Here is a 72,089-nt window from a genome sequence, read left to right as displayed (position 1 = left end):
TCAAAATAAATTGATTTCGTTTGCTTCCAACAAAGAAAACAAGGATCGATGTGTGGAGAAGAACCATCAGAACTATTAATTTCAGCTATATGAGAAGAGGACACGAAACAGGAAGCCATTAACAAGGTGGAAAGATCCTGAACAAGAAAAAGATATGACTTCATATACATTCACATAATAGAGATAATTGTTGTTTGTAAGTTTAATCAAAATTAAACTTATTGAGTATTGGACAAGGTAATTATGACTAGAGTTTGAAGTTCTTATAATATGAAGAGGAAGACACACATATGACAATAGGAACCATTGTTCTGTCTCTGCAAGAGCAAAGGGGTCTACTGCTGTAAGAAGAAGCCATCGACAACATTCTGTGTGTGGCCAGGCCGGTGGTTCTACAACAATGGTCTGGTTGTAGAAAGAAGTCAGCAGCTATAAAGTCTATTAGAGAGATGTCACACCCCTCAAAAATTTTTTTTATAAAGGCAACGACATCGACTGGCGATTTTTCGTAGTGTTCTGATGATTTGGTTCTTCTGAGGTCGCCACCTAGTATTTGTCACTAGGAACCCTAAACTGGTTCTTTCAGAGATTCTAAGGCAAGGGACTTGTGGTTGCGTAAAGGGAAGGTACTAGCACCCCTAGTACGCCCTACCTAAAGGTAAGCTGCTTGGTGTTTGGTTTGCTTTATAGTCTATGGTGTTGGTGTTTTCTAATCCCCGTTCAACGTCGTAAATCGCAAGGATAAGAGAATAAAAGAATGAAGAAATTTTCACAATTCTTAAAAAAAAAACAATTACTTTTCACGACTCGTAAACCGTGGAGAAAAAAAAATTAAAATTTTGAATGTTCTCGATCGCAACCAAAGCTTCTTTCAAACATGCGCGTTGATTTATTACTCCCGATAATATTTTGTGGATTTTCGTCTTTTAAGGATTCTTCATCCAAACATTAGCAGTGAACAATAACCACAACTTCTCCTCCCAAAATAAGATTTTTATAGTTTTTGAATATTGGCCAATACCCTTTGGGAGTTTTACAAAACAGTTGTAAATCCACAAATGCAAGAAAATGATTTGTGTTTAAAGACAATCCATGTGAAAACACATTTTCAAAACTTCCAATATTTTTTTTTATATATAAAAAGAACATTCAAAACATGTATAGTGTATTTGGCCGTATGCTATGAAAACAAAAACATTTTTTTTTAGTAACATTTTTTTTGACGAAAACCGGGTATTTTAATACCGAATTGTATCTTGACAATTATAAAAATACAAAACCAGCTATTGACCCAAAATACAATAATAAAATTACAGAAAAATCACAAAAATTCTTTGAAATAATTTTTTTGAAGATTTTTATATTTTTTTATTTTTTTTTTATGGGCTGACCCATCGGGGCCCACATGGCTGGGCTGAACCCAGCAGGCCTCATGTGAACAGTGAAATAAATATGATGTGAACAGTGAAATAGCATTTCACTGTTCACGTGAAATTATATGTGATGCGAACAGTGAATTAACATTTCACTTGTTCAAGTGAATTATATTTCACTTTCAACAGTGAAAATGCAAGGAAATGGTGCATGCACACGACGAAGGGGTGCAAACCTGGTGGCAGAAATGATGTTGAAGACGATGGCAAACACTCCCAGTGATGCTATGGTGGCGGTGGACAGGAAGCCAATGGGGCTCACGATGGTTCTGATGGTGGCAGTGGTTGGGAAGCGCAACTGTTTTCTGCAGTATTTCTTCTTCTTTATGTAGACGCACGTACCTCTGTCTTCCTCCTTTTTGCTTATGTCTGGTTTCTTCTCCTCTTTGATCCCGGGTGTTTCCTTCTGTCAGCTTATTCATCCTTCTCTGTGTACAATGGTCTCCCCTCTCGGTCGTCCCCTCACTGTCTCATTTGCTTTTTTTTGTTTGTTTCCTCCTCCCTCTCTTCTCTGTCCGTTCCTTCTCCGGTTTCTTCTCTCTCTCTCTTCGGGTTCTCTCCTCCTCTCTCTCTTCGGTTTTCTTTGTTTTTTCTTTGGGTTTCTTTTTTTTCTTTTCTGTCCTCCTCCCCCTCTTCTCTCTTCGGTTCTCCATTTATAGAACTAGGGGCGTGCTTCCCGTGGAGCCAAGGAGCGGGTCGAGGAGCGGCTGTCCAGGCGGGCCTCCCTCGGCTTCGCAGCGCGGCGGGTGGTCGGCCAGTGTTCTGTCGGTGGCCACCGGCGTGGGGCCTCGGTCGGTGACAAGAGGGACCTGCAGAAAAAATAAATAATGCAAAACTTTTCCTTCTTCCCGCTGTAATTTCGGGGAAAAAAAATAAAAGAAGAAAAAGTGAACAGTGCCGTTCAAAACGGCAGCCGTTCGGTCTCCTTTTTTTTTTTTTTTTTTTTTTTGCATGAACACGGCGTCGTTTGGATAAAACGCGCCGTTCCACTTTTAAAATAAAGGCGCCTGAACATTCTTGAATCAGTCCTTAATCATCTGTGTTCAATTCAATTTCGTCCCTTCCAATTTCGGTCTGTCCCCATAGTTGGGCCGCGTTTTTCCACTTTGATCCTTGGCCTCTGATTTATGCAATTTTAGCCCTCAATTGATCAATAAACTTCTAATTTCTTCAATTAAGCCCTGGATCAAATTCAAACAGCCCCCTCTATCTTTGCGCCTCTCCAAATTGGTCCCTGGTTTTCGGATTTTACAATTAAGTCCCTAATTGCCATTAAACTTCAATATTATGCAATTAAGCCCCTGATTTGACCAATAAAATTCCTAAAAAATATATAATTTGGCCCCAGAACTTTAATTTCTTCTAATTAAAGCCCAAATTGACTTAAAAACTCAATTTTTTTCATTGCAATCAAATCCTTTATAAATTCAAATAAAAATCAATTAAGTCTATAAACATCCAAATTTGGGCTTCTCGCTCAAAATTTAAATTTTTCCTTCTCAATAGGGCTCTCATCCTTCAAGAAAATACTGTAAAAAAATCCAATCTTTTGTATCTTTATACTCCTTGACCAGTTTTCTAACCATTTTCTGAGTGCTCTGTCCTTCCGTTATTTTTCTAGACTTTTGGCTTATTATTTTAATTTTTTTTGTGGGGACCCAAAAAAATGCGACAACAAAAGATGCCCCCTTTATAAAGCTACGGAGCATAGGTTTGCGCAGTAAGATTTATAAAAGATAAACCAAAAACTAAAACTCCCGTAAACTGATTGTCTTTGGTTTGTTGGAGCTTGATCCGCTCTCACACACTGTCTTTACAGCAGATGCCTCTCAACCCAAGAAACCATGATCAATTAAATCATCTCGAGATCCCTTGCTGCGATCTCCTTAACCCCAAAAACTTGGAATCCCATCCGGCGATTCTTCTTAACAAGCTAATAATAGATAAGTCCCTTCTGGCGACCTCCTTTGACGCAAATATCGAAAGCGAATCCCTTCTGGGATCTCAATCAACTTGGAATTCTCATCTGGCAATTCTTACTCACAACCAAATACAAAATGCGTAATGGTTCTCCATTGTATAGGGACCTACCAAACGCCAAAAAATGATGGGTCTCATGGGTGTCAGAAAAAAAAATGGGGAGAAGTCCAGACCTAAAAAAATGCTGTCTCATTGTATGGGTGACAAACCCAAGAAAAATGCTGGTCTCATTGTATGGGTGACCGACCCAAGAAAAATGCTGGTCTCATTGTACGGGTGACGAACCCTAGTGCTGGTCTCATTGTACGGGTGACGAACCCTAGAAAAATGATGGTCTCATTGTATGGGTGACCGACCCAAGAAAAAAAATGGTCTCATTGTATGGGTGACCTACCCAGTAAAAAATAATGGTCTCATGTATGGGTGACCTACCCAGGGGGAAGAATTCTTAGTAAACTCCAATGCTTTCTAAGAAATGGTTTCAATATGAGGTCCCTTCTGGCGACCTTCCTTGATGTAATGTCGAAGTATGAGATCCCATTTGGCGATCTCCTTTAACTTGGAATCTCATCTGGCGATTCCTTTTATTCAAAGCTGAAAATATGAGGTCCCTTCTGGCGACCTCCTTGGATGAATATCGAAATATGAGATCCCTTCTGGCGATCTCCTTTAAACCAACTTGGAATCCCACTGGCGATTCCTTTTTTAACCAACATGAAATACGAGGTCCCATCTGGCGACCTCCAAATAGTGAAAACTGAGATCCCTTCTGGCGATCTCCTTTAATCATCTTGGAATCCCATCTGGCGATTCCTTTTAAACAAACATGGAATATAAGGTCCCATCTTGCGACCCCCAAAATAGTGAAATACGAGATTCCTTCTGGCGATCTCCATCAACTGAATCCCCTCTGGCGATTCCTTTTATTCAAAGCTGAAATATGAGGTCCCCATACTGGCGACCTCAAAAATAGTGAAACACCGAGATCCCTTCTGGCGATCTCCTTTAATCATCTTGGAATCCCATCTGGCGATTCCTTTTAACAAAACATGGAATATGAGGTCCCATCTGGCGACCCTAAAATAGTGAAATACGAGATCCCTTCTGGCGATCTCCATCAACTTGAATCCCCTCTGGCGATTCCTTTTTATCAAACATGAAATATGAGGTCCCATTGGCGACCTCAAATAGTGAAATGCGAATCCCTTCTGGCGATCTCCATCAACTTGGAATCCCATCTGGAATTCCTTTTATTTCAAACATGAAATATGAGGTCCCTTCTGGCACCTTGCATCGAAATACGAGATCCTTCTGGCGATCTCAACCAACTTGCGATCCCATCTGGCGATTCCTTTTAACAAAAGCTGAAATTTGAGGTCCCTTCTGGCACCTTCCGTTGATGAATATCAAAATACGAGATCCCTTCTGGCGATCTCAAACAACTTGGAAATCCATCTGGCGATTTCCTTTTTACCGAATGCTATCGATGTCGTTTTTCCTGCTGGCAGGGGTTTGAGAATCCTTATCTTCTCTTCTTGTTGTTCTAGAATCAACTCAATGATTCTTTCTTCGTCCATAATCTTGTTGGAATGCACTAAGATCTCCTCCTGTAACGATCCAAAAAAACATACATGCGCAATATTTATGATTAGATGCAATGCATGCATTCGTACCTGGTTTTGAAACATAGGCCCCATCCTCATCTTCTTGTTCGTGAGACTGCCTCTCAACATGAGCTTGCTTTTGAAATCGTATGCTGATTTCATCTCTCGTGTTGCCTCTCATCATATCTTGGGGAAGAAGTCTTCGACTTTTTTACAAGTAGCCCCTTTTTTTTCTCCAAATTTTACGACTTGTCCTTGCCTCTTTGTCATGCTTTTGTTTAAATGCTTTATCTTTTTCAAATCTACGGGCCCTCATTCCCGTTTTGAAAACATGTAAAACCTTTCAGGAAATAATCTTTTATTGCCCCTAGTGTGGAGTGCAACTATATGTCAAGAAGATCTGATTTGGTGCTCTCCAATTGATGGAGTCATCTCTTTAGTCATGTGTAAAAAGTTCTTTTAAGTAAAAGATTTCAAATGCTATGAGATCATATGTTTTATATATATAATATATATAAAAAGGCTCTTTACAAAGAGAATTCATGGTCAGACTTTAATTTTGTTGATTGGGAAATTACGAAATACATCAAAGCGGTAATATTTCCTTATAGAGTCAGTAATTCACGGGCTCTAAATAGATCTTCTCCATCCATTCTAAGATAACAATTAAAGCTTCTCCCAAAAAAATGCTTTTTGTATCACTAAAGGGCCCTCATGTTTGGCGTCCATTTACTCTGACCTTCTCTGGTAAAAGACAACATTTTCTTCCATATAAGATCTCCTTCGTGGAACCTCAAGGTCGAACCCTTGTTGTATGATTTGGCCATCCTTCTTTGATAAAGTTGATGATGACAGATTGCGGCTATCCTCTTTTTCACTTATCAGATTCACTGTTCACATTTAACCTTGTCCCATTCTAACTCTTCTAGCTCAAGTCTATCAATACTCTTAATGAGGGGATTCAACTTCTAAAGGTTTACCGCCTCCATTTCCATATACCAACGTATACAGGGTGATCTTATTGATGGTTTCGGATTGCAGTGCGGTACGTGTGAAGGGCAAATGACAACATCTCATAACTGCCCAATCCTGTAAGTGAATACCATTTTCTAAATAATCTTCTTGATATTTTTGTTAGAAGCTTCTACCGCACTATTCATCTTTGGCTTGTATGGCGAGGAATTGGCATACTTGATTTTTTCATTTAGCGCAGAGTTCTATTATCATCTTGCTATTGAAGTTCTGGGCATTATTAATTTTTCTAGTGGATCCATATCGATGGATCAAATATCTTTCCATAAATTTCTTCACCACTTTTTTCACGTCATCGAAACATCTCAACAAAGTTTTGTTAAATGATTTCTTATACAAGTTTCCCCATCAAGATAGAAATCCATTGCCAACCTCCTCAACGTCTTCTTATTGATTTTTGGATGCCCCTACAGGATATGTCTGGTTTTTGGATGAAATTCTTGATATCATAGTGCCAAGGGTTTCCATCAATTTTCTCTTTCAAACTGAGCAATATGAGCTAAGTTATTTCTTATATCAATGTGTATTGGTTGTACCTTGTGCCCAAAGTCTATTCTAGCCATAGAAGCTGGCGTGACCAAAACATCAAAATGGTTTCTTTCCCTTCCTAGATGGTGAACTTTATTTCCTCAAATTCTCTAGCCCATTTAGACAAGTATTCCTGGCAAGGTCTCAACTTCTCGTCCTTGTTTGCCCTTTTTCCTTTCACTTGACAAATAATCAAATCGAGTCTCCAATACACATCTATCTTTCTGATGTTTAGCTCTAATGCAACCTTTAAAATCGAGAATGCAAGCTTCAAACTCAGCTTTGTGTTGGTTAGCGTACCCAAATTGCGATTTAACTAAAACCGGATACTGTTCTCTTATTAGGAAAGATTAGCACTGCCCCCACTTTATTACCACAACACCCTCTAAGTACATAATCCAACAATCTGATTTCCCTTACTCGACTGAAAGCATATTTTTATCCAAAAAATCAAATGTTAACAGCCATAAACTTTCACAACATGGTCAGCTAGGTGATTGGCGATGACATTCAATGGCTTTCCTTGTCATATATACTATGTTGTACTCAGCTAGTAGAACTTGCCATTTTTCAATTCAACTCGATAGATAGGGGTGGATTCAGTAGGTATTGCTTGATTTTCGTGAAAGCTTCTTTCACATTCTTATTCCAAATTCCAAGATCTCTTCCTCCTTAACAATTTGAATGATGAGGTCATAAGTCGTGGTTAATTGGGATATAAATTGAGCAATGTAATTCAAACTTCCCAAGAAACCTCCTTTACATCCTTCTTAGTCTTAGGAGTTGGCATAGGTTGAATAGCCTTTACTTAATCAGGGTCCACTTCTATCCCTTTGTCACTCATCATAAATTCCAACAACTTCCTAGATTTCACCCCGAATGAACACCTTGCATGGTTAAGGCCTCACTTGTACTTTCTTAGTCTTTCAACTAATTCCTTCAAATATTTGGGTCATGATTCTTTCCCTCTCTAGGTCCATGTCATCCACGTATACTTTTAATCTCTTTTGCATCATGTTGTGAAATAAAGTTACCCTGGCACTTTGGTAGGTGCCCCCCAACTTTCTTTAACCCAAACGGCATGACCTTGTAGCGGGTTTTCCAAGTTTGTTCATGTTGTTCGTTTTTGTGAATCCCCTATAATGTTATTTTCCCTACCATTCTTCCTCTTCTAGCACTAATATGGATTCTTTAAAGTCCGGCCATTCATTCTCAGTGTAAGTGCAGGTGTACGTTATGGAAGATTCGTTTTGAAAAAGAAAAATGATGTGTAAAAACACCAAGATGAACTTTTGAAAAGGCATTTGGAACCTCGATTTTAAAAAGTTTGAAAAAGGGAAAACAACACAAATATCATGATCAAACAAGCATTGTTGATTAAATCACTCAAATGAAGCTTCTTGGGTCTCCCAATTCTAGAACATCTCTCCCTTTATGGATGCAAAAAGATATTATGGAGCATACATCCTAAGGATAGGCTCTAGTTCCTTTATGTGAGACATTGGGTAGGTTTACTACTGGGTCTCTAAAAAGGGTCTCTTGCTGTTCCAGTGATCACCCTCGTAAAGGCGATATGGAGGTCCAGCAGATAGTGGGATGGCACGTGTACCAATCACAATCAGTCTAAACACTCAGCAAAGAGTTGGGGTTTACACAAACTTAAACCTTGACTCAAGTCATAAGGCAAGCTGCTAGTCCCCCACTTAACCTTAAAGTTACAGGTGTCGCACCCCAAAAAAAAAAATCCAGGCGCGCGGCGTCGGCTGGCGATTTTTCATCGTTTGTTGCGTTTGCTTTGAATTCGTTCGTGGGAGTCGCCACCTAGTAATTTATTGAGGGCTACTAGGAAACCTGATGTACTGGTCTTGTCAGAGATCATGGGTAAGAGACTGTTTGTGGTTAGGGAAGGTATTAGCACCCCTAACACACCCTACCTGAGATAAGCTGCTTCGTGTTTTGATGTGATTTGAAAATTTAAAATATTAATTAAATTCTTAGGCTTGAATAAATCAGTTATTAAATCCCGAATATATGTAGAAACTTGTCCTCATATTTTCATGGAAAATACAACTTGATTTTATTTGTCCTTGAGATATTTAACCATATTTAAATTAACAAATAATTCTTTGTTTTTTATTTTATTTTTATAATTCAATGACATAAATAAAAATGCAAACACAAACATTCACTTTTCACTATTTTTTTTTTTGTTTCTTTTCTTTCCCTTTTCTTTTCTTTTTCTTTTACATCACATTACAACTTACAATAAAAAAAAATCAAATGCTAAATAATAATAAAAAAATCAAACAATTTTAAATTTACAAAAACAGCCCCCCCAAAGCCTCCTGGAATTGCTGGGAACGACAGTGTGAAGAATCATGGGCAGCAGGCCACTGGCGGCGCGTCTTCCCACGCGCCACCGCCACTGGCGGCGCGTGGGTTCACGCGCCGCCGCAGTAAAAGCACAGCAACAGGGGGTCCAAAACGGCTACCTTCCCCGCTCCTCTTCCTCTCCGGCAGTGATCTGTAACAAGAAAAGAGAACACACGCAACAGTTTGATTTTATTCCATTTTATGTCTAGATCTGTGCTGATTTTCCCCTTTTTTAGATCTATTCTTTTCTGTCTTCTTTGTTCTTCGTGCGTCTGTTCTTTCCTTCTTCAGCAGGTGGCCGTCTGGCGGTGTTGAAAGAGGAGGGCTGTTAGGAGGCAGCGGTGGCTGGCTGATGATGGAGACCGAAGTCGAAGGGAACCGATCTGCGGTTTTGTTGTGCCGCTGGGGGAGGAGCTGGAGCTGCTGTGGAGATATCACCGGAGAAGGCCGGTCTGTGGTTCTGGTGATGACGGGGACGACTCTGTGGGCGCTGCTGCGGTGGCCACTGCGGGGCAGTTCTGGAGGTTGGTCTGTGGGCGCCGTGTGTCGGCTGCTACTGGAGGAATCTCCGGTGTTGATGGAGAGGAAGAGATCGGGGAAGATAGGGAAGCAGCTGCTCTGTCGGTGCTGCTTTCGCCGTTGCTGTGGCCGTCTGCTGAGGGAGAAGAAGATGCTGTTGATGGCTTGGAGGAGCGACGAAAATGGTCCGGAGGAGGAGGAGAATGTTGCCCCCGGCGCTGCTGTTCGGCCGCCGCTGGGAGAAGGAGCTGGGTCTGCGGAGACGCCGCTGGTTTTGCCCAAATGATGGGCGGTTGGAAACGATGGAAATCATGGCGAGAGAGAGAGATCATTCCGATGCTCTCCTGTTTTGTTTAGCAAAGCCAAGGGAAAAAAAATAAGTGGTCGGCTCACTGGTCTGCGGGGGAAAGATGAGGGTTTTGTGGTTCTGAGATGAAGAAGGGGCTGTCGGGTTGAAGAAAAAATTCAAACCGACTGGGGGCTGCTGTTTTTTGAAAGTGGAAAGGGAGGAATAAGCCGGCTCTGGTTTCTGAAGGATGAGTCGCCGAAGGAGAAGAAAGGGAGAAACAGCCGAGAGGGGGATGAGAAATGGTGGGGGTCCTTGGCTCTCTGGTTCTGGGAGAGGAAAATCCAAGGACCCCGGGGAATAAAAATTCAAAACCAGTAGGGGAGGCGCCGCCGGCTTCAGAAAAAATGGGGGAGAAGATAGGTTTAGGGTTTTTTCTTTTTGTATTTTTCTGATGTTTCCAAAATTAACCCCCCCCATTGTAAGTGTTGGAAACCAGTATTTATAGGCAAAAAATATTGCCAAGTTTTCAAAATTGATCCCTTAACTTTCTTTTTTTGTAAGATTTGATTTTTCTTGTTTTTTTTTGTATTTTTTGAAAACGAGTAATATCAACGTCGACTCGATGAGGAAAATCAATGATTTTAAAAACGACGCGTGAAAAGTCGAACGCGTTTGAAAATCCTTTGAAAAATTAAATTCTTTTTAGACGACGTTGAAAATGCTAAAATGACGAAAATATATTTAAAAACATATTTTTTGGATTTTCTTTGTTTTTCTCTATTTTTGGATTTTTTGAAAATATATAAAAAACATGGGTCAAAAATTGGGTAGCAACAACAGGTGTGTGCCCTCATAATATAATAACAATAATAAAGTGATGCATGACCATGCCATGTACGATAGAATGTAAAGATGTATGCTAAAGCTTTTAAACAAAGCATCGTAAGAAAACAAAAACCAATAACACATAGCCTAAACAAACAAAAAATCAAGCTTAGTCCAAGGGTCCCCAGTGGAGTCGTCATTCTGTCACACCCCCTCAAAAAATTTTTTTATAAAGGCACGACATCCATTAAAAGAGAAGAGAGTAATACATTCAAAATAAATTGATTTCGTTGCTTCCAACAAAGAAAACAAGGATCGATGTGTGGAGAAGAACCATCAGAACTATTAATTTCAGCTATATGAGAAGGAGGACACGACAAGGAAGCATTAACAAGGTGGAAGATACCCTGAACAAGAAGATATGACTTCATATACATTCACTAATAGAGATAATTGTTGTTTGTAAGTTTAATCAAAATAACTTATTGAGTATTGGACAAGGTAATTATGACTAGAGTTGAAGTTCTTATAATATGAAGAGGAATGACACACATATGACAATAGGAACCATTGTTCTGCTCTGCAAGAGAAAGGGGTCTACTGCTGTAAGAAGAAGCCATCGACAACATTCTGTGTGTGGCCAGCCGGTGGTTCTACAACAATGGTCTGGTTGTAGAAGAAGTCAGCAGCTATAAAGTCTATTAGAGAGATGTCACACCCCCTCAAAATTTTTTTTTATAAAGGCACGACATCGACTGGCGATTTTCGTAGTGTTCTGATGATTTGGTTCTTTGGAGTCGCCACCTAGTATTTGGTCACTAGGAACCCTAACTGGTCTTTCAGAGATTCTAAGGCAAGGGACTGGTTGCGTAAAGGGAAGGTACTAGCACCCCTAGTACGCCCTACCTAAGGTAAGCTGCTTGGTGTTTGGTTTGCTTTATAGTCTATGGTGTTGGTGTTTTCTAATCCCGTCAACTCGTAAATCGCAAGGATAAGAGAATAAAAGAATGAAGAAAATTTCACAATTCTTAAAAAAAAAACAATTACTTTTCACGACTCGTAAACCGTGGAGAAAAAAAAATTAAAATTTTGAAATGTTCTCGATCGCAACCAAAGCTTCTTTCAAACATGCGCGTTGATTTATTACTCCCGATAATATTTTGGATGTTCGTCCTTTTAAGGATTTCTTCATCCAAACATTAGCAGTGAACAATAACCACAACTTCTCCTCCCAAAATAAGATTTTTATAGTTTTTGGAATATTGGCCAATACCCTTTGGAGTTTTACAAACAGGTTGTAAAATCCACAAATGCAAGAAAATGATTTGTGTTTAAGAAATCCATGTGAAAACACATTTTCAAAACTTCCAATATTTTTTTTTATATATAAAAAGAACATTCAAAACATGTTAGTGTATTGGCCGTATGCATGAAAACAAAACATTTTTTTTTAGTAAACATTTTTTTTGACGAAAACCGGGTATTTTAATACCGAATTTGTATCTTGACAATATAAAAATACAAACCAGTATTGACCCAAAATACAATAATAAAATTACAGAAAAATCACAAATTCTTTGAAATAATTTTTTTGAAGATTTTTTATTTTTTTATTTTTTTTTTAGGGCTGACCCATCGGGGCCCACATGGCTGGGCTGAACCCAGCAGGCCTCATGTGAACAGTGAAATAAATATGATGTGAACAGTGAAATAGCATTTCACTGTTCACGTGAATTATATGTGATGTGAACAGTGAATTAACATTTCACTGTTCAAGTGAATTATATTTCACTTCAACAGTGAAATGCAAGGAAATGGTGCATGCACAGCGACGAAGGGGGTGCAAACCTGGTGGCAGAAATGATGTTGAAGACGATGGCAAACACTCCCAGTGATGCTGGTGGCGGTGGACAGGAAGCCAATGGGGGCTCACGATGGTTCTGACGGTGGCAGTGGTTGGGAAGCGCAACTGTTTTCTGCAGTATTTCTTCTTCTTTATGTAGACGCACGTACCTCTGTCTTCCTCCTTTTTGCTTATGTCTGGTTCTTCTCCTCTTGATCCCGGGTGTTTCCTTCTGTCAGCTATTCATCCTTCTCTGTGTACAATGGTCTCCCCTCTCGGTCGTCCCCTCACTGTCTCATTGCTTTTTTTTGTTTTGTTTCCTCCTCCCTCTCTTCTCTGTCCGTTCCTTCTCCGGTTTCTTCTCTCTCTCTCTTCGGGTTCTCTCCTCCTCTCTCTCTTCGGTTTTCTTTGTTTTTTCTTTGGGTTCTTTTTTTTTCTTTTCTGTCCTCCTCCCCCTCTTCTCTCTTTCGGTTCTCCATTTATAGAACCAGCGGGCGTGGCTTCACCGTGGAGCCAAGGAGCGGGTCGAGGAGCGGCTGTCCAGGCGGGCCTCCCTCGGCTTCGGCAGCGCGGCGGGTGGTCGGCCAGTGTCTTCTGTCGGTGGCCCACCGGCGTGGGGCCTCGGTCGGTGACAAGAGGGACCTGCAGAAAAATAAATAATGCAAACTTTTCCTTCTTCCCCGCTGTAATGTTCGGGGGAAGAAGAAAGTGAACAGTGCCGTTCAAAACGGCACCGTTCGGTCTCCTTTTTTTTTTTTTTTTTTTTTGCATGAAACGGCGTCGTTTTGGATAAAACGCGCCGTTCCATTTTAAAATAAAGGCGCCAGAACATTTCTTGAATCAGTCCTTAATCATCTGTGTTCAATTCAATTTCGTCCCTTCCAATTTCGGTCTGTCCCCATAGTTGGCCGCGTTTTCCACTTTGATCCTTGGCCTCTGATTTATGCAATTTAGCCCTCAATTGATCAATAAACTTCTAATTTCTTCAATTAAGCCCCTGGATCAAATTCAAACAGCCCCCTCTATCTTTGCGCCTTCTCCAAATTGGTCCCTGGTTTCGGATTTTTACAATTAAGTCCCTAATTGGCCATTAAACTTCAATATTTATGCAATTAAGCCCCTGATTTGACCCAATAAAATCCTAAAAAATATATAATTTGGCCCCAGAACTTTAATTTCTTCTAATTAAAGCCCAAATTGACTTAAAAATCAATTTTTTCTTGCAATCAAATCCTTTATAAATTCAAATAAAAATCCAATTAAGTCTATAAACATCCAAATTTGGGCTTCTCCTCAAAATTTAAATTTTCCTTCTCAATAGGGCTCTCATCCTTCAAGAAAATACTGTAAAAAATCCAATCTTTGTATCTTTATACTCCTTGACCAGTTTTCTAACCATTTTCTGAGTGCTTCTGCCTTCCGTTATTTTTCTAGCCTCTTTTGGCTATTTATTTTATTTATTTTTGTGGGGACCCAAAAATGGGTTACAACAAGAGAGATAAGTTTTAATGTGTTAAGGCTCTGATATTGAGTTGAAGAGTAATAGGTGGCTTAACCTATTAGTTAGCCAACCTTTTTTATTTATACATGTAAAGCAATAATATACAATAGTTAATATAGAAATTACAACACTAGATTAGTCCTATAATATTTCCTACACACACACACATACATATATAATATTTCAATGATGAAAAATGATGAAAAAATCATGAGAAAGCAAAAAAAAGAAGAAGCAAAAGAGCCTAAAAAAGATTTAAAGACATAAAGAGTCAAGCTGATGATAGTGATCTTAAGTCTTTAAAACCTTAAAACACCTTTTGAGTTGTATGAATCCTTTTCTTTCATAGCCAAGAACTACAACCTACGTTACTTGCTTTTAGAAGTCATTTCTAATCAAGCAAGCAAACAAGCAACCTGGAACAATAAAAGGTGCTCTCAAAATGTAAAAAAAATACTTTTTCATAAGAGTCATGACATCGAGAACAAGCTACTCATTATTATTCATGCTGATAAAATGAGTGTTAAAAAATAAACAAATGTTTCTCAAACAAAACCTCGAGCTTCTTCTCGAGTCCTTCGCTTTGAAACCCACAAAAGTATAAGGTCACCTTATGATGTACCTTCACCAATTACAATATCGCTAATACAAGAACAAATATCTCTTTTCCAAGAAAGACAATAACCAAGGAGTTAAACGATTTCAAAAGTAAATTGTTTTAAACTCACATCGAAATAAGTTTTTATTTTTAAAATACAAGATCAAGATTTCACAATTCATTCTAGATGAAGATTTCTTCACCAAAACAAAGAGGAGAAATGAGAGAATGGTTACTCAAAACCATTATTTTTCTAAGTCACTAACAAAGCACACTTAGAGGTAATAACTAGAACAAATAGGCGATATTGTGCTTTGAAAGGGTTTAATCTCTTCGGGTAACTATAAAAAAAGAGAAAAGGAACATTTCCTACAATGAGACAAGGGGGAATTCTTGCTTATAAAAGACAGTTTGATAATTTAAAGATAACTAGTAACACTGAAGGTTATTAGTAAAAAAGAGAAGTAATAAATGATCCTCTCAAAATGATCAATAAGATAGAGAATACCTAGCAAGTAAATGGGTCATAATGGCTATAAAGGTTGATTTGGGTAAAATTGCTAATATTTTAGAAAAAGATCTACATAGGGCAACTTGAGTGGGCTAGAAGCCAAAAGATTAGAAATAACATATCTCATCAATCAAGCAATAAAGAAGATTGAAAAGAAATAAAGGCCTATATTTCAAATTAGATAAAGATACATGATAAGTTTTCAAAAATTCACAAGAGAAATCATAAAAATTCACAAAAGAAATCCCTAATGGGATCCATCAAAATAATAGCCACCTCAAAATGGATAAAAATAAAAATAAAACTTTTGAAATTTTTTCACATTTGAGAAATTTTAGACTAGGATAGGCCGCCTATGAGAATTAAGTCACCCGAAAAATCTTTTTATTTGTCAATTTAAAAAGTCACTCATCACAATAAAACCCTTTGATTTTTTTTCATTTAAGCAGGCCATCCATCAAAATGAAGCCACCTAAAAAATCATCATTTTTTTCAATTGAAAAAATCATCCATCACAATGAGACTATTTGAGATTTTTTTCACCCAGGCAAACCGTTTATGAGAAAATTAAACCACCCAAAAAATCTTTGTAGTTTTCAATTGGAAAGGTCATTCATCACAATGAGACCCTTCAAGTTTTTTACCTAGGCAGGTCACCTATGAGAATTAGATCAGGCTAAAAGAAATCTTCATATCTTTCTTCGATGGATAGGTCATTCATTATAATGAAACCAAGATTGAAAAACTTCCATGCTTTTTTTTTCACTAATGGGCAGATCGCCTGGAATAATTAGACTACTTCTGAAAAATCTTTGTATTTTTCACCAATGGGTAGGTCGCCTTTAATAATTAGACCATTTTCAAACAATCTTTGTATTTTTCACCCACGGGCAAGTCGCGTGGAACAACTAGACCACTTCCAGAAAATATTTGAATTTTTCGCACCATGAGCAGGTCACCCAGAACAATTAGATCGCTTTTGAAAAATCTTGGTATTTTTCACCAACAAGCAAGTTGCCTAAAACAATTAATCATTTTAAAAAAATCTTCCTATTTTTCACCAATGGGCAAGTCATATGGAACAATTTGACCACTTTAAAAAAATCTTCATATTTTTCATTAACGGGCAAGTTACCTGAAACAATTAGACCATTTAAAAAAAATCTTTGTATTTTTCATCACGGGTAGGTGGCCTAGAACAATTAAACCACTTTCAAAACATCGTATTTTTCATCAACAAGCAGGTCACCTGGAACAATTAGACAACTTTTTAAAAGATCACTGCATCTTTCACAAACAAGAAAGTTGACTGAAACAATTAGACCACTTATTAAGAAATCTCTACATCTTTCACTAACGGGCATGTCGTTTGGAACAATTAGATTACTTCTAAAAAATCTTCATGTTTTTCACCAACGAGCAAGTCACATGGAACAATTTAACCACTCTTGAAAAATATTTGTATTTTTTACTATTTGGATAGGTCACCTGAAACAATTAGACAATTTCTAAAAAAAATAATTTTTTATTGACATGGTAAGTCATCTTTCAAATGACTAATTTTTTGTTTAGATTTCTCTCTCTCAAATATGGCCATTCGTCAATTTACTATTTTTTTTTATATATAAATTTACTAGGTAAGGCCCAAAAGAAAACAATGGTTTGTAGTGGTTTTGCATCGTAAATATTATGAAAAAGAGAGCAACTGTCATAACCCAACTTTTAACAATACAAATTGATCAAAAAATAAAAATTAAAGAAAAATAATTTGAATATGGGATCAAGACAACACAAATTGAAAGTTTAAGGACTAATAAGATAAACTTATAAATTTGAAAGTCAATTTTGGCAAAAATTAAAAGAATTGACAAGTTTGAGGACTTAATTAAACTTGGAATTAGGTTAATTAATGAATTCATGAGCTTAATTAAAGAAATATCCAAGTTTAGGGCTGATTTGGATCAAAATTACAGGAAATTAAAGTCCAAAAACCGAAATAAATACGTAATGATACTAAGGGGAGGTTAATTGATTTTTTTAAGGGCAATTTTAAAAGAATTATAAGTTGAAGAGTCAATTAAAGACTAAGTTGATTAAATTAGAGAGGACTATTTTGTAAATAGCACTGAAATACAGGGGTCCAATTGCTATTTATCTAGGGGTGAAATTAAAAAAAAATCTATGAATAAGGGCTTGATTGCAAGATGTCAGAACTTCAGTGGCCAAATTGAAGAATGACCATCTCAGCCCAAAACATCGCCGTTTCACATTCGGTGTTTCTTCTTCTTGTTCTTCCTCTGGAAATAGGGAAGCCACCTGCAAAAGAAAGGACACCGGTCTGCCAAGAAACCATCCTCTTAGTCCAGGAAGAATAGAGACCAAATGGTATACCACAAATCCGGAGTCAACCCAGCCTCCTTCGTCCGCAAACACGCCTCTAGTGTCCGGGTTAATACCCACCACCAACAGTCCAACATGCAGGACTGTTGGTGTCCTAAATCAGGGATGTTCCTTATAAATACAAAGGAAAGCCACTATCAGCGGGGGGAGAAGGAGGAGAAAAGACAGAGAGAACAGGTGGGGGGATGAAAAACACACAGGACACCAGAGATAAAACCCAAAAATAGAGAACCCGGGGGGGACAAAAACAGAGAGAGAAGGGGACTAGGACAGTAGGACGAACAGAAGATGAAAAAACACAGAGAGAGTCTAGGGTCGAGAAAAAAAAACAGCGTCTAACCAATATACCATCGTCTTCGGCTTCGTCTCCATCTACACTAGGTAAGCTTTTTGTTTCTCCCCTAGTCATTTTAATTACCTTGACCCTGTAGCAAGTGTTCTTGAACAATTTACGCACGTTTGCCGATAAAAGTCGGCTGGGTTACTGGTTAACTAGGCCAGGCGGGCTGGATCCAAACTAGTCTGTAGGGGGAATGGGTCTGCTAGTTTTTTTTTTTGTCTCTCGTGGTTGTGGTATGTAGAGCTGGGCGTGTAGCTTAGCGTGAAAGTTCAACCAGGGGAGGGGGCTGTTGGGTGGCGGCGAGGTTTAGAAAAATGTATTTAGGGTTTTTTTGTGTATGTTTTTTTGGGTGTAAGCTAGAGAGATTTTTGGTTTTTTTTTAATGGTTGATCTCCCTTTCTTATTTTATTGTGTGAGATAATTTTTTTTTTATTGGTAAAAAATTTATTTTTTTCTCTGATTGCTTGGTTTAACAAGCCATCTAAATTCATTTTAGTCTTTTTTTTTTCCTGATGTTTTTATCCAAAAATAACTAATGATTTTGAAAATAACATGTTAATAGTTAAATATGTTGAAAAAAATAATTGAAATTTGAATCTTTTTGGAACGACACAGAAAATAATGTCAATATATAAAAAACATATTTTTTATTTTCTTCTTGCATGTTGAAAATATTTTAAAAAAAATATTGGGTAAAAATTAGATTACAACATTCTTCCATCCTCAAATATAAATTTCCTTATTTTTTCACTTTATTTTTGGAGCATGTCTCGTCTTTGGTTGATCAAAAATATGTCATATAAATCAACCAAATATTAATTGATAGGACATCTATATATTCCTGATCAATTCTGTTGCTTTCTTCATGCATGCTTGGTTCCATAGGATGCAAGACTTTAAAATAAGATCAGCTTGTACATGTAGATATATTGGAATTCGGGGCACCATCAGTTTTCAATTCTAGATATTTTAGATGCCTGAATTTAGACCACTAATGGTTACATAATTTTCTTCGTTTCTCATTAATCACATCAATTTCTACTTTCTAGTATGTCGAAGGTTGTTCGTCAATTTCTTCATGCACTTTTTTCTTCATGCACTGAATATATAACGCTGTGGTTCTTGACTCATATTGGTTAATCACGTGTTAGAAACGGAACCAGACTTTTGTTAGACTTCTACTTATTTGACATTACATTATCGTCAACAAATAACATTCAGTTGTTGTCTTCTTGATACTGCAAGAGCCCATCGGATATATGCTGCAAAAAAAAAAAATCAATTAAATTTTTTTAATGTAGAATAAAAAAATTTTTGGTTTAAATATTTTAATTTTAAAAAATAATATAATATATTTTCAATGTAAAATTTAAAATCCTTTATATATATATTCTATTTTTCCATTAATCTTCTTAAATATATAAAAGACAATAACTTAAGATACATGAATTTAGTTCTTTTCATTTTTTTTCCTAAAACAAATTTAGTTAGATATTATATAACGACAATTAATAATAATATATAAACGTTTGAGAATTAGCTACCCTCTCTATACATTTGTTCTAAAATTAAGATAATGATTTTAAATCATATAAATAACTGATTCTTCGAAAAATTAACTGTTGCCTTTGTGGAACTACATATGATCTAGAAACATTTCTGTTTTAATCTTCCTTGTGTGGTTTGGGATTGAATTTCCTTAAAATTCTTATAAAATTGAAAAAGAGGAAAATTAGAAGGGGGTCAAATGACATTTAAATTTAAGAAGTTGTTCCCCCTTCCTTAATATTTTGCTTCGCCCCAGCTTTAATTACCTTGATCTTCTAGCAAATAATTTCTTCTTCATCCACTTCCAAATATAATTTCCTTGAAGTATTTTTCGCTTTATTTTGTGGAGCCTGTCAATATGTCATATAAATTAATCAAGTATTAGTTAATATATATATATATATATATATATATATATATATATATATATATATATATATTAATTTTTGTATACTGAGATTAACTCCACATTTTCATTTGTTTTTTGTCAAGATGGTAATCTACCAAAAGCATAAAAAAATATAGAGACTAAATTGATTTTTTTTAAAAAATTCCAATATTATTTATTGTTAACTTGGCACAATTGGATAAACTCTAAATCGCACTGGTAGCCAAAACAATAGTTTTTTTTTTTTTTTTTAAATGAAAGACGAGAATTTTATTAATCATCATATTTAGCCAATAAGAACATGGCTAAACAGGAGAGAAAAAATAACCAAAATATACAGAAAAATCACAAAACAAAACATGATTAATTGGCTTCTGTATTAAGTCCATAAAAGCAGAGAAATGAAGCAAAAAAGAAAAAAAATACTTGAAAACTGCCTAAACAATATTGCAATATTTTCTAAAAGGTGCAATTTGGTAGTTTTCGAAGGGGTATTTATTAAATGGATCAATGGACCTCCTTTCGGTAGATTTTAAAGTCAATCGACCATACTATGAAGTTCATAAGAAAAACAATCGATTGCCACAATCAAAGGGCACAAAAAGTTGATTTTGTCTGTTTTGTATCCTGTTTTCCACAGTGAACTACAGTTGAAAGCTTCTCTAAATATGTATTTTGACGGATTCCCACCCGTATTAGTGAAACTAACTTCTGTTTTTCTTTGTGGACCTATAGACTAAGACAACATTGTCTGTCATCTCCTTTCCAGTAACTGGTTCTAGAACATTACTTGCATAGGAGGTCAAAACAAACTCGGACAAAGTTTTTCTTTCTGTAGGTTGACTAAATTGTCATGCATGTACCCAGCCCGAAGCTCACATGCTAGTAAAATCCACTATAATCTTTAAAGTAAAAGGGGGAAAAAAAAAAACTCCACGTTATTGACCACCATGTTTTCGAAAGATCATTAGTAATTTCAGTGCATGTTCCCAATCCAAATTCTAGATATAACAATATTATGTCAACGCCACAGACTGAGGTTTATAAATTTCCATAATTTGATGATCAGTATGAATGACTTGTATCTATCCATCTCCCAGATCACCATCCCAATAAAAATCTTCAAATTAGCCATTTAGAACGCATATACCTTCTTAATTATACATTTTTCTCAGCCACTCTCTAAAAATGGAGGTGATGGCCAAATTGCTATCCGAAAGTGACACGAATAATAAGCGATTCGAATTCGCCGACTGAGAGCTTGGGGCTTTCCTATGCCTGCCGGTCAAAATTCAGTTCATTTCGTTGCATTCGACATGTTAGACCAACCGTGGAGGCTGAAGATCTCTGTACGCAAGAAAGGTAAGTATCTAAAACCTTGGATATGTGGTCAATGGGGGCTCTATGTTCTTCAGAAAAAGCTCAGGCCAGGAGATAGAGTTGCCTTGACTATGCATGTGCAAGAGAATGGTGTAAGAAATTATCGCATCATAGCTGAAAGGAAGCATTTCGGTTTCTGGTATTCCATTGATCACTAGTTATTCACAGCACAGGCAAGGTAGGGATATCTTCTGGAGCAAGCGTGGAAGCATTCTTGTAGAAAAGTGAAGAGATGAAATATAAGGGTCGACACTGAAATGGACTAACAAGTATATAATGAGCTTAAAAGAGTTTTTCTTTCTCTAGCTTAAGCAAATTTTAACTCAATCATCTATGTTCTGCACTTTTCTTTTGTACATGAGATTTAATGTTTTTACTTAATTCCTAGTTTAATTTGCCATCAACTTACTTGCACAAGCTTTAATAATAAATTCACTCGGCTATTATAAAAGAAACAAAATTAAATATGTGTGTATTTTGTAGAAGGTAAATAAATAAAGAAAAAAATGCATTTAGCATGAATTATAACAGTAACTTTGAAATACAGGATTTTGATTCAATAGTTAGAGTAAAAATCAAAGATAATTTCAACCAAACATATGATTTCTCTTCGAAATATCAAGACAAATAAATCTAAACAGAAATAACTAAAATTAACTTACAAAATTCTAATAAAATAGACTCTAAATGAGATTGAACAAGAGTCCAATTCATTATGTTTGGGTTCATAAATACTACGAAGCCGTGTATTTTTCTTAAAAAAACATATATGGTAAGCTACTTGGTATGTAGCATATTTATAAACTTAATTAAGGTTGGAAAAAATTAGATTTGAAAATATTATAAATTTATGATGTTTTCAACCCAATTTTTTACTATAATTTTTTAAAGTTATGGTCAAAGTAAAAAGTATTCGTAAGCAACTATGTATAAATATTTAATTTTATTATAATATATAATTAGATATAATTTTATTTAAAATAATTTGTATATAAAAATAAAATAATTATTTAATTCTTTTCTTGAATTGAATTTAATTTATGTTGAGTTGATTTATTTGTGAAATCAAGCGCAAATTTAAATTGCCCAGCTGTCAAGTACAGGACTGATCACTTGTCCTTAACTATGATGATGTGCCGTTTACCTCATCACCTTCTCTCTTGTCCAGAACTAAGAATGTGTTTGGTATTGCGGTAGCTTTTGTGGTTGTGATTTGAAAAAAATTGTTTTATAAAAAGTACTTTTAGTTGAGGTTGGTTTGAAAAAATAGGTGTTTGGTTAAAACTGTGGTTAAAATTGAGGTCGAAGAAAAAGTAATTTAATATGTTTGGTTAAGAATGCTTTTGAAATTGAGATTATAAAATAATTTTAAAAAATATATATTAATATTGATGGTTTTAAATTTAAATATTGTAAAATTAATTATTCCTATTACATAATAAAAAAAATAATACTTTATATAAAATATTTTTTATTATTTCATTAAACTATTTATAATTCCATTACGTACAAAATTCATCCGATAAGAACTACAGCTTTCATAATTTTTTGAGCGTGTAATAAAATTAGATAAAATATTATCAGATATAAAATTAATATTATTGTGCGAGTAAATTTAATTTACTCTATACTATTTTTCAAGAAAAAAATATTATTCACATCGCGAATGAATTTAATTCTCTAAACTAGTTTTTTTTTTAAAAAATTAATACAATTAACACACTAAAAAAAAAAAAACAGTGCAGTGAATTGCACTGTTCTTTTGTTTTTACATGCTACAGTGCGCGCAAAGCAGGTTTTTTTATGCTTTTTATTTTCAGCGTTTTAACACAAAAAAAACATGAGTTCCATGCATAATAAATTAAGTTTTTTTGTTATCAAATGGCTGCTCACTGCGTTTTAAATAAAAACACAGCCGCACATACTCTAACTTAACTGAAACTCCAAAATAAACCCATTCTGAAAAAGTTAAATTGCCATGCTGTCTGCTTCCAGATGAGCTGTGCAGTTCTTTGGTGATTGCCCAGAATTTCAGAAGCTGAGTACTCTGAATGAATGCGACTGGGGAGGTGCAAGTTTGTCAGTTATTTGTTAATCTATTTTGTAAGAGTTTCTTATAAAATTATAATTACATATTTTTTTTTCTTTTAATTTGTAATTATAACTATAATTTTGTAATGTGATTAAAATGATATGATTTGATTGGAAGCCCCACCAATTAGATATTTTTGCGTTTCTTTATAATAAAATCTCTTCCTTCTCCATGTTCTTCATCCTTAATTTTAGAGTTTCTTTGTCTTCTTCGATCTTCTCCATTCCTAACACACCATCCTTCCCTCCCTTCCAACACCTCTCTCTCTCTCTCTCGCATTCCTTTCCGTTTCCTTCTCAGGTTCTCTCTAGAAAAACGTTGGATTATTGTTTGTTTTTTGGATTAGAGTTGTTGCATTTCAATTTTGACAGTTGGTGAATCAGATCAGGGCTTGAATTGAAGTTGTGATACAAAGAAAAGTGGAATTGCATAAAGTTTGATTTGTGGAAGTAGAAGTTGATTTTTTTCAGAAAGGGAATTTTGTGTTGGGGTTTTTGCGTTTAGGTTAAGAATTGTGATGAATACGAGGAGTTCATGGGCTGATTTGGCTTCGAATTCTGCAGATGAGAGCACAAATGCTGGCTCTTCTGCTAACAATGAAAGTGGACGTACTGCGGGAAATGCCCCTACTCGATCCACATATGTTCCTCCTCATCTCCGCAACCGCTCGCCATCTTCAGATCCACCAGCTGGTGCCTTTAGCGGGTCTGCGTCGAGTAATGATCGTCCTGGGTATGGTGGTGGATCACGCTGGGGTGTTCCACGAAACGATTACCGCGGTGGGTATGGTAGTGGTGGTGGGAGACAGGGAGAGGTGGTTGGGATCGTGGGAGAGAGAGAGAGAAGTGAATCCTTTTGGAAGTGATGGGGCTTCTGCGAGATTGGGTGGATTCTAAGGGATTAAAGCATCAAACAAGGGAGTGATTGTTTTAAAGGGTGTGGGATTGCATTAAAAAGATTTGAGTAATCTTTACTTAATAAAGTAATTCCTGATAAATATTTATATATTTAGAGATGAAAAATGTGAACATGAATGCCATTGCCTGTTGTCAGTCACATGTTAAGCTTGTTGTGCTGTCCTCAATAATCATCTAGCCAGCTGTTCTTTATGTTTGTTCATAAAGGTTAGTTCTTATTTGCTTGTTAGTCTTCTAGATTTTGTTGTTGAATGTTTTAGTATAAGCAGATGAAAGTGATGGGGCTAGTGTGAAATTGGTTGTGTTTCAAGGAGCTAGGGCATCAAACAAGGGAGTCTCTGTTTTAACAAGTAAGTGGGATATTTGTAGTTCAAGTTAATTTAATTATATTTATTTATTTCGATTTACTGGCCTTTTGCTTTGTGAGTTTATTTATGTTGTCTGAAACCATAATGATGGATTGATGAGGTTATGTATAAGCATTGGTTTTGTTGAGTTGCTGCTTTTTGCTTTTTAGCATTCGTGTTACCATCATGAAATTTGACTGCTTGCTATGTATATTTGGTCGAACACTGTACCTTTTGGGCCTCGGTAATAGTACTACGGAGATGGGAATTTATTAAAAGGTTTCGGTTATGTATGTTCATTGCATGTGATTGAAAGCTTCTTAAATTTGTGGCAGAGGATACAAATTCAGTAGCAGTGTTTGGTTCCTTAAAGATTTTGAGCTACAATGTTTGGTTCCGAGCAGACCTGGAGATGCATAGGAGGATGGAAGCGCTTGGTGAACTTATTCAACTACATTCACCAGATGTCATTTGTTTACAGGTTTTTCTTGTTCCCTACTCTTGAAATTGGATCTCCCTGTGTTGACTTTCATCTTAATTATTGCCATTTGTTTTCCTGCAGGAGGTTATTCCAGATATATATGACATATTTCAGCAATCCAGCTGGTGGAGAGCATATCAATGCTATGTTTCTTCTGAAATAGCAAGTTCAAGAGGATACTTTTGCATGCAGGTATGGTTTTGATATGTGCTGGATGGTGATTCTGCTTGTTAGTATGCTTCTGGCTTACTTTACTTGCTGACAAAGTATGGATCCCCTGATAATTCTCTTTGTTGTACACGCCCCCCCCCACCCCCCCCCCCCCCCCCCCCCCCCCCCCGGAACTGGAGAATCATGGAAACAGAAACATGGTTTTATGTTGGCTGTTAAATGAACTTCTGCAGGTTTTCTTTCTTTTGGTTGAGTGATAGTGTTTCATTTATTGGACCGGCCTTGATTATCTTACTGATCACGGAATACGTTTGACCTATAACTAAATTTTAGCAGTTCCTTAAAGTCAGTGTCTTTGTAAACATGGGACCAACTAATATCTTACCTGGATTTCATGTATTACATTGCTTTGTAGTTGTCTGCGATCCAAGTTTAAAGACTTGATATTGGCATTCATTTTAAAAAAAAATTAATTAATTAATTAATTATTATTATTATTATTGCCCCTTGTTTGCAGTTAAGTAAAACTACCAGTAAAATCTTTCAGCACTAAACCCTTTACGGATTTCCCAGAATTATCTTATTCAGTGAGTTTAGAAAGCTGGACTCAGTATGCAAATGAATTAATGTACAGAAAACGTGTTTTAATGAAATAAAAATTGTAGCCTTTGATTGAGCAGCTCTCTCGTCCTCTCTCACTGTCAATTTGCATGGGCAGGACTTTCCTTTTTTCAGAAGCTGCTAGCTATTACAACTACGGTCCTTAATGATACTATCAAGGTGGAGTTTTCTTGCTTTGACGAAACAATGGCATCAAGTAAAATATCTACTAGAACAAATCACGTTTAAGTGTTTTTTTTTAAATCCAAAAAAAATTAAAAATTAAAGGTAACAGTTGGCATATTAAAGTTTCATGTTTTCATTTTCTATCTTTAAGAAACTTTTTTTCATAGTTTTACTAGGTATACTACGTTTTGTATCTTGTCTTGATGGCCTCAGTTTGTCAGTTGTTCTATTGCTGTGTTATTTTCTGTCTATAAATTATCATGCTAAACTATAACCCTTAAGATTTATTAATATTTTCCTTTTATCTTTTAGTTTAAATCTTTTCAATACTACCCTTATAATTTCTTAAAGTTTTAATTTTTCTCTTTACTATCATCTAACTAACAAAAAGCTAATTTTTTATATTTTTTATTTTATGTTTCTTATTTTTCTCTCATTAAGTCCACATATAATTATAATATTTTAAAAAATATTTCAAAACCTATAGAAAAACAAAATTTAAAAAAAAGTACGCTATTTAATTAACGGTAGCATGACACTTTTAAAATTTTTAGAAAGGTAATATTGAAAAATCTTGAACTGCAAGATTAGAAGTGAAACACTGAGGAATCTGTAGGGATAAAATTAAAGTTTACCCTAAATTATTTTTAAAATTTTAAAAACAAAATGACGACAACCTTAGAGCCCGTTTGGCATTGCTGCCAAACCGGCGTTTTGATAAATTTTTTTTTTTTTTTTTTGTTAAAATTGAGTTATGGTTGTACTTTTTGGATCGTTTTGATGTGCTGATATCAAAAATGATTTTTAAAAAATGAAAAAACATCATTTGCATGTATTTCGGCACGAAAAGCTATTTGAAAAGCAACCGCTACCACACTGCCAAACACGCTTTTAATGTCCAATGTCCATAAATATAAAGAAAAGGTCCATTGATGACCTGTTACAACATCAATCACACATTAGTGTTTGCAAAACCAATCCACGAAAGCAAACCTCTAATTGGACTGAGGATTTTCAGTATGTTAATACAACGAAGTAAAAAATGAATGTCTTGGGCGATTGCTTCAAATTTCATCATGTAGGCTTGAAGGCCGCCGTGTCTAGGTTTTTTTTAATTAAGCTTCAGGTGTGGAGCGACTGACCTGTTTTATTTTTCTTTTATTTCTTGTTATTTAGTGAATTTTAGTCTTTTTAACTTGAGAAAAAAATAAATTTCATTCTTTGTTATTTTTTTATTTCACTTAAAAAAATAAATCTTTTTTCTGTACTTCAAAAAAATTAAGCATTCTATTGTTATTTCAGCCCCACATCCTTATCTTGTTTTTCTTCTTCTTTTATTAATTTTTTATTTGATGCAAAAAAAGATACTACATGCATGATTGTCATGTACTCAAATGAAAACTAATCTCATTGGTGAAATCTTATTAAGTAAAGGTGAATGATTCGAATCGAGGATTTGACAGATTTTTTAATATTAGTTTGATTAGTAATTGAGTTTTATAATTTATTTTGAATTATTTTTTATGAGGTTAACGTGGTCTTATGATCAGGGTTGTAATTTTTGTTGGTTAACCTAGATTAGCTCGGATCAATACATTAAGTTATTAACTCAATATTTTAAATAAAAGAACTTTTAAATATGTCATCATTTTAATATTTAAAAATGATATCATCCAATACGCGTCACATTTTGAATTCATGATTAAATTGATTTTTTAGAAAATATATTAATAATGCTTAGATATTATTTTTTGCATTAAAAAAAATAATCTGACTCACAATATAACACTGGACAACAATTTAGTTACAATCTACTTAATATAGTTATTTGTAGTTATAAAATAAGAATAAGGTTTAGGTCTTGAATTGAAAGGTTAATTTAGATTAATTGAAGTTTTTTAAACTACATCAAAATAATATTATTTTTAATAAAAATATATTTTACTATGTTTTACCACACGAGACAACCTAAGTTTTATACGGTAAATTCCTTACTCCATTTTTTTCTTCCACCTCGATTAGTTCATGTTCCAAATTAACAAGATCTCAAATCCACCCGCCGTAAATCCAGATTTTATAATTAGGCTAGCCGAGTAGAAATTTAAAAGATTTACAAGTTGAACCAATTACAACCCAGTAAAGGCCCATCCTAGTCAAAACTTTTATAAAAAAAATGAACTTTTATAACCTTCCTTTACTATTTTTTTCATTTTCTTTATAAAAACAATACTAAAAAATAAAAATCTAACTTGTGAATTATACCGGTGATCCGGATCATTTCCTGGGTCGTCAAGTTCTATGGCATCTTGGATGACTACAACATCTAGAAACCAATTTTATCATAAACTTGGGATATAGAATTTGATCACAATGGCGAGGCGATTTAATTATTGCTTTCAATGTTTTAGCTCGAAACCATCTCCCAAAGAAAAATCCTAATTTTCGTCCACATTAGTTGCTCAATCTCCACCTTTTGTATTGCAGTTTATATAAGTTATTTTTTTCGTAAACAGTGTGTAAAGTAATTGAAACATCATACGCGCGCGCACACGGAATTATTAAGTTCACAAGCAGCAAATCAGGGTAACAACTCTTCTGCAAATCCTCCAAGCATTTTAACAGACTCGATGTCAAGATAATAACCTCAAACAAAATCGTTGTTTTGCAGATTTATGACAAGAAAGATCCCAATAAAATTTATTTATGACAACGATAAACCCTAGGAATCATTCTACATCCTGATCAGATCAATATTCACAAAGACAGCTAAATGATGTTGATGATCGTGGTCAAACAGTCTGGATCTATTCTGGGTCTTCAAAGTTTAGCTAGGGTCCTTCACGTCCACAGCTTCCTTCTCGAACCCAATCTCAACCTGAGAGTAGCCATCACCAACCGAAGTGCCATGGCGATCCACTCATTCCAGTCCCCGATTTCCTATCTTTCCTAACATCAGACTTTAGATTATTGCTAGAGAAGAATTTGCTGGCGTCACCATATATGCACGCCTAATTCTGATCGGCCGTTGCTGCTTGGAATTTGGAAGGGACAATTGCAAGAAGAGAATGATAGAGATTTTGCTAACCGACAGTATACGTTTTCATACATGTTTCTGCCTAAGTTTTTGCAAATATGACATCAATCCGTAGCTGGACAGGTTCGTTCAGATATTTGGAGAGATCAGATGCTTGTGATTGTCCATTGAAAACCAAAATGGATGGCCTTGCTGTTCTCCAAATCGCGATAATGCTTTCCAGGGATAATATTTTGATATATTCTTTCAGCTATAGATTCCAAGTCTAGAATAGTAGAATGTATAGGGTTTGTAGTGGCACTTGTTGTTTCCAGATTTCAAGAGACATGTTTTCCATTGAAAATGAGTCGGTATACATCAAGGTTGAATTCCCATCAATCATTCTCGACTTTTGAAGTAGGGAATATGACAATTGAATATCTATTATTCTCAAAATCTGGCAACTACGTGCATTGTGCTTTTGCCAGTGGTTTTACAGAAAACCAACAGTAGACAATATATTTAAGTGGAAATTCATCAATAAGGTGCAAATCAGATATAATATCCCTTCACTTTACAGGTATAAATTAAGATTTGGTTATGTGCACATGAGATAATGTAGAACGATAAAGAAAATGCTGCTTTTATACGGATGATTCCACCAGAATTCAACAGCAAGTGGGCAAAACCAATCTATATAAACCCCATGAAGGCCTATATTTTGTTATAGCAACCGAGAATAAGGTTTCATGTATAGTACAACAATGGTCGGAGAAGCTCCCAATCTCCCTCAGAGGCTTCCGATATCTCAGTTTATAGTATTTGCTTCAAATAATGAGAATGTTGGATGCCTTTGGGGAGTTTGAGAGCTTACTCCCCATGACTAAATGGGATAGATTCAATAAATTTATAAAAATACAGTTTCTTCTGAACTCTCTCCCTCAACCGCCACTCTAGAGCTCGGCACCTTGTCAATTGTTTCTGTGTAGCGGTCGAGGTGAGGGGTTCAGAACATGTTGGCTTTGATCAGCTGCGAACTCCAGGCCATTTGCTGTTAAAACTCACTTTACAGTATTTTCTTCTTAACTAATTTTTATTTTTGGTGCTAATTTTCTTCTCATGCAATGATGGCACCAATTAATTTGTTCTCATATATGTGAGTTTTCTTCAAAATTGATCATAATTCTTCAAAATCGCATATATGGAGATTGGATTTTATGATGTGTTGTGATTTGATTTTTATATGGTTGTTTTAGTTTTGTTATTCATGTCATGGATTTAACAAGTTAAACTTAGTTGACTCAAGTTTTTTTTTTTTTAACAAATATATTTTCTAGTTTTATCATTTAACATTGAGTTTATTAGAAATTAGACTTCATGATTTGTTTTGATTTATTTTCTCTTATGTTGTCCTAGTCTAATGACCTGAGTCTTGAGTTTTACATAGACTTAAATCATTTTATTATGTCCTTTTATTTTATTTTTTTGAAGCCTCATTCTTCAACAATGAGTTAATTGAGAATTAAATTTTATAATTTATTTAAACTTGTTTTTTATGGAGTTATGCTAATATCATGATCTAAATCATGAATTCAACAAGTTAACTCGAGTTGACTTGGGTCATGTTTTATGTTATTTTTTTTTAATTTCATCATCTAGTATTGGGTTGATTTTAAATTATGATTCATGATTTATTTTTATTTAATTTCTATGAGATTATTTTAATCTCATGATCCAAGTCCTGAGTTTATTGAGTTAACTGAAGTTGTTTTTTTATTTTCTTTATTATGACTTTTTTAATCTTATCATTCAACATTAATTGATTGAGAATTAAGTTTCTAGTTTATTTTGATTTGCTATATGGGGTTATCATGGTTCATGACTTAGGTCGTAGATATGGAAGGTTAACTCGAGTTAATCCAATATTTTACTATTTTGATATTTTTTTTAAAAAAAAATATTGTTTTGAATATGTTTTTTAGTCCAACTATATTTCTACTAGCAGTCCAAGTTGCTTTTGGATCTACTAGTCGATTGGGTCACATCAAAACAACCATGCACCATATATTATTTTTATTAAAAAAATGTTATTAATATCTAGATATTTTTTTTACATTGACAAAAAATAATTTAACAGCAGCATAACGTTGGTCATTACGTAGTCCATCATAAACAATATTTTCAACCATTTCTCTTCTTCGAAGTTCTAGCCCCTAGAAAAATCACTCCAAAACCATCATTAAATACTATTTTAACCTCACAAAATCATTAAATACAGTATTTGAAAATAAAAACCAAATTTTGGTAAATAACAAATCCAGTTGCGGTTTTTAGTCATTCAAGCATATAAAAAATTCCATTGAACAAAATCATTGTAATACAGAATATAAAATTTAACAATAATTATTGGCAGAAAAAATCAGAAAATCAGAAAAGCAAATTGGGAAAAGCTAAGGCTTCGATTGTAACCACCGTTGTCTTTAGATGTTCTCCCTTCCCGTGATATTTGTCCGGTTGGTAAAATGAAAAAAATAAATTATTTATTGATTTATTTCTGTAACATTTTATTATTCTTTAGGAATTAGTTATAAAATGTTATTTCTCAAAAACCAACAAATTATAATTTTCTTCTTCTGTGTTTTGGATGAATATCATGGAACAGAAATAACATATAAAATAATGTTAGAGCAAATCACATTTTTTTCCAAATCGAAGAGACAAAGTTGCTTCGTCACATTTAAGGGTGTTTTTAAAATCTAAAGAAATTAAAAATTAAGGTAATGTCCAGTTTTATTTTATTACTATATATTTTTTTTTTCTATCAATAAAATTAAGGGTGGACTATATTTTTACCCAGAATATTTATCAATATCTTACTTCTGCCTTTATAGTTTAAAAGTTTTCAATACTACCCTTATAATTTCTAGTTTATTAAAATTTTGCTCTTTACTACTAATAACAAAAAGCTAAGTTTTTTATATTTTCATTTCGTTGCTCCCTGTTTTTCTCTCATTTTTTCCTCTAAGTCCACGTGTATATTATAATATTTTTAAAAAATTCAAAACCTATTTTTAAAAACCAAAAAACAAATTCAAAAGGTACGCTATTTAATGATAACATCACACTTTTAAGACATTAGAAAGGTAATGTTGAAAAAATTTAGCATGCAAGATTATGAGTGAAACATTGAGGAAAACTAGAGGGATAAAATTAAAGTCTACCCTAAATTATTATAAAAAATATTAAAACAGAATGGAACAGAGAACGGCAGCCATAACGTCCATAACCACGGCGAGCGGGCCCTAAGGAAAAGGTCCATTGATGACGTATTATAACCAATCCACCAAAGCAAACCTCCTTGACCCATGCTCTCAATCAGGCAGCCATGCTAGCACAAAAATGAATCTACTGGGCACCACGAGCCCACGATAAAAAAGGACCAAAGAGCGTGGAATGGGTCGGGTCGGGTCGGGTTGTAGTTGAATTGTTTAAACTTTAAAATCATCCAAATCCAATTGATATTCACAATCTACTCGATCTACCCAATTTTACCAGAACTTGCCATATAGAATTTGATCACAATGGCCGGCCGATTTAATTATTACTTTTTAGTGCCTTTTTGGCAGTTTTTTTTTTTTAATATATTTTTAAATAAAAAATACTAGAAACCCAAGCAAAATCCTAATTTTTTCTTCCACATTAGTTGCTCAATATCCACCTTCATGTTTTGTATTGCTATTTATATAGGGTTTTTTTTTTTTTTGTTTTAATAGCGTATAGAATAATTGAAACATCAACGAAATACATAAGGAATTATTAAGGTCAGAAGCAGCTAATCAGGGTAACAACTATTTTGCAAATTTTCCAGGCATTTTAAAGCCTTGAACATCAACACAATGACCTCAAACAAAATCGTTATTTCTCAAATTTTAGACAAGAAAGATCCCAATAAAATTTATTTATTATAACGATTAACCCTAGGGATCACTGATCAGATCAATATTTACAAAGACAGCTAAACGATGTTGATGATCGTGGTCAAACAGTCTGGATCTCTTCTGGGTCTTCAAAGTTAGGGTCCTTGACGTCCACAGCTTCCTTCTCGAACCCAATCTCGGCCTGGGAGTAGCCATCACCAACCCGAGTGAACTTGCCGCCATGGCCTCCTTTCTTAGGCGACCCACTCAATCCAGTACCTTATTCCCTATCTTTCCTAACATCAGACTACGGATTACAGTTGCTTTTGCTGCTCTTCTTCATTCTCACTATAATCTCTCTCTTATCTCAACAAGTGAAGCCTCTACAATGTGGAAAACGGTGGCTTGGGCGGTGTTTTTTATCGAAGGTTATCGATATTGAGGTAGGTGCGTCAGCCTTTGATTTGAGAACAGAAAATGGATAAGATCAACTACGTGAAAAACATTATAATATCATGCAATTCTGTGGGTCATGGATCAATCTTGATGGCCCAGGTGATCATGACTCTGGAAGTTCATATCTTGCCAAACCCTCGAGACCCTGTTTGGATCTGATTTGATAGCCGATGAGCTCGCACCTCAATCTATACTTGTATTTCCCTCTTCTTAGAGATCACAGGTTGAAGCTAACTTTGTAATAAAAAAAATTGATTTTGAGATTTTTTTATCTGGGAAAATTATAAGACTGATCATGAAATTACAAATACTATCAATTCAAATACATCAAACACTAATTAATATGGTAATGGTTTTTGACAAAAAAATCAAGTGGCTATGGTTCTAATTTAAATTATTGATGGATGATCGATATTTGGATGTTAAGACATTGGTGGTCTCTCCCTCGTCCGAAGTTAACATTTTTTTTGTTTAATTTTTACTTTTAAAGGGAAAAAAGGACATATGTTGAATTTATATTGTTTTCAATTCAAAAGAGAAAGAAAAGAAAAATTAAAAACATGTTTTTTTGTTAAATTTTTATTTATTTATGTAGAATATAAGTATGCTAATGTTTTATTTTAATTAGATGTGTTTTTTTATCAACTTATAAAATAAAAAATACTTTACTTTATTAATTTTTGTAAACTTAGTGTTGAACTATAAATATCAAATCATAAATTCAAAGAATAGCTTTTAAAGCCTTAAGGATAAAATATTTAATATAACCAGTTACATATAAAATATTTAAAAAATAAAATGAATATAAAAATTAAAAAAATATTTAATATACTTACCTGTTGAAATATTCAGAGTGTATAAAAAAATGTAGATCATGTTGATGTCATAGATTATATCTTTTATTCTTAAGGTTTTATAACTCAAAAATATTACTCAAAATCTCTTTATAAAATATAAGAAAAAGTTTCAAAATAAAATAACTGACGGTACCCACCCACGACGAATGACTCCCTCAAATAGATTCCCAGAATTTTTTTGAATGGTAAAGAGTCCCAGTCCTTGTATATATACACATAATTTTTATCTATCAAATAATAAATAATTTGAATGGTAAAGAGTCCCAGTCCTTGTATATATATACATAATTTTTATCTATCAAATAATAAGTAATAGATATTATTAAATAAAATTAAAAATACAAATACAAATACATATACATATACATATATAGGTACAATATAAAGTATATTGAATAATAAATAATATCGAAATCATATGTAAATACTTAAATTTTATACTTGTTAAATAATAAATAAAATATAAATATTGGTTTTTGATATGAATGCATACGAGCATATATATATGCTATAAAAATCCTATTCATTTATTGAATTGAAACACGCTTATTTGATTTAAGTATTCTGTACAAGGTTCTACAAAAATGGTCTTGACAAAATTACTTTTACTAGTCGATACAAAACTTTTTTAAAAATTGTTTGAATAACTTCTTGAATTTCCGATATGCAGACGTAATTCGTACGTAAGAACATATAGATTTGTTTTTTTCCTGGTAAAGCTAAATATTAAATAACGCATCATTACTCGTTTACAACGAGGGATCGTTTTTATTATAACAAGGCGGGTTAGTCTATAGATAAATTTTTAACAAGTAAAAAATTCACTTATTAGCAAAGAAAGTATCAATAAATTAACTCGGAGATAATATCAAAGCACCTCTTATGTCAGTCACAAGCCTAAACTCCCATGCTCAGATTCCAGAAGCATAAAGAAGAAATTACGCCATGAGTTTGTCGACTTTAGCACCTTCAAAGTTCAGTAAAGAAGTATTTAGCTTTAAGCCAAAACTTGGATTCCTATGGAGAGAGAGCAAAGAATATGAGAAAGGGGACACAACTACGACTCAAGTAAAAGGTTCCTTATGACCACAAGGTGAGAGCTGAAAGTGGTAGTAAATTAGTAATAATCATGGCGATTGCATTTGAGGGGCACGGCTTCCAATGCACGGCTTCCTATGCATTTGAGGGGCACGGCTTCCTATGCATCAAGTAGGAAATTTTGCTATAAATGGGCCCAGCTTCATTGTATATATACTTAATTTACTTGTGGTTAAAGAAAACTTTGAAAATACAAAATACTAATTATTATTAATGCATTTGAGGGGCACAGCTCTGTTGGTTTACAGGAAAGGGGTTTTTTTTTAAAAAATAAATTTCAGGAAAAGTGAATTCCTGAAAAATGAATTCTAAGAAAATATTTTCTGATGTTTGACAGTGTTATGGAAAATGAACTGGAAAACACTTTTCAGTGTTTGGTTGTGTTATGGAAAATGAACTGCAAAAATAATTTATTAATGAATTAATTTTTTTTTCAAGTTTATCTAATATATATAAAATATTTAATCACTTACAATAAAAAAATGAAATCTAAAAAGTATTTATAATGATGAATTTTTTTATTATATCCTATATTCATACATAGCTTATTAAAAATAATGAGAAACAAATCTTACAAATTAAAAAGTTGAATGAGAATGAAATTAAAAAAAAAATATAATTTCATAAATTATCTCAAATAAAATAAATAATAATCAAAATAATAGAGATCAAATCTAAAAAAATTTTAAAAAATGAAAGATGAAGAAATTAAAATAATAATAATCAACATTTCATAAATTATTTCAAATAAAATAAGTAACAATCAAAAGAATGAGGACTAAATTTGATAGATAAAAAAATTTCAATAAAAATATGATAAGGAAAAAGCAAATAGCAATTATAAAAATAAGGACCAAAATTAATATAAAAATAAAATTTTAAGATATGAAATTGAAAAATAAATATTCAAAACAAAATATATATACCAATCAAAAGTTTGAGGATTAAATTTAATATAATCAGCAAATAATGACATTTCTAAATTTTTCACAACTTCCGGAAAGTGTTTTCCCCTCAAATTTTTCAGGAAAACACTTTCCTGAAAACCAAGCCAAATTTTTCTTTTACTGGAAAGTGTTTTCCATTGACCAACTTTTCTACTGGCAAACAAACACAAGAAAGTTTGGAAAGTGATTTCCCGGAAACCACTTTCCAGAAAACAAACACAGCTAAAGGAAAAACACTTTCCTGAAACCAAGTCAATTTTTTTTTTGACTGAAATTGACAGGAAAGTGTTTTCCGTTGACCGGAAAGTATTTTCCGTTGACTAGAAAGTGTTTTCTGTTGACCAACTTTCCTAATGACAAACAAACACAGGAAAGTTTGGAAAATGGTTTCCCGGAAACTACTTTCCAGGAAACAAACATGACCTAAATAAGTTTTGATTCCTGAAATATACTGAATGAGTGATCAAATTCTAAAGGTCAAGGTGCCTAAGTACCTGCTATTAGTTCATGTCGTACCATAGGCAGCAATCCTTATAAATTTCTAAATTCCTAATATTTTTTATTCATAGATTTTTTTAAGATTATAATAAAGATTATTTTTTTAAATTTTATTCAAAAATATATTAAAAAAATAATTTTGATATTAATATATTTAAACAATCTAAATACATAAAAAAAACAATTCTAAAAAAAATTCAAATTTTTGAAAATTTCATTCCAAACAATTCACATCGATGTTATATTATTATATATAAAAAATTTAGATAATTTATAATTATTTTTTAGACTATAAAAGTTATTAATGCATTCAAAAACTACTAAACATATAATATGATGGATAGAGTCATGTATGCCTTTTCTATGGTGAAGTTTGAAAATATTTTAATAGGATATATCTTCAGTTTTTAATGGAACAACACGACGCACATCTTGAGTTATGTAAGGAGTCATGGTCTATCCTGTCTACATGAAGCCAAATTTAATAGGATGTATTTTTAGTTTTTAATGGAAGTATACATAACACACATCTTGAGTTATGTATATATGGATTCAATTCATTCAGGTATTTATTACATCATATTCTTGTTTGTTGGTGATAATCATTGACCTAAACATTAAATATCCTTCATCAGGTTGCAATGTTGTATCCTTTTCCATTTTCCCCATCGACCTCCCTACTCAGAACGATTTTGTCTCCGACTAGGAGGCTTTTTTTGCGGAAAGAAATTTTATTGCGTGTAAAAAAAACTTAAATACTTTTCAATTATTTCTTGACCAAAAAAATTATTCATGTATTTAAAGACTATTAAGTACATGATATGACATCATCCACATGATACGGTTAATGAAATCATGGTACATTTTCGTATGGTGAAGCCCAAAAACATTTTAACATGATATATTTTTAGTTTTTAATAGAACCACATAGCACACATCTTGAGTTATGTAAAGAGTTATGGTATACTTTTTTTATGACGAAGCTTGAAAATATTTTAACAGGATGTATCTTCAGTTTTTAATGGAACCACACAACAAATATCTTAAGTTATATATAAATAGATTCAATAAATTTAAATTATTTGTTGTATCATATTCTTGTTTGTTGGTGATAATCTCTATCATAACCCAATTTTTTTATCATTTTATTTTAATTATTTTATTTACTGAAAATGATAAAAAAAAATAATGATGATAAAAAAATAATGATGATGATGAAAAAAAAAAGTAAAAATAAAATAAATAAAGAATGAATTAAAATTTGGGTTAAGAGCAACATGCTTGGAAGTTCAAATATTTAATTAAATTTTTGATTAGTTTAATTAATCAAGTCAAGGGTTTAATTGGAGAATTGTGAAGTTTTGAGACTTAATTGAGCTTGGAATTAATTTAATTCATCCAAATCAAGGGTTTAATTGGAGAATTGATAAGTTTTGAGACTTAATTAAGCTTGAAATTAATCTAATTCATCCAATCAAGGGTTTAATTGGAGAATTGATAAGTTTTGAGACTTAATTGATCTTGAAATTAATTTAATTAATCAAATCAGGGGTTTAATTGGAGAATTGATAAGTTGTAGACTTAATTGGACTTGGATTTAATTAAATCAGGGACTTAATTAAAGAAATAGCAAAGTTTGGGGTTTAATTGGGGGCACAATTGCAACAAATTAAAAGCCAAGGACTACATTGAAAGTGGCGCGCAAATGCAGGGGGCCAATTACAGTTTAAACCAGGGGCTTAATAAAACAACGTATAAAACTTCAAGGGCAAAACGTAAATAATCATTAAACATCAAAACGCCGCCGTCTGTGGATGCGCTGTTCATCTTCTACAACGGACGCCCACCGCCACCATTATACCTGCAATCAATGGTTGGAAGAAACATATGGTTTTTTGGCTATAAAAGCCAGAGAACGAAAGGTCACAGGGGAGAGAAGAAAGGGCAGAACCGAGATAAAGAAAAAAAAAAAGAAACAGAACCGGGGGGAAAAGTGTACAGAGGGGAGCAAAATTTATGCCCCTGTTTCTTCTAAAACAAACAGAGGCGTTCGGCGCCATTCTCTGGTAAGCCAGAGAAGGCCACAGAGAAGGAAAAGAGTAACTCAGGGGGGCACCTGGTGGGGACACCAGGCCCACGCCACAGATTACACGAGTATATGGACGGAGACGACGTAGGATGGCCCAGCCTGTCACGCTTTGGTTGGGAGACTAAGCCCATTGGGCCTATCTCATTGTTATTTTATTTATTTAGCTCATTTGGGCTGGATCATTGTAATTTTACTTATGTAGCCCATTTGGGCCTGCTCATTGTTATTTTTATTATTTATGTTAAACAATTTGGTTTGATGGGCCGAGCCCAATAGCAGGATGTTCTAGGTTGAGACTATTTATATGCTCTTTTGTCATTTGGAAAGGGGACTTTTGATGATTAATGAAAAAATGCAGATTTGCATATCTCAAACCCTTCTCCTCCTCTTCTTCTTAGCTTCTTTCTTTTTCTAAAGCTTCTTTCTTTTCTTGCTTTAATTCTTTTTATTTGTTGTCCCGCGTCAAATTTGGTATCAGAGCACGACTTTTAATTGTTCTTCCAATTAATCGATCCATGTGTTATGTTTAACCCTAAAACAATCTGAAAAAAAAAAAAGTTACTGTTCATCCGCGACTGTAACCGGGTTTCCAGCAGCGGTGCCCCTGCCATCTGCGACGCCTCAGCCAGTCACAGCGGCGCCTCAACACGTCACAGCGGCAGACCCACCACCGAGAAGACCTGCACATCAGTCCACCGATCCACGCCGAGTTGCTACCTCCGACACAGACCAGCGGCAACCACCAGACTGACACCGCAGGAGACATCAGTGGATCTCCGGCCTCGACAACACAAAACCACCCATAACAACCCACAGTGCCACCCTTGTCTTCGGTTCCAAACCATCAGTCGCAACCATCAGTATACCTGCACATCAATCCCACAGAGCGATTGCCCATTCAACATCAGCGCTGGTCACAGCCAACGATAAAAAGGACACGCCGATTTCTGCCTTCAACAACCAGCAGCGCCGCACCCACAACAGTTCCTTGTCTTCGGTTCCAAACCAACAGCCGCAACCACCACAGACACCACCGCCTCTTCCCTTGCAACGCCAGACCCATCAGAACCAGCAGGCTTCGTGCGCCGCCGCCGACAGCAGCAACAATAAGTCACAAAAGCCAGCGGCAACAGGTCGCAAAGCTAAGGAAGAAAGGAATAAACACTGGATTTTAATTAACCTAGACACGTCACATGCCACGTCAGTGTTGACTGCCACGTCACCTGCCTCGCCAGCTTTGACTACCACGTCAGTGTTGACTGCCACGTCACCTGCCTCACCAGCGTTGACTTCCACATCAGCGTTGACTGCCACATCATACGGTCAGAATTTTTACCCATTGAAAATCATCATTCTGGTATGTTTTACACTTGTTAATCAGTTAGCATTAATATTATTCCTTGTGCTTTCCCATAACCAGATTACATAGCCCACTTTTAAATTAAATTACCTTAATTTTGAGTCATTAAAGATCTGATCCTCTTAGTTAATTGTGGAGCTTGGTTAAATTAGTGGGAAAACTAAAACATTGTGTTTGGATTACTTGTGTGCATTTAGAGGACTTACCTGCTTGCTTGCACTTTTCCTGGTTTAATCTATCATTACTTAGTTTCAAAAAAAAAAAATATTTATAAATAAAAAAAAAATATTTTTTATTTTTCTTTATTTTTTTATTATTATTAGCTATAATTTTATTTTGCGTTTTACTTGCAAGAGTTATTTTGTGATCTCAATCTCAGGATTAGTTTTGCATGCATTTACGTAGTGGTCGTCTAGTAAACAATCCAGAAGTCATAGCTACCATGGACCCGAACTCCAGTAATGTTCTTAGAGATATTCAAGAACAATTACAACTTATGAGAACGGAAATGAGCAACATGTCTAATCAAATGAACAATCTTTCTGGGAGGATGGAGTCCATGGAAACTTTGCAAGTAAGACAGTCTAGTGAGAGTGAACATTCAAATGACAACCCTAGAAATCCTCAAAGACCAGTTCCTCGTAGGAACCGACACCATAACCAACGCCAGGGTCACAATGAATTTGATGACCCTAATGATAATGAGCATTCCAATGACTACCGTCAAAGACCAGTTCACCCTAGAAACCGTCAGTACAACCGCAATCAGGGCCATCACGAATATGATGACCCTGACGAGCGAGTCATGAGGCATGTTAAGGTAGAAGCCCCAACTTTTGAGGGTCAACTTGACCCATGGGTTTTTGATAGATGGATCCGTGACATGGATCAATTCTTTGGCTGGTATAATCTATCTGAGAATAGAAGGGTAAGATTTGCAAAGATGAAACTTAGTGGAACCGCTCAGCTCTATTGGGAAAGTGTAGAAGAGTCTTTGATTAGGAGGGGTCAACCCCCTATCAATGATTGGGTTGAAATGAAGACTAAGTTAGAAGAGAAGTACTTGCCTCGTTCTTATAGAGGAAATCTTTTGGACCAGTGGAATAACCTGAGACAAGGAGGCAAGTCTGCCAATGAATATGTGGCACAATTTGATGAGTATAGGATGAGGTGTGCAGTTAGGGAGGATGAAGTGATGACCCTAAGTAGATTTTGAAAAGGCTTAAACGATGACCTTAGAAGAGAGGTTGTGCTTAGGGGTGTTTCCACCCTTGATGAAGCTTATACCCTAGTACAAAATTACGACTTGGTCACAAAAAGCCAATGGACAAGACGTCAGGACACTCGTAGTACCCCTTCTAGACCTCAACCTGGTAGTAATAACTCCATATTAGGTGCCCCACCTCGTAAACCCAATCCTTTGATTTCCCAGATACCTAGAGAAGACAAGGGTAAGGGTATTTTTCGTGAAGCACCTAGAACTTCAAGAATTCAGTGTTTTAAGTGTCAGGGTTTTGGTCATATTTCCTCTAGCTGCCCTAATAAGGCTTTGTTCATCAAGGGGCAAGAGGATGTGGGTGATGAAGATAATTGTGATGATAAGATATATGAACCCAATCCCGATGATTTTCAAGATCTCAATGATGAGGATGATGAGTCTAACTTGCTAGGATGTGTTAGGTCTATACCTGCTCAAATCAAGACAATCAGGTTAGGTGTGGTTAGATGTGCTTTAACACAACCTAAAGGAACCGAGGATTGGAGAAGGACTGCTATTTTTTACACTTACATTCAATGTGGAGATAAAGGGTGTAAGATCATCATAGACAGTGGTAGCTGTATCAATGCAGTTTCATCGGGTAGTGTATCCCGTTTAGGCCTAAAGTCTGTCCCACACCCTAAGCCGTATAGTGTGTCTTGGGTTAATGATACATCTATAGCAGTCAAAGAGAGATGTCTTTTTCCCATTAAGATTTTTGACTATCATGATGAAATTTGGTGTGATGTCATTCCCATGGATGTGGGGCATGTCATTTTGGGTAGGCCTTGGTTATATGATTTGGACGTTACAATCTTTGGACGATCAAATTCTTGTTCATTTACTTTTCAAGGTAAAAAAATCCAACTTATTGGATTACCTCCAAGGCCTAATGATAATAGTCAAAAGAAGAATAAAGTGAAAGAAGGAGGACTTAACATAATAAGTCTTAAGGAGTTTGATAAGGAGATTTGTGAGGAGTCTGTTGTGTTTGCTGTAGTGGCTAAGGAGATTGTAGATGACTTTTTAGAAGAGCCACCTGAAGAGGTAAGAGAAGTGTTGAAAGAATTTCTAGATGTTTTTCCTTCTGAACTACCTGATGCTTTGCCCCCTATGCGTGATGTTCAACACGCCATAGATTTTGTCCCTGGGGCCACGTTACCAAACTTGCCTCACTATAGGATGAACCCGAGTGAACATGCTGAGTTGCAAAGGCAAGTATGTGAGTTGTTACAAAAGGGATTTATACGAGAGAGTTTGAGCCCTTGTGCAGTACCTGCACTGTTAACACCCAAGAAAGATGGATCATGGAGAATGTGTGTTGACAGTCGAGCCATAAATAGAATTACAATCAAGTATCGTTTTCCAATTCCTCGATTGGATGACATGCTAGATATGATGGCAGGAGCCCAAATCTTTTCTAAGATTGACTTAAAAAGCGGGTATCATCAAATTAGGATCCGTCCTGGAGATGAGTGGAAAATAGCATTTAAGACTAAGGATGGTTTATATGAATGGCTAGTCATGCCTTTTGGCCTGTCCAATGCACCAAGCACATTTATGAGAGTAATGACACAAGTGCTTCGGCCATTTATGGGAAAGTTCTTGGTGGTGTACTTTGATGATATTCTTATCTATAGCAAAACCAAGGAAGAACATTTCGATCATCTTATTCAGGTTTGTACCACCCTAAGAAAGACAAGTTTATTTGCAAATGTCAAAAAGTGTTCATTCTTTACTGATCAAGTGGTCTTTTTAGGGTTTATAGTGTCATGGAAAGGAGTCTCTGCTGATCCCCAAAAAGTTCAAGCGATAGTAGATTGGCCGGAACCTAAGACTATTCATGAGGTTCGTAGTTTTCATGGGCTTGCAACTTCCTATCATCGTTTTATTAAGGGATTTAACACCATCATGTCACCTATTACAGATTGTTTGAAACAAGGTGAGTTTAAGTGGAGTAAAGGAGCTAATAGGGCATTTGAGGAGGTTAAGAAGAAAATGACGGAGGCCCCAGTAATGCGGCTACCTGATTTTACTAAAGTGTTTGAAGTAGAATGTAATGCTTCGGGAGTTGGCATAGGTGGAGTACTTAGTTAGGAACGTCACCCTGTAGCTTACTTTAGTGAGAAACTTAATAAGGCAAAACAAAAGTACTCAACTTATGATAAGGAGTTTTATGCAGTGGTTCAGGCCTTGCGCTATTGGCGCCATTACTTGTTACCACAGGAGTTTGTTCTTTACTCCGATCATGAGGCCCTTCACTATCTTAAATCCCAAAAAAAGCTTAATCATAGGCATGGTCATTGGGTTGAATATTTGCAAGCATACTCATTTGTTTTGAAACATAAATCTGGAATAGAGAATAAGGCTGCAGATGCTTTGAGTCGTCGGGTGACGTTGTTATCTGTAATGAGTGTTGGAGTCACGGGATTTGAGAGACTTAAGGAGGAGTATGAATCTTGCCCAGAATTTGGAGAAATATACTTGACATTGAAGGATGAGCATCACCGTGTTATAAATGGTTATCACCTCCAAGATGGATACCTATTTCGAGATAATAAGCTTTGTATCCCGAAAACATCTGTGCGTGATTTTTTGATATGGGAGATTCATGCTGGAGGTCTCTCAGGACATTTTGGAAGGAATAAAACCATCGAAGAAGTGGAACGTCAGTTTTTTTGGTCTAGTTTGAAAAGAGATGTCGCCAAATTAGTAGGTCAGTGTCGAACTTGCCAACTCGCTAAGCATAGAAAACAAAATACTGGTCTTTACACTCCTTTACCCGTGCCTACTTGCCCTTGGCAAGATGTAAGCATGGATTTTGTGCTTGGGCTTCCACGTACTGCAAAGAAACATGATTCTATTTTTGTGGTTGTCGACCGCTTCTCTAAGATGACCCATTTTATTCCTTGTACTAAGACCACAGATGCTTCCAGAGTCGCAAAACTCTATTTTGACGAGATTGTCAAGTTGTACAGCCTTCCCCAAACCATAGTTTCGGATAGGGATGTTAGATTTACAAGTTATTTATGGAAAACCCTTTGGCATATGGTGGGAACCAAATTGAAGTTTTCTACTGCTTACCACCCCCAAACTGATGGTCAAACTGAGGTGGTTAACATGAGTTTGGGCAACCTTTTAAGGTGTTTAGTGAGTGATCATAATCGAAATTGGGATCCGATTCTTCTTATGGCCCAGTTTGCCTATAATAGCTCCATCAATAGGTCAATAGGCATGAGTCCCTTTGAAGTTGTACATGGTTACAAGCCTAGGAAACCCTTAGATCTTCTTCCCATGTCCCTTTATGCTAGAGTGTCTGAGTCAGCCGAGTCTTTTGCACGTAGAATTCAGGATTTGCATATTGAGATCACTAAACAAATTCAAGCAAGTAATGCGCAATATAAACTTCAAGCTGATGCACATAGACGACATAATGAGTTTAATGTTGGAGACTATGTTATGATACGGATTAGACCCGAACGGTTTCCTTCGGGAGCTAATCGAAAATTGCATGCACGTAGTGCGGGGCCTTTCAAAGTGCTACAACGGGTTGGTCCAAATGCTTATGTTCTTGATTTACCACATGATTTTGGCATTAGCTCTACATTTAACATTGAGGATCTAGTTGCATACCACAAACCACTTCCTATTCCAAATGATCCATTTGAAACACCACTTAACCCCCCTCCTGATGATCCTAATGAAACCTCTATCCCATTTACCTTGACATCAGCACAAAAGGATAATATTGATGCTATTCTGGATGAACAAGTTGTTTTTAACAGGAATGGTGAGATTCAGCGATTTCTAGTTCGCTGGGTGGGTCGACCCGACTCAGACTGCACTTGGATTACTAGAGATACTTTGCAGCAGCTTGACCCAGATCTTTGGGAGTACTATCAGAGTCGACCACTGCTACACTCGACGGGGTTGAGTTTCTCTAACCCCGGGAGAGTTGGTGGGGACACCAGGCCCACGCCACAGATTACACGAGTATATGACGGAGACGACGTAGGATGGCCCAGCTTGTCACGCTTTGGTTGGGAGACTAAGCCCATTGGGCCTATCTCATTGTTATTTTATTTATTTAGCCCATTTGGGCTGGATCATTGTAATTTTACTTATGTAGCCCATTTGGGCCTGCTCATTGTTATTTTTATTATTTATGTTAAACAATTTGGTTTGATGGGCCGAGCCCAATAGCAGGATGTTCTAGGTTGAGACTATTTATATGCTCTTTTGTCATTTGGAAAGGGGACTTTTGATGATTAATAAAAAAATGCAGATTTGCATATCTGAAACCCCTCTCCTCCTCTTCTTCTTAACTTCTTTCTTTTTCTAAAGCTTCTTTCTTTTCTTGCTTTAATTCTTTTTATTTGTTGTCCCGCGTCAGCACCACCTTCCCCCCTCCCCACTGAACTCACAGGCGAGAGAAAAGGCCATGCACGCGGAAAGAAAAAACGAAGAACGGTGAGACGAACAGAGGAGACCATAAACACAAGGGGAAGTTGGAAAAACAGAGTAGAAAAACACAAACACAGGGACGACGAACAAAGAAGAAACCCAGGAAAGGAAGAAGAAAAAACAACAAACACACAGACGAAGAAGGAAATAAAGAAAGCAAGAACCAGAGGAATAGACGAAAAGCAGAAACGGAGAGGAGATAAAACTGGCCAGTCATCATCTTCGCCTCCGGCAGCACCTGAACCAGGTAAGTCTTTTCTACTCTCCTTTGCGTTATAATTCACAGCTACATGTGAATTATAATTCCTTGCTACTGTAGCAAGTGAATTATAATTCACTTTATTCTTGTTTCTGTAGCACGCGTGTCTGACGCGCGCCTGCTACCCATCCGGGTCACTGGTTTAGACCAGTGACCAAGCTGAACTGGCTGGGTCTAACCCAGCCCCCCATGGGCTGAGCTTGGCCCAGCCCAAAAAATTTAAAAAAATGAAAAACAAAAATAAATAAATAATAAAAAACAAAAAAAATAGAAAGTGTAGAAATAAAAATTTGTACATGTCTTGGAAAAAATGTATTTTTATCAACTTATTCAATGATATCATGATCATGAATAAAAAAGAAAATATATTGATTTTTTCATAGCAACGAATTTTTACCAACGCCGGAGTTGGAATTATTCGAGATCGAATATTCACTGGCACTAGAGTCAGGAATATTATAAACAAATCATCATAACATAAGTAAATAAATGTTTAGCAATTTAAAACAAAATCAGCAATGCAGTCTGCCTCAGGCAAAACATTTAAGAGGTGATAATATCTTTCCTTTTAAGTAAACAGTCCCGTACCATAGAATCTCTATTGACCAGTTAGGATTCCTAGTGATCATAATATTAGGTGGCGACTCCTTAAACCAAACCTTTTTCTTAAAAGAATAAAATGCCATAATTATTTTTTTTCATAATCAAGATTAATTTTGTGGGCCGTCGCGATGTCGGGTGCGACAATTTCTGATGCAAAAAAAATAAGGAAAAACTTTGTTTTATTTTGCACAAAAATAAAACTATGAAATTCTATGACAACCAACGTTTTTGGTGCAATTGGTTTTATAGAAACTAAAATTTCTAAGTGTTCGAGTGAGTGAGGATTAATACAACTAAAGAGGAATCTAACCAAAACAAATTATAGGGATGGTCTAATAAGTACTTTTATATATTAGTGAAACATGTCCAAGTCAAAAAGCATTGGATGTCCTAGAATTAAGCTTAAAAGTTACTGTTTGGGTTCCTTCATAAATCTTTTATGCATTTTACGGCTTACTGCTATATGGAGGACACCATTTTTCTTGGATTCCTTCAGCTGCTTCTAACGGCTTACTACTATATGTTGCCAACTTTCAATCTCCATAAATTTATGTAGCAATGCTACTTGGATTAGTAATCAAGTTCCGTTAAAAACTAAAGATAAGAAATTTTTGTTAGTTAGTCATGAACCCGACTATCTAATGTTGGCTAAGTTAGCTTCATTTTTTTTACGTGCCTTTTTTTTTGTTTATCCTTTTTGTATCAAACTCCAGTTTTTTTTTTTTACATTACCTAAATGACTATTTTAAAAAAGCAAGTAGATAGCTCGGTAAAACAAGTTTACAAAATGGATTACAATCAAGTTAGAAATTAAAATCCCAGTCTAGGCTAGAACACATGAATAAAAATAACTTATTTTAGACCACTACATAAAGAAAAAGCTGCATTGAACTCCTTTTGAACCTCCATGCGTACTGTCTACGTTTTGAAGTCAAAGAATAGCATATACTTAGTCCGATTCCATAATTAAATCCTCCTAATTAACGAATTAATGAACATATCGAGTTCTTCTTGAGTATTTCAAGCAGAATTTTTTAGTGATGAATAGTTGGGTGAAGAACCGATGGCTAGCTCTTGGGGAGCAAGAAAAAAACGAGAGAGAAAAGAAGATTCTTTTCATCTTTTTTTTTTTTTTTTTGTCATGAAATGTCCCCTAAAAGTCACCTCCCACTCCCAGAATAAGATTCTTCTTTTTCTCTCCTCTTTCTACGGTCTAATGCCACTCTTTCTCCAAGTTAGAAATTTGAAGACTACTTGGATTAGTCAGTTCAAACTCAAATCGTCAATGATGCAATGAAAAAAGATAAATTGGACATACTAACTTTTTCGCTTCAAGAGATAACGATTATATATATCAAAGCTAAAAAAAAACTAACATTGTGCAGCGATTCACACAATTTTGAGTACAAATCCTCACATAAAGCAGATGCTATCCATATAAACTACAAGACCCATAAGAAAAAAAAAAAAAGTAACCACCCCATTGTTGGATTAAAGATTATGATTAGTGTTAATTCCTCAGTTTTGATACCAAAAATGCAATGGCTTCCCCCTAAGTTGTCTCAACTGCATGCTACGCAATCTTTTATTCTGCATCTTTAACCCGACTGGTATCTTTAGCCATCATCAATTGTCTTCTCCAGCATCCCAATAAATTCAAGAGAACAAAAGAGACTCCATTAGCCAAAACTTTTATTTTATGGGGTTATTCTGATATAATAACTTGAATCACGAGTTTGGTAAGTTGGCTCTGGTGGTTTTTTTGTGTTTTTTTTTTGTTATATTTTTTGTTATAATTTCATTCTTCAATATTAAGTTAATTGAGAATTAAGTTTCATAATTTATTTTGATTTGCTTTCTATAGGGTTATCCTGATCTCATGGTTCATGTTTGAAAAGTTAACCCGAGCTGACCTGACTTCTTTTTAGTTGAATTTTATTTTTAATTTCATCATTCAATATTAGGTTGATATTTAAGAATTGAGTTTAATAATATTATTTTTTATTTATTTTTCTTCTATAGGGTTATCAGGGTTTTATGACCCGAATAACAAATTGATAAGTTAATCCAAGTCAATATAATATATTATCATTTTAATATTTTAAAAAAAATGTTATCTTAATTTTTTTCAAATCAACTACTTTTTTATAAGTTGTCTGGTTGTTTTTTAATTTACCATGTCAATTAGATCACATTAGATAAATCTTCTTTTTTAGATAATATATAGAAACACATTAAAAATATTTAGATATTTATTTTGTATTAAAAAAAATTAATTTGACCCGCCATATAGGAAGTGCAATAATTTGGTAAATTTTGGTTAGTGTTTGTAGTTTGTTGTTTTGTTTTTTCTCCCTTTGTTTGTACAAAAAAACAAAAAAAATCCAGCAACTTAAAAAAAAAATGATACAGGGGTTTTTCGTGTAAATATATACGTGAGAATATATAGTTTTAACTACTTCTAGGTAACGAGCATCTAGAAGTATTAATTTGAAAGAAAACAAAAAAACCCACTGATTACCTTGCATCTTTTAGATCAGGCAATGGAGAGGGAATGGCGATGGAAAGCATCTTGTCAGATTTTCCATATTGTGATGTTTTGAAAGATATCAGCTGAACCAGTGGCGGAGCGCAGAGTATTTTAAATAAAGAGATAAATTAATTAATAAATATTATATTATATTATATTATATAGATATATATATTAAAAATCAATTCAAAATAAATATACTAACTCATATAAAATAAAATTAATTTAAAAATGCTTTTTAAAATGAAAAAAACTTACATTATAATTATTCTCTTTAAGTTTTTATAATAACAAAAATTCAGTTCAGTTACATAATAATTATAAATATTCCATATAAAATTCATAATAAAATACACATTAATTTATCAAAACTCATTTCACATCCCATTACTATGTAACATGTTGTACATAATATATGGATATAATCAACATTGATAGTTTAAATTTATCATGATAGATTATTTTTAAAAACAAAAAATTATTTAAAAAAAAAAACTAACATTTAATTTTGCAAATATCAATCTTTATTCACTGACAACAATTGAAATATTTACTTGTTCATCTCGTGAAAAAATTTAATTTCATATCATAACTAATTCAATTAAAATTATTATAATCTTTAATTAATTCAAAATAATCAAATCAATAGCTATTATTCAATAACAATTCAAAAAATTAAGTGGGCAATTGTCCCTTAAATCTCCCATGCGGCTCCGTCACTACTTGGCATGGCTTTTTATGCATTTCTAGAGTTTCTTGATTTTCTTTTCTGAAAATAAGAAATTAAGTCGCATCAAGTAGAAAATATTGCTAAGTCTACGTGGCAGCGATTATATTTTGAAAAAATAAAGAAAAATATTTGTTTAATTAAAGTGATAACCAGTGTTTTTAGTCAATGCAATCCACTAAAAAAAGTATGGTTCGAGAAGAAGAAAAATATACCTGCTTTACTAGCATTGTTTACTTTTGTTAAGTGAACAGAGTGAATTAATTTGTATATAGACACTTTACTTGTGGTTATAGAAAACTTTGAAGATACAAAATGCATGCACCAACCAGCACAACCCTACAAAAATAGTGTGACTCATCTTGAATTGAAGGGGAACTGTGTGGATTTATCTTCCAGAGCACCGCATGTATAGATTGCTACAGAAATTGCCTCATATTGACTGTCTTGATTTCGGAATGGTAAATGATATATATTTCCAAACCACTCAACTTATTAAATCTTTTATTTAATCTCGCCTGATTAGCACACAAAAAGAATGTCATATTCAGCACTTCATCAATCATAATAATTTGCAAAAAGGCATGCGCGACAAAATTGATTTTTCATGTTGAGAACAAAAAATTAACTCGAGTGGATAGCAGGACGGACGAAGTGAGAAAAGGTGGAAATTCCAAATACAGCGCCATAGATCAGAGGCAGCGGCACAAACAATAAATTATTTTATTTTTATGTATTAGATTATTTTAATATGTTGATATAAAAAAAATTAAAATAAAAAAAATATTATTTTATTATATTTTTAAACAAAAAAACTTTAAAAAATAGTTTCTACCACAATTCTAAATAGTAAATTATTCCATTATATTGTAAATAATATAATAATATACCATAACATGATAAATAAATAAATCATATATATATTTGCATACAATTATATTGTCATATACTTTGTCGATAAAAATATATTTTTCTATTATGATATATATTATTATATATGTAACACCTATAATATACATAACTTTCTCTTGCATTTATTTTATTGTGCAAATAAGTTGCAATTCATTGACCGCACTTGAATTTTCATCTAAATAAGTCTATTTGAACCCGAAATTCATTATAATTGTTGATTTTTTTTGTTGTCTCATCATTTTTATCATATTATTAAATTAATCAAGATTTAACTTGGTTATCAAATTTCTTTTACTTAATTAAAAACATAAGTATCTCTTGATTTTTTTTCCCGGTTAAAAAAAATAGTCTTGCCCACAACATTCTCTAATGTTTCATTGAAAAATGGAAAACTAGAAAAGAAAAAAAAAAAAAACTGAAAGGAAAAGGAAAATTATTAATGTTACTGAACACACCCAGCATAATTGATAGGAGTTGGTGAAAAAGATTATGGGATCAAGCATAGTTTTTAGACCCGGTCCGGTTCAAGATTCGGGTTTCGAGTTTTGACCGAGTCATCTGCGTTATTTTTTTTAAAAAATCAAAATAACATCGTTTTAGTAAAAAAGAAATCAACTATTTGCAACTGGGTTTTTGACCGGGTCAACCAGCCGGGTCATACTGAGTTTTTCCTTTCCTTAGTTTTTCTTCAACCCAGCCAGGTTCCAGCTCCAGGTTAACCGAGTCCCGAGTCGACCTGCCGGGCCGGACCAGGTTTCAAAACTATAGGATCAAGGGTTTGATTTGTTAATGGCTCTCTTCGTTGCCTTTCAACTTGGGAATGTGCATGAACATATACATTTGATTTTGAAAATGAGCAAATTTAGAACAATCACTCAGCCTTCCCTAGTGGTTTTTCAGCGATAGAGGTCTTTGTGATTTGGTGATTTGGACTCTTGAGATTTTAGATTTATGCAAAGTTGGTCTCTCTCTCTCTCTCTTCCATTCTATTGGAAATGTTCATGAAGTCTAAATTATTAGCTCAAGGAGCACACGTTAAACACAGTTAAAATGGCCAAATTCGATGGTTGATGATTAAGCACAAAATTAGAACTAAAAGGCTTCTAATTCAAGTAGTGGTGGTCCTTGATAGTTTCAAAGAGGTCACGATTAAAAGACCACAGGTACAATTTCTGGCAAAGCTAAGAACACGGATACTTGCTTACATCCTTTCTATGATGGTTGGAGTAAATTTCCTATCAACGAATATTTTGTCAGAGCAAAATGTGACGGAAAAATGGACTCTCGAATGCGGTCATAATATTCATCAACTTGCTCTCGATCCATCCAAGTTTCTCTTCGCTCAAGGATGTGGTTGGAGATCACAATCCACAAATCTAACAATTTGTAGCAGCGGGATTGTTTGCTATGAGTCCGTTGCTCACAGTAAGAAAATACATGGAATCGAATTTTAACATTATGCTTTCGAAAGAAAAAAAAAATCTAAATTTTAATATATTTATTTATAAAAGCCCGTTTGGCATTGCGGCCAAACCGGCTTTTCATCAAAAATTCAATTTTTTTTTTTATTTACTAAAATTGAGTGCGGTTTGTACTTTTTGAATCGTTTTGATGTGCTGATGTCAAAAATGATTTTTAAAAAATGAAAAAACATTATTGGCATGCTTTTCGGCACGAAAAGCTATTTGAAAAGCAACCGCTACCACACTCCCAAACACCCTCTAAATAAAAAACATAAACCTCAACCACTAACACACAACCTAAAAAAGAAGCAGAAATAGAACCATGGGGGCAAACAAGTCAAATCTTGCTTGGACCTACAGAGCCTCAGCATGTGCATGGCACCAAGCCGACATGACTTAATTTATCCTTCGTCATCTCTATAGAGAACTTAATTTAATTGTTGTTGTTAAAAGACAAAAACTTAGTCACCGTTTATTCCGTGGTTATATTATTTTTTAATGTTTTATATCAATATTTAATTTAAACGCTATGGATTAGTCTGTTCAAACTCAAATCGTCAATGATGCAATGAAAAAAGAAAAATTGGAGAGAGTAAGTTTTTTTTCAAAATGTTATTACGGTTATTTTTTAAATAATTTTTTATATTAAAATATATGTTAATAATACTTTTTTATTTTTTAAAAATTATTTTTAATATTAACCTATCAAAACAATTTAAAACATATAAAATATATTAAATTTTAACAAAAGAAAAAATTTAATTTTTTTTGTATCTTTTCGCTTCAAGATAATGATTATATATTTCAAAGCTAATAAAAAACTAACATTGTGCAGCCATTATTCCTCACGTATAATAGATGCTATCCTTATAAAGACGCATAAGAAAAAAAAAAAAAGTAACCGTAAGTTGATACCAAAAATGCAATAGCTTTCCTCCCAAGTAAGGAATGCTACGCATTCTTGTATTCTGCATCTTTAACCCTCCCGGTATCTTGAGCCATCATCAATTGTTTTCTCCAGCATCTGAATGAGAACAGAAAAGAATCGAATAGTCAAAATTAACTTTTATCTTTGTCAAATTCATGAAATTTATGGCTGTGCTAATTCAAAGGCTCAATATCAACAGAGAGATTGGAGATCACAATCCACAATTCTATCAACTTATCTGAATATGCACCCAAATGGCTGAATTGATTTTTTCTTACGACAAAATCTTTCAGTCAATAGTTTTACTTTTACACCATTTCGTATATATAAAAAAAGGGTCTGGTCAGAGTCTGTGTTAGTCGTTGTAGGAAAGAGATGCACAAACAAAGAACTCAAGAAAATGCACTCAAAAATCAAATCATTAAGAGACTCAATTACTATAGCACAGAGTTTCCACCCTCATGGTATCTTTAGCCGTCATCTATTGTCTTCTCCAGCATCCCAATAAACTCAAGAGAGCAAAAGAGACTCCATTAGTCAAAGCTTTTATCATGGTCAAATCCATGAAATTTATGCTAATTCTAAAGCTGAACAAAGAGATCACAATCCACAAATCTAACAACATATCAGACTTGACATCCAAAAGGCTGTATCTTTTTTATTTCTTTTTAGCACAAACCAAAAAAACTCAGCAAAAACTTCAGGAAAAACGTTGCCATAGAGGAGGGAGGGAGGGAGGGAGAGAGAGAGAGAGAGATTCGATGGCTGAGAGAACTGCTAGAGACCAAGAAAGGCTAGAAGTAGAGTAGACTCGAACACTGAGTAGACTCAACTTATGTGAGTGTATAACTATATTGATTAATAGTATCATACCGTCAAAGATTATATTAAAATAAACCCAAGACTAAACCAAACCCTAGAAGTTGAAGACTCTCTAGGGGATCTGAAACCAGATCGAAAGAAGCAAAGCATAAATGCCACAGCAAGAGTAAGGTGATCACCTCATAAGCCGAAACAATGGTCTACAAGGTGAGTTCCAAATCTGGTTCAACTTTGACGTGGTACGTTTCTCCATTTTGAATATCTTGTTCCCTTGTGAGGACGATAACATCTCTAACTGTAAGGCCCTTCTCACGAACGTAGTTCAACCAGTCACCTCTGATGACGGGTTTTGGATAGCCACAGGGCCGTATAGAGAGCTCAAAGTTCCAAACTTTCCCTGTCAGATCTCTTGCTTGAAACCAAATAGCCGTTTGACCCTCGACCATCGGAAATTCGCAGAGTGTACGAGCGGGATAAGACAGACAATAATTGATGTCTGTGAAAGTGAGTGGCTTACGTATAAGCACGGTGGCCATGATAGAGCTAAATGGGTAGGGAAGAGTTAAGTATGAGAGTTTGCTTTCGGTGAATTGTGAATTAATATTGGAGACTGGAGAGTGCAAGCTAGCTGATCGTAGAGTAACGGAGTTAGAGGGTATGATCCAATTTATACATAAAAGAAAGAAGCAAAGAATGAATGCACAAGTTGAGAGAGAGAGAGAGAGAGAGAGAGAGAGAGAGATCCCGCCAAATCCTTCAATCTTTCTCTCCTCGTTTTAAAATTGTGGGAATGATCAGTATTAAAGGTGAGACTAAATCCTTGAATCTTTGCGCAGCTTTTTGATTAAAAACAAAATTAGTGAACTGTCCATTGACCCCACTTAATTTTTGCATTAAAAAACATAAAGAAAAAAAGCAGTCCTTCCTGTTTTTTTGTCACCGTTCAAATATAAACAGTGGAAGACAATTATACTGTTCACTTAGAGCATTTTCAATATATTTCATGTTAAATTCATTTTTATATAATTATGTAACTAATTTAGATATTTTATATATAATATAATTATGATGTTATTAATTATATAATTAATATGAGTAATTTATAAAAAATAATATAAAATTTAATGAAATAATATGAAAGTTAAAAGATATAATTTAAAATTAAACTTAAAATTTATTTATATGAATATTTTTAATTTTCAGTTTTATATGTTACTGTTAAAAATTTAATTTTTAAAAAATAAATTTAAATTCAAACTTTGAAAAAACCATTAATATTTTCAATTTTGATTTTTAATTTTTTTTTAAAAAAAATTCATGCTTTGAAAAAATTTAAATCAAGAACAAGTTTATTTCCTTGCTTTTAAAGAAAAAAAAAATATTGTTGACCAATGGCTATAAAAATAGCCATTGGCAACGTTACTTTGTTTTTGGCTATTTTTACAGAAACATGTAGAAATAGCTCCTCTCAACTTAGAGCATCTCCAATGAGAAATGCCATTTTGAAGAGCCAAATGAAGAAAATGGCTTTTTGAATAGTGTAAATATAGCTTTTTGTATTATGTGCATTCCAATAGTAAAAAGCTATTTAAAAAAGCCATTTATATTTTAATATATTTCATGTTAAATTAATTTTAATATAATTATATAACTAATTTAGATATTTTATATATAATATAATTATGATGTTATTAATTATATAATTAATATGAGTAATTTATAAAAGTAATAACAATATATTTAAAATAAAAATAAATTTCTAAATATTTAATTAAAAATACATTACATTAAACAATAAATAAATCTAGTTAATTAAAAATACATTACATTAAACAATAAATAAATCTAGTTAATTAAAAATACATTACATTACAATAAATCAATCAAAGTTAATTACAAATCAAAACCCCTCTTTTGCATAATTTCTAACTTTCTATTTTGAAAATACGCTGCAGAAATTGGATCCAGATTAGAAATATCCATTTTCATAATTTCTTCTTCTTGTTTCTCTTGACTTTGTTGAATCAGCATGGCTTGTTACTCTAACATAATTTTTCTGTCTTGTTTCTTATGATCCTCAATTTCAACTAGAGTATCCCTGAATTGTTGTAACAGATTCGTTACAGTTGCATCCCCAACTTTATCTTTTCCTTGTCTACGTTTAAGTCGTTCCTTTGCAGCCTTCTGATCGATTGGTCTATCTTGATAAATCAATGGTTCACTATCTTCTCCTAAACTAACAGAATCAGGGGTAGATGGAGTTGATGAAGCCGGACTTGCATTATAATGACCTTTTTGTTTCTTGTTTGACCTTTGATGTTGACTTGCACGCTCAAATTGTCATTTGGGTTCTTTTCTTAAGATAACCCAACAATGTTCTAGTTGAAATCGTTTGCTAACGCAAGAAGCATACATTTGCCGAGCATCATTAATCTGGTAAAAAAATAAATTAATTAAATAATGTTAAAATATATGTTAAACAATTCAACATAGAAATGAATGTTAACATTACCCTTGATTCTTCAGTCATTCCACTTTGCTGACGATTTTCAATTTAAGTAACAAATCCAACAAATTTACCGACTTCTCTATTTATTTCTTGCCATCTACTTGAGATGCTTATTTGTGAACGATTATTCAAGTTTCCTCCATTCTCTACAAAGTAAGCATGTACGCGAGCCCAGAACTGTTTTGTTTGTTGATCAACTCCTGTAATTGGATCCTTGCTTGTATTTAGCCATGCAGAGACAAGTAAACAATCCTCCTCTGGTGAGAAATTTTTATTTCTTTGTGATTTTTTTGCCGAATGGACATTTAAATTCGAGCATGTTAAGTCATCAATTAATTGATTAGAATCACTTGGTTGAGAGAGAATATCTTCTGACTCACTCATAAGAAGATTGGTAAAAGAGCTTGGAAAATTTGAATCCATCTACATTAAAAAAAAAACTCAAGTTAAAACCTTAAGAAAGTGTAAAAGAAGCTCACATTCAATGTTTAACAATTTTGTAGTTTTCATACATGCGAATTAATAATAAGCATTGCCTTCTACAACATAAATAAAAATTGTCTTCCTTAACCCATATTAAAAACATAAAATAATAAAGAAATAAAACTCATCACAAATATTAAATTAACAACAAAAGTTCTAAAAAATCAAGAGATATTAAAACGAAAATAGAAAAAGCTTTTAAACAAGCATACCTTTTAATTTCAGCTAATTAACACAACCGATGTTAATAATTAACCGGAGAATAATCGATTCTTGTTTTTTAAAATTTGAGAGAAGGGTGAGGCACAATACAAAAATTTAAAACTACAAGTTTTTTCTTCATGTATTTATAGACAAAATTTTCTATGTTTAAAAAAAAAAAAAAAAAAAAAACAGCTGGCCAACGGCTATAAAAATAGTCGTTGGCAATTTTGGCCATTTCTACAGTTAAATGTAGAAATGGCACTTCACCAAGTAAAAAGCCATTTTGGCTGTCCCTTTAGCTTTGCCGTTGGAATGCTCAAAATAAAAAAATAGAAGCTATAGTACAGATGGCTATTCATTTGGCAGCTCCGTTGGAGCTGCCCTTAAAGAGCCATTTTGGCTTCCCTGTTGGCTGCTGGGTTGGAATGCTTAATTAAGGAAATAAAAGCTAAAAGGATATCTTTTTAATTTTGCCTCCTCATTTGCCTCTCCGGTTAGAGATGCTCTTAAAAATAGTGAAAATGACACTATTCACTTAAAATAGTGAAAAAATGCGCTATTCACTTAAAAATAGTGAACAGTGCAATTCTCTTGCATTGTTCACTTACCTGCGGGAACACTTTTTTTTTTAGTGTGTTATTTTTTTAATATTTTTTTAAAAAAACTAGTTTAAAGTGAATTTTATACCTGATAATATTTTATCCAATTTTATTACATGCTAAAAATATTATGAAAACTGTAGTTTTTGTCGGATGTATTTCGTACGTAATGGAATTATAAATGGTTTCATGGAATAATAAAAAATATTTTATATAAAGTATGATTTATTTCATGATATAATAGCAATAATTAAATCCACAATATTTAAATTAAAAATCATCAGTATTAATATATATTTAATTTTAAAATTATTTTATAACCTCAATTTTAAAAGAACTCTTAACCAAACACATTAAACTACTTTTTCTTCAACTTCAATTTCAACCACAGTTTTAACCAAACACCTATTTTTTCAAACCAACTTCAACTAAAAGTATTTTTTTATAAAACAACTTTTTTTAAATCACAACCACAACAGCTACCGCAGTACTAAAGACATTCTTTCTCTCCTAATTTTAGAATTGTACGAATGACAGGTGTCGTTTAAAAAGTGAGGTTTAAATGTTAGAAAGAATGAATGCCTTTTTGCATATTATTCGTTCAATCTTTCTCTCCACCTCTATTTTCAGATATAAAACCTACTGAGTGTACGGACCAGACACTAAGGTGTGCGACAATCATTTACCAATTGAGCCACGCACCATCATCATAATTATCCATATTTGTTTTTCATTAATTAATTGTTTTGATGAATTTTCTCAGTAATTACATGAAAATAGTAAAAAGAAAATTCTTATATACACTTTAATAGTAAAAAAAAAATCATATTTTATAAACAATTATTTTAATAAATTTACATCACCTAGTTAATTTGACGAGTCTAATAATAATCTTATAATTTTTAATTAATTCAATGTTAAATTATGAAAAATAAAAAAAATAATTTGTGTTAAATTGGATGAATTTATCAAATTAATGACTTGAATCATGAAAACAAAATAATTCTATAAAAACCAAATGAATAAATATAAATTAAAAAATATTAGTGGTAAAAAACTATATTTTAATTAATAGTATTTTGATATTCTTGCAAGAAGGAATAATATTTTTATAAAAAAAATAGTAAAATAAGATTTTTTTGGCCTTTTCCTTCAAGTAAAAACAAGTAAAGAAAATTCAGTGTGTGTGTGTGTTTTCTTCGTTTCCATTTAGCACTGGTCGGAGTTGCACCATATTTTATTTTTATAAGAAAAAAAAATAAAGAAAGATATAAGAAAGCAAAAACCATATTTTATTTTTAGTAATAAAACTAAAATTTTATTTAATATATTTATAATGAAAACATCAAGAAAAAATATATTATAATCTTATTCAATATTAATAAACAAATTATCATAAAAAAATCTGCAACTCAGATTGATACATTATTATTCATGGAACTATCAATAATATTATCATAAAAAAATTCAAATCTTATTAAAACTAAATAACAATTGAAAAATCATGTTAATTAAGTTTTTTTAAGTGCATTTAAATATAAATCCAAACAATATAAGCACTATTATAATAATGCTTGTCTCTTTTAGGTTTTGTCAATATTCCATGTTCCAATATAGTATCCGCTAACAAAAAAACTATTAGTTGAACGTTTTTCTACGACACAAAGTTATTGCCAATGTCTTTATATATGTCTATTGTTATTGTCATAACCCAATTCTGGATTATTCCTCAAAAATAATTTTTTTTCAAAATAAAAATAAAAAAATAAAATAAACGCTGGCAATATAGAGAAAGTAGGCCGCAGAATTAAGCTGCAATTTTTTGTACCCCATTATGCCCAAAAAAAGGAGAAAACAATGCAAATTCAAGGTCAAATTAAATGATTATTGGACGAATTTGCATAAAAATTAAGTCCAAGGACATAATTAAATTTTTAATAGGCCAATTTGATTTAATCATGGGACAAATTGAATTTTTAATTATGTTTAAGAATTAATTTGGGTCCAATTAAAGGATTTAATTAAGTGCAAGGACTTAATTATACTTTAAATGGGTCAAATTAATTTTATTTTGGGTTTAATTAGTGAAAAATTAAGTCCAAGGATATAATTAAATTTTTAATAGGCCAATTTGATTTAATCATGGGCCAATTTGAATTTTTAATTATGTTTAAGAATTAATTTGGGTCCAATTTGTCGCACCCGACATCGCGGCGGCCCTAAAAAATAATAATTCTCTCGAATTATTTAAAGAAAGAACAGATTTCTGGCATCCGGTTCTTTTAAGGAAAAATGTCTCGTTTGAGGAGTCGCCACCTAGTATTATGGTCACTAGGAACCCTAACTAGTCAACAGAGATTCTATGGCTCGGGATTGGTTACGTAAAAGGGAAGATATTATCACCCCTTAAACGTTCTGCCTAAGACAGACTGCATTGCTGGTTTTGTCTTAAATTGCTAAATGTTTATTAGTTTATGCTGCGATGATTTGTTTAAATATTCCTGACTCTGGCGCCAGTGAATATTCGAGCTCGAATAATTCCAACTCTGGCGTTGGTAAAAATTCGTAGCTACGAAAAAATTAGATTAATTTTTTTTTTATTCCCTACTCTAGCGCTAGCGAATAAATAAAAGAAATTTATGTTTTTACGCATGCATATATTTTTTATTTTTTTAGCTAAATAAAATAAAAATACAACGAATAAAAATAATATAAATTTAAACTGGTATTTTTATTCCTGACTCTGGCGTCAGTGAATAAACCAATAAATTTACATTATTTTTATTCATGCATACATATTTTTTTATTTTTTATTTTTTCTATTTTTTTTTTTTGGGCTGGGTCCAGCTCAGCCCACATGGGCTGGGCTAGACCCAGCCAGCCCGGCCCGGCCACTGGCCCAAGCCAGTGGCCCGGCTGGGCAAAAGAGCAGCACGCGTGCGCTAACGCACGCGTGCTGCTACACTGTGCAAGTGAATTAAAATTCACTTGCACAGTGTAAATGCTACTTAGTCAAAATAATGCAAGAAGTGCTTACCTGGTCTGCAGACGTTGCTGGAGGCGATGAAGACGATGGGCAAAGCTCCTCTCTTCAAGCTTCCTTCCTGCTCCTTGCTCTTTCTTTTTCTGTTGTTCTGTTTCTGTTCCCCTTGCTGTGTTCTGTTCTCCCTTCTCTCTTGACTCTCTCACTGTCTCTGTTTCTCCGATCGTGGCCTTTTCTTCTCTGTTTTCCCCCTTGGCTTTTTCGTGTTTCTCCTCTGATGGTTTGGAGTGTGTGGCTGGAGATGAATAATTAGGCTGACCAGCGCTTGCAGTTTCCCTGCACTTCACTTGCGTTTTGAGAACACAGGCAAAGCAGGCCCGCTGTCCTTTCGATCTCTCCCTTCTGTGTTTTGGTTTTTGGTTCTGTATTTTTGCTTTGATTTTTGCTCTGATTTTCCCCGGTTTCTGGTTTTTTGTCTGGGTTTAGCTTCCGGTTCCTGTCGATGGTTCCCTCTTTATTCCTCTGTTCTCCTCTCCGGTGCTCAGTCATTCCATGGCTTTTATAGCCAGAGAAAACAATGACGTTTTCTTCCAGCCATAAAGTGTGATAATTGCAGGAGTAATGGCTGTGCGGCGGTGGGCGTCCGTTTCGGTCGGGTGAGGAAGATGAACAGTAACGGGAAACGGTGCTGTTTTGGTATTCACAGCTATATGCATTTCGGCCCTTGAAGTTTGGAAAGTCTTGTAATTAAGCCCCTGGCGAAATTGTAATTGGACCCCTGCATTTCGGCGCCTTTTACAAGTTAGTCCTTAGACTTTAATGTGCTGCAATCGTGCCCCCAATTAACCCCACACTTTGCTATTTTTTCAATTAAGTCCCTGATTTCATTAATTTAATTAAATCCTAGTCCAATTAAGTATCAAAACTTATCAATTCTCCAATTAAACCCTTAATTGGATTAATTAAATTAATTCCAAGCTTAATTAAGTCTCAAAACTTATTAATTCTCCAATTAAATTCTTGATTGGATGAATTAAATTAATTTCAAGCTTAATTAAGTCTTAAAATTTTATCAATTCTCCAATTAAACTCTTAATTAAACAAATTAATTCCAAACTTAATTAGATTAATTCCAAAGTTTAATTAAACCCCAAAACTTCCAATCATGTTGCCCTTAACCCAAATTTTAATTCATTCTTCATTTATTTTATTTTACTTGTTTTTTCATCATCATTATTATTTTTTCATCATTTTTCTTTTCATAAAATAATAATAATAATTAAAATAAAATGGTCAAAAATTGGGTTATGACAGTTGCCCCCTCTTTATAATATTTACAATGCAAAGATATTGGAAAAGTTCATTTTCTTTTAGCTTTGTGTAGTAAATTTATAAAGAAAAGTAGATACAGAGAGAACTTTTTTTTTTTTTTTTTGAAAACTTTGAAAACAGTAGATTGATACATGACCTTTACAAAGAGATGTAGAAATCAAGAAACAAGTCATTTGGAAGACGACCCACATTGTTTGTTTTTTGTTTTGTTTTTGTTTTTTTTTTTTTTTGAAAACTTTGAAAACAGTAAATTGACACACGACCTTTTACAGAGGGGAAATTAAGAAATTTGGAAGACGACCCACCTTTTTTTTTTAATGGATCAAATTGTTTTGGGCAACCTGCCCGATGATAAAAGAAACGCGAAGAATTTCGCGAATGGTCTAATTGTTCAAGGCGACCTGCCCGATGATTGAAAAAAAATACGAGGATAATTTTATTTTAGGATGGTCACATTGTAATGGGTTACCTGCCCAGTTGGTATATTGTAATGGGTTACCAGCCCAGGTGGTCACATTGTAATGGGTTACCTGCCCAGTTGGTATATTGTAATGGGTTACCAGCCCAGATGGTCACATTGTAATGGGTTACCTGCCCAGTTGGTATATTGTAATGGGTTACCAGCCCAGATGGTCACATTGTAATGGGTTACCTGCCCAGTTGGTATATTGTAATGGGTTACCAACCCAGATGGTCACATTGTAATGGGTTACCTGCCCAGTTGGTATATTATAATGGGTTACCAACCCAGTTGGTCACATTGTAATGGGTTACCTGCCCAGTTGGTATATTGTAATGGGTTACCAGCCCAGATGGTCACATTGTAATGGGTTACCTGCCCAGTTGGTCACATTGTAATGGGTTACCTGCCCAGTGGAAAAATACGAGGATTTTTCAGGATGGTACATTGTAATGGGTTACCAGCTCAGTGAAAAAAAATACGATGATTTTTCAGGGTGGAAGCTCAAAGGAAATGAGGGCTCGGAGGCACACTCGAAAATAAATGAGGTGAGGGCTCAAAGGCGCGCTCAAAAGGAGGTAGGATAGGAAATGCACTACCTTTGATGGTCGAGGGCTCGAAGGCACACTAAAAAAGAAATGAGGTGAGGGCTCGAAGGTGCACTCAAAAGGAGGTAGGATAGGAAATGCACTACCTTTGATGGTCGAGGGTTCGAAGGCGCACTCGAAAGGAAATGAGGTGAGGGCTCGAAGGTGCACTCAAAAGGAGGTAGGATAGGAAATGCACTACCTTTGATGGTCGAGGGTTCGAAGGCGCACTCGAAAGGAAATGAGGTGAGGGCTCCAAGGCGCACTCAAAAGGAGGTAGGATAGGAAATGCACTACCTTTGATGGCCGAGGGCTCGAAGGCGCACTCGAAAAGAGATGAGGCGAGGGCTCGAAGGCGCGCTCGAATGAAGATAAGACGAGGGCTCGAAGGTGCGCTTGAATGGAGGTAGGATAAGAAATGCACTACCTATGATGGTTGATGGCTCGAAGGCGCACTCGAAAAAGGTGGAAAAACACAGAGATTTTTCAGGTGGCCTAATTCTCACGGGCGGCCTGCCCAGGATGAAAAATTCTCAAAAAATGAAAAATTTTCAAAAACAATTTCAATCTTGGCCATTTCAAATTGGCCTTCCACTTGATGGATTCCGTTGGAATTTTCTCATATGAAATTTGCAAAACTCATTATTCAATGTCTCGAAGTTTAGATGATATGCATGCATCTTTACCTGTTTTGAAATATAGGCCCCCATTTCTTCTTAGTCTTCTTGTTGCTTGACTGATGAGGACTTGCTACCTCTGATTCGGGTCATCTTTGTCACTTGGCTTCTAGCCCACTCGAGTTAGCCTATGTAAATCTATTCCAGATTTGTTTGCACAACTCAGCCTTTGTGGTGCCCATTGTGACCCACTTGCTTGCTAAAGATTTTTTTGACTCGTCAAATAATTTGAGAGGATCATTCATTACTCCTCGTTTCACTACTAGAAACATTCGGTGTCACTTGCTGAAAGGATCAAACTATATTTCATAAACCAAAATGCCCCCTTGTCTTGTTGTAGAAAATGTTCCATCTCCTTTTTCTAGAATTTTTCCTTCTAAGCACAATGTTGCCCCTTGTATTGGTCATTGCCCCTAAGTGTGCTCTGTCAGCGACTTAGACAAATTATGGTTTTAAGAGGCCATTCTTTCATTTCTCTCCTTTTCAGTTTGGTGAAGGAATATGGGTCTAGAATGAATCTTGAAATCTTGATCTTGCATTTTGAAAACAAAAATTATTTTGATGTGAGTCTAAAACAATTTGCTTTTGAAATCTTGCAACTCCTTGGTTATTTTCTTTCTTGGAAAAGAGATTATTTGCTCTTGTGTTTGGCAATGATATCTTCGGTGAAAATACATCATGAGATGACCTTTTTTCAAAGTGAAGGGCTCGAGAAAAAGCTCGAGGTTTTGTTTGAAAAAAAATTTGTCTCTTTTTGAATACTCATTTTTATCAGCATGAATAATAATGAATAGCTTATTCTTGAGATCATGAATCTTATGAAAAAAATATTCTTTGCATTTTGAGAGCATTGTTTATTGTTCTAGGTTGCTTGCTTGCTTGATTAGAAAGGACTTCTACAGGTACGTAATGTAAGCTGTGGTTTTTTGCTATGAAAGAAATGGATTCATAAGGCTCAAAGAGTGTTTCAGGGTTTCAAAGACTGAAGATCACGATCAATAGTTTGACTTTTGGCGTCATTCATATTTTCTTTTGCCGCTCTTCTTTGATTTGCCCCTATTTTTTCTTTTTCATTGCTTTGCTAGAGCATACTCATTTTATCTTGGTTATCACTTTTTCTTGTGATTTGGGCATGCCCCCTAGCATTTGAGTTTCTTAGACTTTTTTGCCTCTTGGCTTTCTCACGGCTTTATCATCTTTCTTGATTATTGAAATTTCACTTGCCCCTTACTTTTTTTTGTGATGTGGGCATGATCCCTAGCATTTGTGTTTCTTGGGCTCTTTTGCCTTTTGGCTTTCTCACGGCTTTATCATCTTTCTTGATCATTGAAATTTCACTTGCCCCCAGTGTAGGGTGTGATCTTAATCGAGATTTTTTTATGAAAGAAAAAATTATTCAGGCTCAAAAAGGGATCGCAAGGGATGTATTTATTTCAGAACGTGAAAGGAATAACAAAGATGGCCTTTCCTCATTTCAAGCACAAGCAGCTATGATCAATAAACTTTGACCTCATCTAGTGTGATGGTTTAGTCTTTGCAAAGATGCATTTCATGAGTTATGAGCAACAAGTTCACTACATACCATTATTCATACATTTAAAAACACATGTTTCAAGAGTCATGGGGTAAGGGTATTTATTCATTTCTTTTTCTTTCTTCTTTTTAGAGTTTGGTCACCTTTATGAAGGAGTTGCTTGATTCAATTGTCATTCTACAAGTAGAATGTCAAAAAATATCGTTTTTGAATAAACATCAAATTATTTTTTGAAATCAAAATGCCAGATCATTTTTTTCAAAACTCCAATAGGGAAACTGATTTTTGTTAAAAGAGATGAATTGCGTCTATGAGATCGCGCAAGGCTTCAAAGATGTGTTTGTGAATCTTTATAAGAAAACTCTCTCAGAAAAAAAAAATGAATAATGATAATCGTAAACATGATTGAATGACAAACTCATTATTTCATTGAAATTTTGGAAAATAAGTTCAACAAGAAAGAACTTATGACAACATCTTGGGCTGTGAATACTGGCATGATAACATATAAAGGGGCTAAACATTTAGTGATCATTGATTGAAATTTCTAGAATCAATCATTCATTCTCCTTGACAAGGGCATCTTTTCAACAATCAATTGAAGTCATTTGTAGATCATTATTGACCTAATATCACCATAACTTTATCTTCAAGATAGTTGATTTCTGAGAGTTGGTGTGAAGCAATTAACTATAGGAATGATAAGTGTCTTGGCAACCACCTTCAGTGAAACTGTTCTTCTCAGTCGGGTTAGCAATCTTACCTAACCTGATGGCTTGTTCAATCCTCTCCGCTATAACAACCAAGTCATTAAAATGTTGTGCAGAGCTTCTAACCAGGTACTCAAAGTATGGAGCTTTAAAGGTGTTGGAAAATAAATTGATCATCTCTTTTTCCAACATGGGAGGATTAACTTGTGCAGCTACCTCACTCCATCTCCGGGCGTATTCTCTTATGGACTCCTTGTTGTTCTTCTCCATAGCTTGCAAACTTAAACGATTAGGGCCCACATCTATATTGAACTTATATTGCCTCATGAAGGCATCAACTAAGTCCTTCCATTTTTTAACCTTGGTATTGTCCAACCGCATATACCAGGTGAGGGCAGCGTCACTCAAGCTTTCTTGGAAGAAATGAATCAACAGTTTCTCATCATCAACCACCTCGGCCATTTTGTTACAGTATGCTTTAAGATGAGTTATAGGGCATTGAGTTCCCGTATATTTGACAAATTCTGGCACTCTAAACTTTTTGGGAATGATAATGTTGGGCACCAAACACATCTCAGCAGCCTTTATAGGATCATATAGGTGAATTCCCTCCAATGCTCTCAATCTTTGCTCCAGGGCAACTAATTTGTTCGTACCATCTTCTTTTACCCTCTTGCCCTTTTGAGATTCCTTCTCTGTAGAATCAATGGTAAACGACATTCTCGTGGGGTATGCTGGTTGAAAATGCATGGCTTGTTGAAAACCAGATGACAACCCATTTGCCCCTAGATTCTGTGGATTGAAGGGATTTACGAGCATAGATTCAGGCTGAGCTATAAGTGTTGCTTTTCCGGATTTATCTCTCAAGGCTTGCTCGAGTAGACTAGTAAGCCTTGCGACTTCTTCCTTAAGATTGTCCACCTCTTTTTGATGTTGGGCTTCCAATTGGGCTCTTTCTTTGTTTTCCATTTGTCTTTTTCCCGAACGAGTGTTATAGATGGGTTTCAATGGGGAACCTATATTTCAACCTGCTAAATGTAAATCATGCAATTATGCAAAAATGCTGAAGCAATTAAAAAAATACATATGAAATGCGGACTTGCCCTTCACGGGGTGACAACTTAATAGAAAGATCCTAATTATTCAGTGCATCAAGGGGTTGGTCATTATCTAGTCTCAAAAGGTCTCTCGCATGCTCAGTGATCGTCCATGAAAGGTCGATATGAGGCTTACAAGTAGTGTGAAGATAGAGGCCCTGAGTAATATCAGTTTGGCATATCAACCACTTCCAAGTAAACAATCAAGCGAGAGTTGGATGGTTTCACGAGTCTTACCCAGGCTAAAGCCATTGGGGTACCGCTACTTCCCCACTTATCCTAGGTTGTAAAGTGTGTGCTCCCAAAGTGATGCATGACAACATAAACAAGGATGCATGCTAAAGCAATAAATGCAGGAAAAAATAAACAAATAAACACAACAACAACAAAAAATAATAATAAAAAAAATAGCAATAATAAGACAAAATACAAAGCTTAATCCTAAGTCCCCAGTGGAGTCGTCATTCTGTCGCACCCGACATCGCGGCGGCCCTAAAAAATAATAATTCTCTCGAATTATTTAACAGATTTCTGGCATCCGGTTCTTTTAAGGAAAAATGTCTCGTTTGAGGAGTCGCCACCTAGTATTATGGTCACTAGGAACCCTAACTAGTCAACAGAGATTCTATGGCTCGGGATTGGTTACGTAAAAGGGAAGATATTATCACCCCTTAAACGTTCTGCCTAAGACAGACTGCATTGCTGGTTTTGTCTTAAATTGCTAAATGTTTATTAGTTTATGCTGCGATGATTTGTTTAAATATTCCTGACTCTGGCGCCAGTGAATATTCGAGCTCGAATAATTCCAACTCTGGCGTTGGTAAAAATTCATAGCTACGAAAAAATTAGATTAATTTTTTTTTTATTCCCTACTCTAGCGCTAGTGAATAAATAAAAGAAATTTATGTTTTTACGCATGCATATATTTTTTATTTTTTTAGCTAAATAAAATAAAAATACAACGAATAAAAATAATATAAATTTAAACTGGTATTTTTATTCCTGACTCTGGCGTCAGTGAATAAACCAATAAATTTACATTATTTTTATTCATGCATACATATTTTTTTATTTTTTATTTTTTCTATTTTTTTTTTGGGCTGGGTCCAGCTCAGCCCACATGGGCTGGGCTAGACCCAGCCAGCCCGGCCCGGCCACTGGCCCAAGCCAGTGGCCCGGCTGGGCAAAAGAGCAGCACGCGTGCGCTAACGCACGCGTGCTGCTACACTGTGCAAGTGAATTAAAATTCACTTGCACAGTGTAAATGCTACTTAGTCAAAATAATGCAAGAAGTGCTTACCTGGTCTGCAGATGTTGCTGGAGGCGATGAAGACGATGGGCAAAGCTCCTCTCTTCAAGCTTCCTTCCTGCTCCTTGCTCTTTCTTTTTCTGTTGTTCTGTTTCTGTTCCCCTTGTTGTGTTCTGTTCTCCCTTCTCTCTTGACTCTCTCACTGTCTCTGTTTCTCCGATCGTGGCCTTTTCTTCTCTGTTTTCCCCCTTGGCTTTTTCGTGTTTCTCCTCTGATGGTTTGGAGTGTGTGGCTGGAGATGAATAATTAGGCTGACCAGCGCTTGCAGTTTCCCTGAACTTCACTTGCGTTTTGAGAACACAGGCAAAGCAGGCCCGCTGTCCTTTCGATCTCTCCCTTCTGTGTTTTGGTTTTTGGTTCTGTATTTTTGCTTTGATTTTTGCTCTGATTTTCCCCGGTTTCTGGTTTTTTGTCTGGGTTTAGCTTCCGGTTCCTGTCGATGGTTCCCTCTTTATTCCTCTGTTCTCCTCTCCGGTGCTCAGTCATTCCATGGCTTTTATAGCCAGAGAAAACAATGACGTTTTCTTCCAGCCATAAAGTGTGATAATTGCAGGAGTAATGGCTGTGCGGCGGTGGGCGTCCGTTTCGGTCGGGTGAGGAAGATGAACAGTAACGGGAAACGGTGTTGTTTTGGTATTCACAGCTATATGCATTTCGGCCCTTGAAGTTTGGAAAGTCTTGTAATTAAGCCCCTGGCGAAATTGTAATTGGACCCCTGCATTTCGGCGCCTTTTACAAGTTAGTCCTTAGACTTTAATGTGCTGCAATCGTGCCCCCAATTAACCCCACACTTTGCTATTTTTTCAATTAAGTCCCTGATTTCATTAATTTAATTAAATCCTAGTCCAATTAAGTATCAAAACTTATCAATTCTCCAATTAAACCCTTAATTGGATTAATTAAATTAATTCCAAGCTTAATTAAGTCTCAAAACTTATTAATTCTCCAATTAAATTCTTGATTGGATGAATTAAATTAATTTCAAGCTTAATTAAGTCTTAAAATTTTATCAATTCTCCAATTAAACTCTTAATTAAACAAATTAATTCCAAACTTAATTAGATTAATTCCAAAGTTTAATTAAACCCCAAAACTTCCAATCATGTTGCCCTTAACCCAAATTTTAATTCATTCTTCATTTATTTCATTTTACTTGTTTTTTCATCATCATTATTATTTTTTCATCATTTTTTCTTTTCATAAAATAATAATAATAATTAAAATAAAATGGTCAAAAATTGGGTCATGACACAATTAAAGGATTTAACTAAGTGCAAGGACTTAATTATACTTTAAATGGGTCAAATTAATTTTATTTGGGGCTTAATTGGTAAAAAATTAAGTTTGGGAGCCTAATTTAGGCTTAATTGATAAAAAAATTAAATTTGGGAGCCTAATTTAGGCTTAATTGAGAAGATTAGAATTTTAAGAGATCAAATTTAATTCTTACCAAGTTAATTGGTTGAAATTAGGGACCAAATTGGAAGCAATTGAAAGTTTAGGGTCAATTAGGGGGCTCCATTGAACGAAATTGACAGATGGAGGACTGAAATGAAATTTGGCACCTTGACAAGCGTCAACTTGTTCCAGGAACTTGCGCATGCCCTCTGCTCATTCCTAGCAGTCGCGTCTTAATGCTCCACAAGTCCCCCACTTATTGTCCAAGGCAAATGTCTTTTAGCTCATTAATCTTTAACATGGGGGCAATATCCATGAAAGTCAATCCTGCATTTGTCTTCATACTCATTATAGCCACTTCATTGGCTATCCATACACCTGTCCACTCATATCCAGCCATCATATTGGCTCTAGGGTGTTCTGTAATTGAGCTCCTATCATGGCCCTCACACCTTCCATTTGAGGTGTCTTCGCTCGTCGTGGAGCGGTCTTATCCTCTTTCATTAGGGATAACTCTAGTGGCTCTAAGATTCTCTACCATTATATGGACTTGGGAGAAATCACAGCCACTGACTACATAGAAAGAGAAAGTTGCTGGTATACTCCTCGCAATCCTCTACTTTGATTTCTATGTTTGAAGCTTTTACGCCTTTCTGCTTGACAACTCCACCTACACCAACTCTCTTTGGTGTCTTTGCCTTTCATCATAGGTTGTTGCCTTTTATCGCAAGCGTTCGCACCCCCTAAATTAGGTGCCTCTCCAACAGCTCATCTTTCTATCCTTGTATACATTGGAAATGTCTTTGCATGTTGTCTTTATCAATTACACAAGAGACTTCATGTTGTACACAGTCTCCGCTTTGAGCTTTATCTGGGAACTCTTCTTCTCCTTGCACTTGTTGTCTCATTATAGTACCTCGTTGGATCCTTTAGGTACTCCTGCATAATCTCCGTGTGCCTTCGTGCAATTTCTGTTCTCTAGATTTCTCCCTAGTCCTTGCTTATCTTTGACAGTAGCTCAACTTGTCACAACACTTATCCAAGTCAAAATAGGGTGCCAATCTTTATCCCTATGCTTTATTTCTCTTTCATTATCAGGGTCTTCATCAATTCTCCCATTGAGAAATCACAATCACCGAATCTAATTACTTTGGAGAAATTACCACTCCATCAGATCCTTGATCATACGAAACCCAAATGTTCCTCTTGTGTCGTCATCCTGCTAGTCTTCACCAGTTTTATTACAAACTGTTACATATACAGAAATAGTACCATATGGATAATCCTTCAACTAAGCAAGTTCCTAGGAAATATTGGAAAGGTCATAACGGTCCCGTTTAAAACTCAATCTCCTAACTAAAACTTTTTAGGCCATATCTATCCATCGTACTGCCTTTCCGTATATACAACCATTTGCTAACTTTTGTTGTGGCTTTCCTTTACAAGTGATTTGGAATATTTTGTTTTATACCTGATTTCTTAACATCTGGTGAAACTACCAGTGCTTAGATTTGTCAAGATTGGTCTTCATCAATTTTTACTCTCCACCTCAAATCATCCACATGATCGGGTGTCCAGAGTATCCCAATTTTGCCTTCCATCAAGGCAATTAAAATTCTCCTCACTTAACAGTGCAACACATGTAATTAGTCAAACATGTGCACCTTCTTCTTCTTCTTCTTCATCTCCATCGACCACCATGATGACCTTCAAATCCTTTCCAATCGGGCAATCTCTCTTAATAATTCACCACCATCATTTTTTGTCTCAATCTCAACGATCGAACCGTACCATTGCATCTGGAACAATCAAATTAGTTGGAAACAAGTTTGAAATCGTCCAAATCTCATTTTAGACAGTTAAGATTTGATCAAAACAATTATGACCTGATCGATGACCCATATTCAATCTCAGATCCGGTTGCACATAGAATCAGATACACTGGATCCTATCCTTTGGCTTGTGGCTCGGATCTGCTCGGCTCGCGACTGATGACGTGTCAGATGGGTTCAACTGTGATGACGTGTCTGCTGACTAGGCGCTGACAGGGCATGCCAACTATGCATGCTGACGCCATGATGACATCATCCTCCATCCGGGTCAGGCACGTGGGTCGAATC

General features: G+C 34.6%; 2 protein-coding genes across 5 annotated transcripts; both read left to right on the top strand.

The window, feature by feature from the left end:
* Positions 1-23,024: 23,024 nt before the first annotated feature.
* Positions 23,025-25,955, top strand: LOC118058852 (uncharacterized). Of its 4 annotated transcripts, none has more exons than XM_035071623.2 (5): positions 23,025-23,195; positions 24,371-24,451; positions 24,784-24,929; positions 25,011-25,121; positions 25,819-25,954. In XM_035071623.2, the coding sequence occupies exons 1-5, from the start codon at positions 23,144-23,146 to the stop codon at positions 25,843-25,845; spliced, it is 417 nt and encodes a 138-aa protein (XP_034927514.1). In that variant the 5' UTR covers positions 23,025-23,143; the 3' UTR covers positions 25,846-25,954. The 4 variants fall into 4 exon arrangements, 2 of the variants coding, with proteins under 2 accessions (XP_034927514.1, XP_034927522.1); XM_035071631.2 differs by lacking the exon at positions 23,025-23,195 and adding an exon at positions 23,267-24,308 and having other exon boundaries at positions 25,819-25,955; XR_004689248.2 differs by lacking the exon at positions 25,819-25,954 and having other exon boundaries at positions 23,748-24,451; positions 25,011-25,522.
* Positions 25,956-40,563: 14,608 nt separating this feature from the next.
* Positions 40,564-46,256, top strand: LOC118058336 (uncharacterized). Its single transcript, XM_035071048.1, has 5 exons — positions 40,564-41,291; positions 41,361-43,464; positions 43,570-45,452; positions 45,921-46,090; positions 46,201-46,256. The coding sequence occupies exons 1-5, from the start codon at positions 40,564-40,566 to the stop codon at positions 46,254-46,256; spliced, it is 4,941 nt and encodes a 1,646-aa protein (XP_034926939.1).
* The last annotated feature ends 25,833 nt before the right edge of the window (positions 46,257-72,089 follow it).

Source organism: Populus alba, chromosome 4 (genome assembly GCF_005239225.2).
Source record: "Populus alba chromosome 4, ASM523922v2, whole genome shotgun sequence".
NCBI classification, from domain to species: Eukaryota; Viridiplantae; Streptophyta; class Magnoliopsida; order Malpighiales; family Salicaceae; genus Populus; species Populus alba.
This window is presented reverse-complemented; position numbering and strand designations above follow the sequence as displayed.

Bases quoted from the DNA above. Each gene is read 5' to 3' on its own strand.
- LOC118058852 (XM_035071623.2), top strand. From the start codon at position 23,144: ATGAATGCGACTGGGGAGGTGCAAGTTTGTCAGTTATTTGTTAATCTA. The intron at 23,196-24,370 runs GTAAGAGTTTCT...TAGTATAAGCAG, and splicing joins GTTATTTGTTAATCTATTTT to ATGAAAGTGATGGGGCTAGT. The intron at 24,452-24,783 runs GTAAGTGGGATA...AATTTGTGGCAG, and splicing joins GGGAGTCTCTGTTTTAACAA to AGGATACAAATTCAGTAGCA.
- LOC118058336 (XM_035071048.1), top strand. From the start codon at position 40,564: ATGGACCCGAACTCCAGTAATGTTCTTAGAGATATTCAAGAACAATTA. The intron at 43,465-43,569 runs GTACTTAGTTAG...GCAGTGGTTCAG, and splicing joins CGGGAGTTGGCATAGGTGGA to GCCTTGCGCTATTGGCGCCA. The intron at 46,091-46,200 runs GTAAGTCTTTTC...TTGTTTCTGTAG, and splicing joins TCCGGCAGCACCTGAACCAG to CACGCGTGTCTGACGCGCGC.